General features: G+C 36.3%; 2 protein-coding genes and 1 long non-coding RNA gene across 5 annotated transcripts; 2 read left to right on the forward strand and 1 right to left on the reverse strand.

The window, feature by feature from the left end:
- The first annotated feature begins 1,036 nt into the window (after positions 1-1,036).
- On the forward strand, positions 1,037-16,382 carry camkva (CaM kinase-like vesicle-associated a). Of its 2 annotated transcripts, none has more exons than XM_044121307.1 (11): positions 1,037-1,277; positions 11,699-11,841; positions 11,950-12,081; positions 12,498-12,572; positions 12,656-12,794; positions 12,949-13,069; positions 13,178-13,253; positions 13,339-13,475; positions 13,610-13,688; positions 14,305-14,392; positions 15,065-16,382. In XM_044121307.1, the coding sequence occupies exons 2-11, from the start codon at positions 11,747-11,749 to the stop codon at positions 15,371-15,373; spliced, it is 1,251 nt and encodes a 416-aa protein (XP_043977242.1). In that variant the 5' UTR covers positions 1,037-1,277; positions 11,699-11,746; the 3' UTR covers positions 15,374-16,382. The 2 variants fall into 2 exon arrangements, with proteins under 2 accessions (XP_043977242.1, XP_043977241.1); XM_044121306.1 differs by having other exon boundaries at positions 1,057-1,277; positions 11,716-11,841; positions 15,065-16,376.
- A 971-nt stretch (positions 16,383-17,353) lies between these two features.
- On the forward strand, positions 17,354-33,192 carry LOC122833583 (RNA-binding protein 6). 2 transcript variants are annotated; one of them, XM_044121280.1, is made up of 22 exons: positions 17,354-17,446; positions 18,015-18,068; positions 20,624-22,079; positions 22,173-22,262; positions 22,365-22,434; positions 23,217-23,290; positions 27,763-27,837; positions 27,963-28,242; positions 28,343-28,601; positions 28,765-28,834; positions 29,111-29,213; positions 29,313-29,371; positions 29,958-30,078; positions 30,204-30,301; positions 30,885-31,235; positions 31,326-31,475; positions 31,564-31,629; positions 31,831-32,055; positions 32,143-32,217; positions 32,331-32,431; positions 32,538-32,589; positions 32,676-33,192. In XM_044121280.1, the coding sequence occupies exons 2-22, from the start codon at positions 18,028-18,030 to the stop codon at positions 32,766-32,768; spliced, it is 3,909 nt and encodes a 1,302-aa protein (XP_043977215.1). In that variant the 5' UTR covers positions 17,354-17,446; positions 18,015-18,027; the 3' UTR covers positions 32,769-33,192. The 2 variants fall into 2 exon arrangements, with proteins under 2 accessions (XP_043977215.1, XP_043977216.1); XM_044121281.1 differs by having other exon boundaries at positions 29,129-29,213; positions 32,538-32,588.
- A 27,610-nt stretch (positions 33,193-60,802) lies between these two features.
- LOC122833621 lies at positions 60,803-61,154 on the reverse strand. The gene is made up of 2 exons (XR_006371001.1): positions 61,034-61,154; positions 60,803-60,927 (listed from the first exon to the last, which is right to left on the reverse strand). It is a non-coding gene; the product is annotated as an uncharacterized LOC122833621 (long non-coding RNA).
- Positions 61,155-72,089: the final 10,935 nt, after the last annotated feature.

Genomic DNA, 72,089 nt, shown 5'->3' on the forward strand with positions numbered 1-72,089 from the left:
AGTTGATACAAAGTGCTGTACAATCCAAAAACACAACAAATTAAAAATAATTATAATTATTATTATTGGGGGATATTCATAAGGCCTGAGCTGTGACAAGAGTGAGTGGAGATTCACAAAATCCATTTAGCCTCAGGTCTAGTGTAAAGTTTCCACAGTCATGGATGATCTGGTAAGTTATGCCACTTGCTGCAGTCATTCTACAGTGTTTTACACTTGGAAATATTAGAGGACTTTCCTCTGCTGAAACACTTTAAGAAAATATTAATTTCAAGACTTTGCATCAGCCCACACTGCAGAAATGATCAGTTTTAATACGTGTAACACTGCTGTGCTTGAACAACCAGCAAAGTTACTTGATTAAAAATCAAAGAAGAATCATTGCAAACTGCTTTAGCTGAAGCTCAACCAATACAACAATGGCATAATAAAACAACCTGGGCTTTCTTAGCTCATTAGCAGAGCCACAGGCTGATTCCCTTTCTGACACACTGCAAGGCCAACCTCTATGTGTCTAGAATCTTTTTTGTTACATTCTAAATTTTGCACCAAATTTGCAGGTTTTTTGTGTATTTATTTATTTATTTATTTAGCAGCTATTCATATTTATAAGATTTACAGATATAAAATCTTAAAATATCCAGGAGTAATTAACCTTTTTGTGTTTCACTTTTGGAATTTTATTACTGAGACAAAACACAAATTTAGTAAATACCTTGATTACTTGTTTCTCCAAACCATCATAAGGGTCTCTATGAGAAAAGCAGGCATTAGTTTTGACATTAATTTTGCTCTCTATGTATATCTATGATTTGTTCTGCTTTTGGATCAAATGAAGCTACAGTTGAGCACATACACGCTTTTATTTACAGTTTACAGCTAAGTTGTCTTGTGTAAGTTCCAGAGGAGTTACTGTGCGTAAAAGATCTTTATTTGGTCATCACCGAATCTCCACACACACACACAAAATGATGTTGGAGATTTGATGCAGTGCTTTATCCGCGCAATCAAACATTAAAGCGGTGCAACGTGCGTCGCACACACAACTCCTCCTCCCCCTGCATCATCTCAGCTCCGCTCTCACCATCACACACTCACGTAATACTCCCGTGGTTTAGCTGACTTGTTGGAAATGCTTGAGGATCTTAACATTTGTCCGACTGCACGCCGCCTGTAACATCAGCGAAGATCAAAGAAAAGTAAAAGCGCAACAAGAAAAAAAAGCGTCATCTGCGCAGACGAGGGGCGGTATCGCAGATTGGAACCAGTCATTGAAGGTAAGTGAAAAGATAAGATCTTTTTTTTTTCTTTGTAATCTAATCACAACAAAAATAAATAAAAATTAAAAATAAATCAAGTGAACAAAAAAAGACTCTGGTTACATTGGAAAGAAATCAGGGATAAATGCTGAATATCTGAGAATAATTTATTCAGAAACAGGTTTTGATCAAATCTCAGGAGGGTAGCGTACTTGTTTTGTTCATAAAACTTTGGCAATAACATATCTGAGTGGATTTTAGTTGTTTCTTAGAAGATTAGGTCCAGGCAGTCTGAGCAGGTTAGCATATGGAGAGGCTGAATGTTTTATCTGCCAACCTACTTCAGCTGCAGGTTATGTGAATTTATCTTTTTTCAGTAAAAAAAAAGTATGTTGTTGTTGTTATTATTATTATTATTATTATTATTATTATTATTATTATTATTATTATTATTATTATTATTATTATTATTATTATTGTTGTTATTATTTATATTTGCTTACTCAAGAAACTCCGTTTATAAACTTGATACCAGCAGTTCATGCAGACTTGATGAAAGTGTTGTTCCAGTCCTTACACTTGCAGCACTTCATGAGTTTAACACACTCACAGTCACGCAGTGTCCTTGTCGTCTTGTCATCACTTGTCATCATTTCACAACAAAGCAGCTATTCCCACTTATTTAAAATAATAATAATAAAGAACTTTTTAACTACATTTTCAAGCACTCCTGAAGGAGGCTGATAGAGTGAGTGGACATAGAACAGTTGGAGGAAGACACTGCCAGGTTGTTTTTTTTTCTGAAATGAGGTTATACATGGAGCCCTGCTACATACACGTGAGGACATCAGTGTGTCTTTAATAGAAAAAAGTGGAAGTATGATGCAATATGATGCTACATTAATGGGTCATTTTTAGTCCTGTAAGCTGAGCTATACAGTAAATGACACGGTTCAGAGATAATCTTTTGAGTGAGATTCAAGAGTCAGTCACTAACAAAGCTCACTGTTGTTTAGGGCCCAAAGAAGAGTTTGAATTGAGGCCCATTCCAGTTTAATTGAATCCTATTCTTCTCTCTTCTTAACTCTCATTGTATTTTTAAGGCTTTGGTTGGGAATGAAGCTGACTTTCAATACAATCACAAAAGGTGCATATTTTCTCATTTAAGATACTTTTAATGGGACAATAAACACCATGATATCAGATTTGAAATGTTGTGATCTATTAAGTTGCATCCTTGTTAATTACTGTTAGTGAAAAGGAGCAACAATTTCACTAACAATTTCTTCTTGATTTAGACATTTTAACATTAGTTTAATGCTCACTTCGAGAATGTTTGACCATGCATAATATCTCTGTTCTCTGTGACAACTATACAGTATAGAATGTTTTAGACTAGTAACATAATGTTTAAAAATCTAAATACAATTTAAATACACCAAAGTCAATATATTTCTTAATAAGTCACACATTTTGACAAATGTGTAATGAAGTGACTAATTTCTCCATAAGGCATTTTTAATTAAATGCCAAAAGACAATTGGTGGTGGTGCTGAGTAGCAGAACTGCAAAGAGGAGGGAAAACCTCAGAAATTTAGTTCTTAAAATCAACAGCTATCAGTCTGCATCGTCACTAATATCAATATGAAACATCTATTATATCAACAGCTGTAAATAAATTGAATCTATGGTGTTACTTCTTTGAATATATTTTGTCTAGCACTTGTGTTTAGTGCTAAAGCATTTTAATACTTACATCATACTAAGCTTGGTTGTACTTGACATCTGAAGGGAGTCGCTCCGTTTCACTGTTGCCGCATATTTGCTCTGCAGGAGAGATTGCTGTGAAGTTAATAATTAGATGCAGTCAGCTGTTTTTCTTAGATAGTTAAGGCTTTTTCAATTGGTTCTATAAACTGAATGTGGCAGGATTTTATTATTATTATTATTATTATTATTATTATTATTATTATTATTATTATTATTATTATTATTATTATTATTATTATTATTATTATTATTATTATTATTATTATTATTATTATTATTATTATTATTATTATTATTATGTCAGAATTAGGAAGTGTGCATCTGTGTTTGAGTCTCTGTATATAAATGAACTGACTGGATTTTGTATTTTTGAATATGAATTAGATCTCTGATTACTAAAGTGCATTGAAGAGGCACTTTGTAAACAGACTGTGTTGAATAAAAGAGGTCACAACGGACAAGTGTAACACATTTGTAATTTTTTTTGAGTAGGATAGTTTTCAAATGGTCGGAAATATGTAGTGCTTTTCTAGCCATAACGGCAAGAAAAGCACTAGTTACGTTACAGTAACACCTCATTCACACAGTAACACACAAACTCTCATACACCAATACACAGGTCAGAAGGCAACTTGAGGTTCATTGCCTTGCACAGGGGCATATCATCATGTGACAGAAAGAAGCTGTAACTGGAAGGTCAGTTTTTAGATTGGAAGTCAACTACTTTTCCTATTGTAAATAAAACATGACATTTTTAGATTCAGTCTGTGAATTCAAAGGCTCCTTGGCCCCCTGCTGTCTTGGGGAGGATTGAAGTAGTGACTGAATTCATTTACGTCTTTGCAGACTCTAGTTAGTTGTGATTCATGTGTTTAAAACGTTATCAAATTAGAGTCATAAGACTTTTTAAATACTGAAAGAAATGCTACACCAGGAGTCGAGGAAGACCATGTGTTCTCTAGATAAGTAAGATGAATATCAGTAGAAGGTTGCTCTTAAGACTGACTCAAGTTAACTGATTATGCTTTTTCTTACAGACACCTTTCCTCATTCCTCAATCACTTATTACTGTAGAAACTTTTATTATGATGGCTACTAAGAAGCAATGTTAAATCAACATCCTTACTAACAAAACTATTTAGAAGTACTCAACCTAAACTACAAGGATAGTCTGAATAGATGGTGGCTGCATGCAAAATGCTAATATTATAAACCATGTTACATACTTAGAAATGACTAATGACAGCTTTGAACAGATACTGTTTTGACTCTAGTGGCCTTTATTTGACTAGAAGGTGGGTTGTGAGAGAAGAGGTAGACATTTGGCAAAGGTCCACAGGCCGGGAGTCAAACCTGTGACAGCCTGGTAGTGGATTAAAGTCTGTATATGGTTATCAGAGACCTCTGTGGGCACCGCCATCCATAAAAATACTTTTCTAACTTTCTGCTGCAGTTGGTTGTGCTGCAGTGGTAAAACCAGCTCACTTGTATACAGAAATGACAAGTGTGGAAATTTAGTTCCTGCTATGTCAAGAGTATTTCCATCCACCTCTTTCACAGTTTTACAGCAAGCAACATTTTGTTTGCTTCTCTCCTTATGTTAGGTTAATTTAGCCCTTCAAATGCCACACACATGGCTACATTTCCTTATTGGAGTATGTTTACTCTGCTCTTCTAAACTGAGAATGGCTTATTAAGAGAAACTGAAAGGTTCATCATTGAAGAGAGTGATGATTATAATACAGCTGTGACCTTTGGTATGTTATTTGCTTTGCACTAAACTGAAACCTGTGTTTTGTTGGACTTTACTGATTTTTTATTTATGGGTGACAAATTAAAGAAAAGGCAAACATTTTTGCCTATCAGTTTAACGTGGTAATAGTCTGCAAAATTATGAGCTTGGCTCGTATCCTGTCAATTTTTAGACTCTAGTCTGAATTCCAGCTCTGTACCAGTCACATAAAGTGTCAGGAGTGTTGGCCAGTGACGGCAGTGAGAACACACAGAGCTGTTCTGCACAGACAGTACCTTGGTGCATACTGTAGCACTTGGAAACCATGGCAACAAAACAACATCAGAAGAAACTGGTCAGATGAGCCAGTGATGCTTGAGAAAGAGATGAATGGTGGAGTCAATGCAGAGCAAATCAAAAACAGGCACAAAAGGAGGCTGATTCATGCTGACCAAAATTTTCTCTACAAATCTGGCTTTTTTTGACTTCAAAAAAGCAAGTATCATTCATTTGTCCTTGTTAATTTTCCGACATAATGTCCTTAGAAACAATGGCTTGGGTGTTGGAAGTTGTCGCATTCTGGCAAGAAGGTCTTTATGTGTGGAGATTACATGTGACCTCCTGCAGGGCTCTTAAAGTCCCAAACATGTACAGTTTTGGTTAGTTGGTCTTTGCACCATCATTTCTCTTGACTATTTCACAATGGACTAAAGCTATCAACCTTATTATCAGAAGTAAAATCAGAGATGCAGATAGCTACACTTCTTTTTTGCATACAGGCATGCATCACTAATGAGGCATTTAAATAAAGCATTAGCGGCCATAAGAATTGGCTAAAAAATCATCACCACCATCTGCCCCCATGTCACCACGCAGTTTCCTTTGAAGAGCCTCAGTTGATGCCAAAATCTGTAGCTCTGGCCTGCTGCCACTGTCTCGTGTGGCTTCGACTAACAATCCAAACCCAAAATAGCATCATAAAAAACAAACAGTATATTTTTAGAAGTTAAAGTTGCATGAAGTACAGTTTTTACGTCTCAGCCATTTTCTAATAAAAAAACAAAGATAAACTGTAGGGGCCTGAATGGATGCAAACCTGGCTTGGACAAATAGAAGTCTATCAACAAAATATGGATGGATGGATGGATGGATGGATGGATGGATGGACGGACGGACGGATGGATGGATGGATGGAAGGATGGGATATATCTAAAATTATTTTTATAACCAAATTCTCTTAAAGTTGCTTACTTATCACAGTTTAAAGAACAATCATCCCAGTGATCTCCATATATAAACAAAGTGACGATATTATCACTGTTTCTAAATGTAAGCCATGTACACATCCAGAGTCATTTGATAAGTGATAAGCCATGTAGATAAGTTATGAATTTTCCAACAGCCCAACTTTAACTTTGTGGCTGTCAAACTGACACAAATCGCTCAATATTTGAAATATTGAGAGCTCACATTTTTTTGGAGTTAAAATTGACCAAACGAAAGAAAAAGTAAATAAAAAAATGCAAGAAATTTAATGAAAATGAAAAAAAATACAGTAAAATAGAAGATGAATAATAAAAACAAGGCGATTGTTTGAAAATTTACTTGATCATGTGATTCACAGAACAGGAGAAACAAGGCAGTCAATTAGATAAATAAAGGTTTTCGTCACTGACCTAAAAATACAGCACAAAGAAGGGGGCTGGGAATTCACTGGTAGTCTCAGAGAAGTCTAAAACAATCTGAATGCAGTCTGAATTTATTGTTTCAAAAAATAAAAAGATTATAAACTCTTTTTTGAACTAATAAAAAGTACATATATCTTCATATTTAAAATGATATCGCTTAAGGATCATGGCCTTGATATTTTTTTCCCTAAATCACTTCTGTATGGTAATATCTTGTCAGCAGACATTGAGGCTATTTGCTTTTAAAGGTTTTATTTTATAGATTTTTATCATTTATAAAGCACACTAACAGCAACAACAACAACATTCTCCATATAATATCAACACAACCACTCAACCCTCAGCAGACCAACAAACCAGACTCAACGAACAACAAACAAAGAACAAATCCTTTAAACAAGTTGAATTATATATGATATGTAAGCGAATGTTGATGATCCATCTGTGGAACCGGGTTTTTGGAGGCTGTTCTTTTAGTTTGAAAAGCTGTGGCGTTTTTGAAGAACAGAATGCTGTGACTCCATTCTGCTGCAGATGGACATCAGTCTGTCCATTAGGAAAGAAGTTTCTTCTGGATCTTCCCAGTTTCATCTTTATTTTTATTTATTTTTTCATTATTTGTGGCAACATAGGAAGAAAAAAAAGAAGAATGAAAGACTACATATTGATCTTTGACAAATGGAGGACAAACAATACATACATGGCCTTATACCATTGTGAGACTGTAGGATGATTTTTTTTCATCCCAATTTCAATTATAGTTGAATTTTTTCCTCAAATTCTATAATCCATAGGGGTACCGCATTGGCTGCATCATTAAAGAGAAACTTTAAAATAGGATGTTTTGTTTTACCTACTGAATTCTTTAAACTTGAAAGTGAAACAATGCAATCTACAAATCTAAAAGAGCAACTCTACTGTTTTCATTAACTCCAATTAGTGTTCACATTTGAGCTATCTCAATGATGAGTAGTACTAATTTGAAGCAGCATTGACGCTCCCATTAAAGAAGACTTTATCACTCAGATCTCTGAAAAGCTAAAGATAAAATAACTCTGATTCAGCAGCAGTCGGCTTCTTTGTGTCCTTTTATTAGGAACAGCCTTTAATCTCCAAAATTGCTTTTATGAGAAAAAAGACAAAATGTTCAGAAAATCCTGCCTGACTTTTCTGTGCCGTGTGGTGTTTGCTGTGCAGTGCTACTGACTGAGTCAAGCTTCCGGGAAAAGGTGTGAGGAGCTGTGATTCAGTGAGCGTCTGATGATTGCAATAAACGGTCTCACAGCAGCGCTGGGCTTTAATTCTGCTTGCTGTTTGGACTATTGTTTGTCTCTGAGGCAGCTTTTGTATGATGTGGAGAGGTAAAAGATGGAGGCAGTTCAAATTTTCCTAAAAGGCCCATTAGACATGATATGAAAGCTGTTTTCTAAGACTCTGGCTGAACTTTGTTCTGTTTCTTAGGTATTTTATGTACAAGAAAATAAAATGTCTATATTTTTGGATATATTGTGTTTCAGATGTGGCTCTCCTTCAGTAAGTATTTCGAGTATTTCTGAAAGCAAGACAGTATAGTTATTGAAATTTGGTGGATAAAAAGAAGGGAGCTCTCTGTCATAAATCTCTTAAACCTCTGTTTCAGCTGCAGCCCGATACAGAACTCAGAATTCCCTCCTTTAGGACAAAACAGGCCATACCGAAGCGTCTTGCATTTTGAATGAGAAGATTGAAGAATAAAAATGTTAGAGGTAGAGCTCTCCAATGAGAGATGCCCTCTTTGTATTAGTACTTCTCATTCCTCTGCTATTTGTGCATACTTCTGGAATAAAACTAGCCTTGAGCAAACACTATTGTCTGCGGTGGATTTGAGAATGGAAAACTAATGGAATAGAAGAGACAAAATCCTTTGGGCTGCTCCAACTGGACCTCTAACTGTGCATAAACATGATTTAAATAAGTGTTTTTATTTTTTATTACATATAGTAGCCAGAATGCAGCATTAGAGACATAAACTGTTTGATTTAATCTTCAGTAGCTTGCTTATATTCCAAAAATAATTACCCAGACTTTACTTTTTCGATACTTACAAAGGGTCACTGTCTACAAAAGGATGGCAACAAAGCTAGGCACTTTTAAATTATTTAGGTAAAATTTATGAGTCCTTCAAAGTTATATGAATTGCACAAACAGATATCAGAACAGGGGACAATGATACTCTGTTATGAAGTCAGCAATAAATAAATGAAAGGATCAGATAATTTATTTGTATTTGTATAGACTCTATGGAATAATTCAAGAATTTGATAAATTCATAAATTCAAATGAAACTTTTTAACTTACAATAAATCTCTTAAAGGATGCTTCAGTTAACTGCCTTTCAAAATTTGAAGCGTGACTCACTAAACAAAAACACTGTGCAGATAAAGTCATACTAACCAGATGTTTCTTCTAAAGACATCTTGTCTCTTTGATTACTTCATGATATTTGCTAATGTACCTTTTGTGGCTTAAGAGAAATAACAAAAATAGTTTTAATTTGCCTCCAACAACCGTTCATTCTAAAATTAATATCTGCTTCATTTAATTAAAGGTCCAAAAGTTCATTATTAGGATGAGACTTTAAAGCTTAGTTTCTAGTTTAAACTATTTTTATTTTGAAATCTTAAGTAATAGCCACATGCTAAAATAGTAGAAGTATATCCTCTGTGTTCTAGATGAAGCAAGATGTGTTGATTTTTCTGTCATCGATCAAGGGACATTTTGGATCTTTTTTCGCTACTACTTGAAAAATAAATATTGTATGTGAAAACAGTAACTACAAAATTTACTTTAAATTAAGGAAAGGTTTTGCCCTTTGCCCTAAGGTGAAATTTATTTAAAGATTAATAGAAGGACAGGCTCTCTTTTAAGATGTGCTTCCAGTTTTGTATTTTCAGGTCACGTTCATGTTCTAGTTTCTTTGTTTAAAGCTTCTGGACACAATAGCCGTGAGAAATATTTGTCTCTTGTCTTGACTGAGGCTGCAGACAGTCAGAATCTTTGTACTCCCACTCTTCTGCACAAGCTTCCACTTATATTATAAGTCCTGCCAAAAAATGAGCCATTTTTCCAAACAAGTCATCCATGTGAGCAGTAACGTTTATTTGGTAGCTCTGAAACTTTGTAGCATTTCTGAATTGCAGCTACAGCAACATCAGCCATGCAGTAAAAGTTATGGTTTCACTTTAAATTGGATTTAACTATAAAAGTGAGATGATAAAATCTTAACAACTAAATATTTGGTTTCATTAGTGTGTGTTTGTTTAAAAAAAAAAACATTTTCAGTTTTCAGACTTTTTGAGTTCATATTGACCATCACTTATTGTAAATTTAATACATTTGAAATATATGTCTACTAACTCTCTTGGTAAAGGTATTCTTTGCAAATTGTACAAAAGGAGCTAAATAATTTTGCATGAAGGTATCAGTCAAGAAAATGGTACATAAATTCTTACTGCATTACATGGCATCATATCACGCTGTAGAACTTAGACAGGCCTTCACGTTAATTTCTGCAGCTACTTCAGTGTTGCTGTTGCCTCTGTGCTGCTCTTCATTTACCAATTACTGCCTTGTCTTTTTATCAATTTTGGACAAATGTCCAGTTTTAGTCACTCCATATTATGTCCAAATATTTATTCATTTTCATGTGATTACAATGTCCTCTTCATTTTTAGATCTGTGCACGAGAGAGGTTTCAGCTGTGATCTTTGAAAACTCTTGCAATGTGAAAATATGAGATATCACCAAGAAACATGATGTGTTTTGTTTACTGTATTTTAAGTAAATAATTTCCTTAAACAAGCAAGTTGCTTTGATAGTAACAAAGCAGTTGTTATTCTAGTGAAGCCATTTTGCATCATATTTATTGTCTCTGACAAGTGATTCTATCTTTTATTGACTGTGATTGTGTCCTAAGCTCTGATTTGGTCATTTGTTGTAGATTTTTGGACATTAGTAGTGGAAGAGAAAAATATTAAACAAATATTTAAGAATTTAAAATTTAGATAGTGTTTTTCCTCAAATGCATTACTTCTTAGGACTTTTTATCTAGAAATAGCATACACATTTTTGTTGTTTTGTATATGAACATTGCTATGAAAGGTATAGCTAAGCCCTAAATAATTCTGCCCCTGGTGGATTTAGGTCCAAGGCTATGTTTTGATTTTACCAGTATGTTTGTTCTGACTGCAAACATGTTGGAGAAGCCTAGAGGTCCTACATAAACAGATAGATAAACTATACAGGGAGCTAAAGATTAAGGTAATGGCAAGAAGATCTTCTGCCGTCAAAGACTAAGAGCTCATCCTGAAAGGTGTCAAAGTGAAAGCATACAAAAAGATCAGATACTATGAGAAATTGTTTTTGCTTTAATTCTACGAAAGCTTTTTGAAATGATTATCAATAGACCATAATTTTCTGAATACCATTTTTTTTTTTCAAACTTGATATCCTTTCACACTGTGTTATGTTTTGAGATATGTCTCTCTTACTCTCTATCAGCAGGAAACCTTTTCGACAAAAGAAAATGAGTTTAAATCTAAAACTGCCAGTGGTATGAATAATTTAAATCATACCTAATATGAGTAAATACAAGAAACATTTTGCTTAGATTAGTTTTAAACACTTCTCAGATATTAAATAATTTTGTTGTAATACCTTGCTCAAAATTGTACATCCCCCAGGGCTAGAAGTATAACAGTACTTTGCATAAATCTTTCATGAATATAAAAAAAACCCAAAAACACAAATAGGCAAAAGTTGCACTTTTATTTCAGTTTTAGTTTATTTGTTATAAAGGAGATGAATGAACGTTGTGGCAGCTCCTGCTGCAGTACGGCATCAACTCGCCGCAGAACCTGAGAGAAACAAGCTGAAGCTCACTGCAGAAAGCTACATTATTGAAATAAGTCATTGTTATGTTTTGGAGCAGCAGTTGTACTGTGAAATTTTTACCTTTGCATGCCCAATAATGCTCTCCTGCAGTATTCTCAGATGCAAAACTGCAAAAGAAAAACAATCAAAACCACAAACTATTCCCTACATATGCCTATTAATTTAGAGAGACTTTTTTGTCTGAAGTGTATCATTTTGGATTCATTTCTTGCTTCGTTTTCCTATAGCCATTAACACATTATCACAGTAGATTACTGCAGACCTTTCTCTGAAGAGGTCTGTTGAAATTAAACTTTATTTTCTACTGTAATCTTGAGGTGTTGCGCTGTGGCAGGACTCTCGTTGGCTGAAGGGCACAAGCTGCCATGCCGTTTGGTTGTCTCACACTCGGAGAGAAGAAGGATTATAACAGTCCCACTGAGGTGACTGACAAATATGACCTCGGACAAGTTGTTAAGTCGTGAGTACATGTTTTTTGGGTTGTAAATTCTCACATATTTGTTGTCCTGTGGTGACTTAATTCAAAATTCGCCAAATGGTTGCTCTGTTATCTTTTTTTTTTTTACAGGGAGGAATTTTGTGAGATATTCCGAGCAAAGGACAGGAATACCTTGAAAATGTACACATGTAAAAAGTTTAACAAAAAGGATGGAAGGAAAGTGAGGAAAGCTGCAAAGAATGAGATAATGATCTTGAAAATGTAAGTGCGCATTAACACAGAGCTTATCCAATCTAACCTCATCTAAAGCATATGCATCGAGACACATGCCATCACAAATATGCTGTAGAGAACAGACAATGGACAAAAGTCCAAACATAATTCACTAAATATCTAACTTCATATTCTGTTTACCTAAATTCATTGCAAAATATTAAATGTTAATTAGATTTAATTACATCACTACAGCCGAATAAAGAACAATAAATAAGATCTAGCATCTGGAAATCAGTTCTGACATGAATACAGCTGTACTAGATGACAGCAGGATATTCTCTGATTTCCAGCAGTCCTTGTATTTAACTAACTACCTTAACAGTAAGCTGTAGCTTATATTGTGGTTGTCTTCTTACATCAATGAGTGAACTCTAGTCCTAACTCTATTCTTTTATTTAAAGGGTAAAACATCACAACATCCTCCAGCTGGTTGATGCATTTGAAACTAAGAAAGAGTACTTCATTTTTCTGGAGCTGTGAGTTTTATGTGGGGGCCTTTCATTATTAAACAACACGATGCAATTCAATGCTTTTTAACACAGACTTGTCATCTCATCAGTGCTACAGGAAGGGAGGTCTTTGATTGGATTTTGGATCAAGGCTACTATTCAGAAAGGGACACTAGCAATGTAATGAGGCAGGTTCTGGAGGCCGTTGCTTACCTGCACTCTCTGAAGATTGTCCACAGAAACCTGAAGGTAGGTCTACTACTGACACCTAGTGAAAATAAAGAAGCATTTCACCTCCCAGCAGATGAAAGGTTCTCTGAGTAGGATGAACATCATAACAACCAATGCAGATCGATGAACTACAATGAATCCTTTGTTACTTGGTTATCCTCTATTAATGCAGCTGGAGAATTTGGTGTACTATAATCGTTTGAAGCACTCCAAAATTGTTATCAGCGACTTTCAGCTGGCAAAACTGGAAAATGGACTAATTAAAGACCCGTGTGGGACTCCAGAATATCTTGGTGAGTGGCATGTCATCTGATCTGAATTTATAGCAGTAATTTGAATAAAACAAAGCCTGACATTTTATTTAAAATAAGTATGAGACATTACATTTGCTCCAACTGCAGCACCTGAAATGGTTGGAAGACAGAGATATGGTCGACCAGTGGACTGCTGGGCCATCGGCGTCATCATGTATATACTGTAAGTGCTAAATTATGTACTTTTAAGTGTGTTAAATTCATAATCTGATTTCCTTCTAAAAATTAAGCCATGCATTTCTTCAAAGTTTATCAGGGAACCCTCCTTTCTATGACGATTCTGATGAAGAAGACCCAGATAGCCGTGACAAGAACCTCTTTCTAAAGATTTTGTCTGGAGACTATGAATTTGATTCTCCCTACTGGGATGACATTTCTGATTCTGGTAATATAAAGTCATATTCTAAGTTATTTCAATCTCTGCATTAACTGTATCACAGACAACATATAGAAATTCTAAATTTTAGTGATACAAATCCAATAGAAGCCTTATTTTCTTGTGTTTTTTGTGTTTTATAGCCAAAACCTTGGTAGCATCTTTGATGGATGTCGACCAAGACCAGCGATTGACTGCTCAGGAAGCTATAGCCCATGAATGGTAAAAAAAGGAAATAAGTCAAATACACCTACTTTAATTAAAAAAAAACAAATAATAAAAAAAGAAAAACTATGTGAAGCATCCAGAGAAAATATCCAGTTTTATACTCATGTAGAAGATGTAAATGGCTGAAGGTCTAAATTTGGGTCCAAGAGATCTAAATGATGGTCACATCTCATGTCATCACATGAAAACATAATACATCTGTTGAGATGCAGACAAAAATGTCATGGCCCTTTTGAAGTGTCTGATGCTCAATGCAACAATTCTCGCTTGAAACGGTCTGTCTTGATTGATTGAAATGGATTTGGAATTGAATTGCATTTCCCTTCCTTCCCAATGGAATCCCTGCTGGTTTAATACAAGGTGTCCTCTGTGTCCTTTGACCAACTCCAGATGTGATTCTTCCACTTATGCCCCCTTTGGAAATAAAAATAGTTGACATAGAAGTCATTGTTCTTAAAGTGCAGATCATTCTGTTTTGAAGATGCTTACCAGGTTCTTGACTTTTCTGTTTGTGAATTTCTGCAAGTCCCAGCTATAACAATTTGAATTATGAAACTTTTCTAAGTACTGCTAGTGCTGAAAATTGTTGTCCTTTTGTTTATTATTTTAGGATTTCTGGAAATGCGGCCTCCGACAAGAACATCAAAGATGGAGTTTGTGCCCAAATTGAGAAGAACTTTGCCAAAGCAAAGTGGAAGGTAGAATCACTCACATACATGATAAATATTTACATTGGTCAATATTTCTTTTTCTGTTCATGCACATTTGTTTTTAGAGACAGATACTTACTTAGGACATCAATGTGAGAACATTCAAATAAATTCAATAAAGAACTGCAGATTTAATGGAGTATCTTATTTTTTGCTAATGCAGCTTCTGAGTTTGGTTGTCTGTTGAATTAATGATCATTGTAAAGCTGTTGAATTAAAATGGTGCTTTAAGATTGGGTTCTTTGTAGTTTCTTCTCTAACTCAACAAACTGGATAACAGCTTTTGACACAATGTTCGATTAATATAACCCAACTTTTTTATAGCAGCATAAACCTAGCATTTGTGTAAAAACAAAATTTCTTGAGTTTTACTATAAAAACTACAAACAACAAGGAGGTGCAATTAACTACAACAAGGCCTCTGACACAAATATCAGAATATGCCATTTAAATTGTCTCATATTTCACCTACAGTGTTTAGGTTAGCCTTGATTTATATATTGGCGTTATTTAATGTTGCACCTCCTACATGCATTTACACAATTGTCATATTTGAGAATCACTTCATGAAAAGCATATATGCATTGCAGACTTGAATGAAATTTTGTAAGTTTTTGGATAAGTCTTTTCACATTTCATGGTGAAATATTTGTCTCACAGAAAGCTGTCAGGGTAACTACCCTGATGAAAAGGCTTCGAGGGCCTGATCAGAGTGACTCAGGGGCTGCAGGTGCTGCAGCAGGGGCAGCAGCCGATGCCAACACACCCGGAGGTGGTCCTGCTCTTCCACCTGGTGGCGGCCTCAGCATGGCTGCCACCCTTAAAGCTGCTCTTAAAGAAAAGGCCTCTGACACACAGACTGCAACCAACCCTGCACAATCCTTGCAGCCTGGAGCGCAGCAGGAGGAGCAGCAGTCACGGTGTAACGGTGAGGCTCCGCAAATGGTGCCACAGAGAAAAGAAGACTAAGCCAGTTGATACATACAGGGGACCCATGATATGACATGAGTCTACAAGCATATGTAAAACTAAAACATCTGGCATCATGAGTATGTGTCTGTGCTGTCCGACAATCACAGTTCACAAATTTTTCATCTTTTGCCTTTTGTACTTGTTGATTATTAGTGTTCTCTACCTTCCTTTTTCCTTTTGTTATTTTGTGTGTAGGTCTCTTAAAATGATCGTTGCAAAGTAGCTCTCTTACTGTTTCCCCTCCTTTGAAAACTGTGTAATATATTCAGGTAATTCATTGTTCATTGTATAATTAAATGAATTTCACAGGCTCACTGTATATACATGTATTTGTCACAAAAATTGCTACTTTTTAGCTTTAGAACTTACTAGCCTGAGTTTATATCTTGTGACTTAAAATTATAAGTTGAAATATTTGGTCATTTGATCACAATTAATTTGATTACAATTGTTTTCAAAGTAAGCAAATAACATTGTACTTTTTAAGCATATTTGAGTGAAATCTGTTCCTAAAACAAATCCGACAAGGTGACCCTCCTTAGATGTGCATTATCCAAACTGTAGGATAGGTCAATATAAGAAAATAACATTTAAAACTGTAACATATAGATAATAATAAACATGAGAAGTATTTTTTAATGAAAGACTATATACCTGAAAAGGCAAATTTGACTACTAGATATCTACACATTTAGTGCAGTATATCAAACAACTTAAAATTTTAAGGCCACAAGAATGCACATTTTTAAGTTGAAGTGCCTTATCATTTGTTGCAGTCATGTTTCTAGACTTGATTTAAAATGCTTTATAAATAACTAAAATATTCCAAATGTTTCATTGACTGTTTTGGGCCTTGCATTTTGTCCTCTTTCATTGCTTGATTTATTACAAACAAAAATCAAACAAAAAATATTTAGAATGTTCTGTGTACTGTGATGTTTTCGCTGTTCCTGTGTTGTAACCTGTAATTACTAAATAAAGATTTTATTGTAAAGCCAACATGCCATATAAGGTTGAGTATGCATGTTATTTGTGTATTACATTTCACTGAGTATGTTTATGCCAACCAACATTAGGACTGTAACACCAACGGTGCCTAACACCTGAGAAAGAAATAGAAAAAGATTTTTCATACATATTTATGAAAAATGAAGCATTTGTTTTTAAACAAGATTGAAACATAGTTATAGATGGAAATAGCATGATTTGTAGAGGCAAATCATGCTAATGTTAGAGTCGCCACTGCAAAAGCTTTTTCGGCTAGGTTAAAAACATCTGATATGGAAACTTGAGCGTAAAATATTGGAAGAGTGGTCTAAAAACAGTAATCTATTAAAGAACTGCATTTTGTCAGGAGTTTACTCTTATAAAGTTTAAAAAATATACAGAATTTTCCAGATGTGCAAATTAACACGTTCAGTAAAGTTTAAGGTATTGTATAATGTTAAAAAAAAGGGACAGCACTGTTGGAGATTTGGCATGATGTATTATCTGATTTAGAATCACATAGCGATCAAATTTGTCACAGAGTGTCAAATTTGATCATTAAAGTCATTTATAAAAGACTTGGATTTTTGAAGAAACTAATTGATGTTTTTCTATGCATGAGGCGTGCACTAGCATAAAGCAGAGTTTTATTGTTTAAACTACTCATGTCCGTTTTATTTTTGGAATTATGCAGCATCTGTTAATATGCACCGGGATTTGAATAGCAACACCAGAGAGAAAGAAAAGTGAAGAAGAAGTGAAGAAATTGCAATGTTTGAGTTTAGCTGAGCATTTACACTAAAGCTAAAATCAGATACTTGAACTTATTGAGAATGATCAAATCTGAATATTTTCCAAATAGTTGATCGTGAATAAATAAGTCGTTGGAAAACAAAAATGAAACGCATTGTTTTCTCTTACACCCTCCAGTCCAGAAGGTGACGCTGTTAAGAGGATTAGCTGACAACCATTAATTCTCAACGTAGAAGAAGCGTCATCGTCTCCATTTTTGTTTTAGCTCTTTCAACGAGAAAGTCGTTAAAAATATTTCTAATTAAAAACGAATCCCTAAGAACAGCCAAGGTGGGTTTTCTAGATGAAATATTATTAGCAATGTTTAAATCTAATCCCTGTGGTAGAGACTGTTTAGGATAAGATTAAATGCAGATTAAACGCTCAACTCTGTTGAGCGTTAGCTTGTCATGACAGCTCAAAGCGTCAGCGGATGACTTGTTTCTTTCTTTGAGTTCACGTCAAAATCAGGTTTTTTGTGTTAAGTCGCATCCGTGTTAATTAGTTAAATTTCTCTGAATCCTAATGCAGTGCTGTAATTTATGACTTTTCTGCTTGTGTTTTTGCGGAGATGTACTGGGCCTTGTTGTGGTAGCTACAGTTAGCCGGCCACCATTATTAACAGTCACTCCCCCAGTCATTTCTGTCACTTAGCTGACGTTGTTGCAGCCATCTTCAAAGAATCTACGTCGTGACATTAAATAACAATGCTGCTAAAATAAAATAAGTTACAAAGTCAGTCGTTTAAAGAGTAACCGGGTATATGATTATTTATTGGGGGTGTTATTGTACTGGACAAAGTGTTGCGTCCTCCTGTATAGCTCGAACGATCATGATATTTATTTTTTTCTAAATATAGAATAATTGTAAACATGTGGGATGGACCGGGACCTCGGGGAAGACCACCCTTCCGGTAAGGAAACATCTTTGGTACTTAATGACACATTTATAGCAACCTTATGTTATTAGTAAAAAATATGCACTTGGTCGGTTTGTACTGCATTTCTGTTTTAATGTAGTGTCTAGAAACAACAGTCAGTTGTAATGTCCTATTCTTATATTTAGTTTTGTTTAAGTATAGCTGGCACTTTTTAACACGACTGTTCAAAACTAGCACCATGATAAGCAGGAAATGTTGATATTAATTGAATATTGCAAGGACAAAAAAAAAATGGTTGCCATAAATCCACTTTTCCTTCCTCTCAATGTTCTCATCTGTCATTAGAATAATTCAGACTTGCTCTGTAATCATTTTACAGTTTATGATGCTGTGTGGCTGATTTCTGGTCTTGTTTTTGTAAAGTTTAGCCTTAAGTAAACAGATATTAGTCTATTGTGATTTTGTTTTAAAAACTATACTATAATTGGGTAAAAGAAGAGGATTAATTTTTTTACTTGGTTTCCCAGCTGTGAGCACTCATTAGGTCATAGCAGAAGAGTGCTGTAAAACAGGGTACTACTTTTTTAAAATCTTCAATGATTCGAAATTTAATTTAATCTGCATCAGTAATTAACACGTCTAGTGCAACCAGCATGAATAAAATCAGCAGGCTCCCTGTGTGTACTCCATGGAGAATGTGTATCAGTTCCAAAACATCTAGTTGGCCAAAAGACTGCCAACATTTCCAAATCCAGGATGTTCCATAAATGAGACTAAAAGCTCAAAAGGATAAAAGCAGATTAACATGGATGTAGTAAGTTGAGCCTGTTTCTTATATTCTCAAAGTGTCACTCTCACTCTGTTTTTTATGAACAGATGTCATGGAAATACTGTTTTCTTTTCAATGACCTCTGACTTCCCTTTAAACAAAGAGTGTTGCTTAGAGTGTTATCAATGGTAGAGGTTGCAAGTGGTGCATTCACTGATTAGCGCAATTTTAGATTGTTTTATTTTAACAGCCATTCACCAGTCAGTGCTAATATAAGGCAAAACAGGTATTGTGGTCTAGTAGCCAGTATTATTTTTAAACAGTCAACAGGGTTGTGGAGGGGGGGTGCTGTCCAGCATTTTTACATGTGTCACTGGTGCAACAACCCAGAATCCAGCGGCTGAATTAGCTCCTCAATATACCAACAAGTCCTGTTTATGACCTAATTATTTAATTCAGGTGTCTTATAGCAGAGACTCATCTGAAAGTTGCAGGACACCAACCATTGACACCTGTGTTTAAAATGATCAGTGCATTTAATATTTTTTTTTATTGTTCCCTTAGCGTGGACAAGCTGCATCTCATTAATTAAGTTACTATTTCCACTCTGCATTCATTTTTAACTAGCTGTAGTCTCCCACCTGTAAGACCCAAACGTCTTACCAGTTGCTATCACCTGTTTCTATTCAACTTTGTTGCACGCATCGCCTGATTCCTGAATGAATGAATATACATCAACACTCAACACTTTGCTTTGTCTGGCAATGATGGAGGAATTGATGTCAACAGCAGTGCAGTTGGCTTTCTCATTTACTTCCTTACTGCTCAACTTTTTGTCAGAAATGTTTTCTTCTGAATACTTTTGTGGATAGATCTTTATTTTATATTACCCAACAGCTGCTGCAGCTGTTCTTGATTTTGAGCATGTTGTTTCTAAAGTGCATTATTCTAAACTGAGACACATGCAGGTAATGACTGTGCTGCTCGGCTTTTGTCAGTGAGTTGTCCTAATAGTGTCTCTGCACAGTTTGCTTTCAGACTGTAAAACACTCCAGATAATTTGCTTAGAATCAGTCTAATGTAGTTTGAGCCACTCTCTCCTCGATTCAGCTCTAGTCCAATTGGTATAGATGAATGTAAGGTCTGAACAGGTCCTTAGGTTGATAACTAACTTTTCTGTTTTAGACTAAGCTGAAATCTTTATATTTTCCTGCTTTTGCTTGTTTTCTATTACTCTTCAAAGGTCTTTAGCCACCCCTGATTTCAATATACAGTAGATTGTTTACAAGGAGCCAAACTTTCTCCTTTAATTAGTTCCACTAGTTTCTGAATGTTTGTCAAAAGGTTGTTAACTTTTCTTCTATTTCCATCACACTCACTATGTACTTCAGCATTTTCGTCCCTGCACAGGCTGAAAATCTTATTGCCATGCACAATGTGACTCTTGGAATGTATTAGCTATCAAATATGCATCCAAACATTTCTTCTCAGAATATATTCACAATATATTGTGTCCCTAATCAAGGGTTGTGATCTGTCTTATTGTGTAAGAATGGACTTGCTGAAACAGGAATTTTTCTGATAATATTCAGATATGCATGAAACAAGTATTTTTATTCTACCTCTTAATTTCATGAAAGTCCTCAACTTCACCAAAAAAACCACTGTTAGTTTACAGTGACAAAATGCCAATGCCGAGGTTTAAAATTGGATAGCAAATTAGCAAATGAAGAAACCAAAACCAAAAAAATCAAGTTGACCCTAAGCAATTGTCTGTTTTGAATTAATCAGCATACTGATAGTATTATTTACCTTTCAGTGGTGATCACCGTGGAGAGATGTTTTGGGGTCGAGATCGTCCAATGCCTGATTATAGAGATGGGATGAACATGGGCCACAGGGGCCCTAGACCATTTGATTTTCCACCTATGGACCAGCGAAGGATGGATGGTTTTCCCATGAGCGGTCATGATATGGCCCCAGGTGATATGCGAGGAAGAGGTCCAAACAGAGATTTCTTCATGCCCAGGAACGATCAAGACTTCCATCCTAGAAGGCATGTTGAAATTTCCATTAGAGACCAAATTGTTGATAACCCTGGTTTTCGTGGGCCAGGCAGGGATTTAGGAGGGAGGGGTAAGCCTCCATGGGAACCACACAACAGATTTTCAAACATGAGGGACAGAGAATTGTTCCATAATGACATGAACCGCTTTGACAGGCCTGATATTGATGGAAGAAGAGGCTTTCCCATGGATCGAATGGAACGAGATGATGGATTTAGGGACATGCCTGACAGGCACCCAGGAAGTATTGGTGATGCTGATCGCTATGAGATGGACTTAACTCCACATGAAAGGAGACTCATGGATAATGATAGAAGAGAAGGGCCACCATTCAACCCAAGAGCTAAATTTGAATCTGATATGGACTTCAGGAATCGGCCTGGACCAGCTGTCGACTTCAGAGATAGGGACCGTTCTCCTTTAAGATTTGGTCCAGGTGAGTTCCCTCCAACTGAAAGAGAAAGATTAGACAAACCCCCAGATGTTCTTGGTCGGAGGCCAGAGTTTAAGGGTCCAGGAGACATTGTTGGATGTAGAGATTACCCCGATACAAGCGGTAGCCCCCTAATGGATTATAGAAGTGGCGAGGAGATGACTCTCGCCGAAGAATGGAAGAGCCGTCAAAAGGACAAGAATCCTTTTTTGGGGAAAGATTTGAAAGGTGGACCTGATACTAGTTTTCCGGTTGGTCTCAGCAGCAATGTGAATGTGAGGGACCCACCACCGTTTCACAAGCGGGACCACTTTCCTTCAATAAACCCACCAATACCTGGCAAGAAGGGTCCACAGGATCATCTGATGCCAGAAACAAACCCTCTAACAGGTCGTTGCAGTAGAGACGATAAAGAATGGCCCAGAGAAAGGGATCCGAAGTATATCCAGAATAAAATGAGTCATGATGAAAGGGTTCTGTACCTTGAAGAACAAAATAAACCTTCACATGAGATTAAGGAGCCAAGTGATCCTTTTAGAGAGATTAAAGACGTTCCACCTGAACAAATACGTTTTAGGGAAAAATTGGGGGAGGAAGAAGACTACCAAAGCAACAGCTCAATTCAAGCAGAAGATCAGGACTACAGGGACATAGATTACAGAACAGCATCAAGAAGGACGTTTGATTACAAACACGAAGAACTTCCACCCACGGAAAAATTTGTAAAGGACCCTAATCCAATTACACCTTCAAAATTCACAGATTCTGGTTCCCAGGTATGTGTTTTTTTACTGACTCTATTTATTGTGAAGACATTGTTTTTGTAATTTTCATGTTCTGGTTTATATCCCATAACCATTCTCTAAAAGGATCGAGATTACAGGAATGCATCAGTGAAGGACAAAGTTTCAAATATTATATCCATAAGTGGTATTCCAAAGACTGACTCAGTGGACCAGGTAATTTTAAAAGAAGTACAACTTTCAGTTAACATGATAAATTTGGGGATTGTAATTGCAGAGGCTGAGGGCTGTTATCATCTAGGACTCTCCTTCTTTCAGATTCTTGGAGCCTTTGCAGTCCGTGATGGCGTACCGATGCAGGGGATAAAAATCCAAAATGTTGTGCCAGGTAAGAATTAAGGTTCTTCTCTTGTAATTTGTTTGGGGCAGTCGATCGCTTATATGTCCCTCGATATTTCGCTGAAACAAAATGTGAAGCTTTGCCTTTTTTTTTTCTTTGTTCTTGGTTGCTTTCGTTGTTGGTGGTGTCTGTGAACTCGCTCAGTGAAAATACGTTTTGGGGGAATTCTGTTCTGCCAAACTTTGTTATCCAAGGATGACGCATTTGGGGATTAAGAGAGGGTTTCTCTAACTGGCAACTTTTGGAGTGATATTAAGTGTTGTCACAGAAGATCTGGGATAGAAGGAATATCCATTATCAAAAAGCAAATCTTGCCGAATGGAAAATGAAAACTGTCTCGGTATCGCGCGGTTCATGTCCGTAGTATGTAAAACAGAAAAAGTGCTGTAGAGAAAAACTTCATTTATATTTGTGCCACAAATGTCTACATGAGACCAAGTCTTTTATAAAAGGAGATGTCCTAAGTCCATATTTCCATCTTGATGTTTCCAAACGCCATTGAACTATCTTTGGTTCACGCCATGCAAACATTTACAGCCATTTGTTTGGGAGTCTTGAACCCAATGACTTGTCTTGGTTATATAAGCTGTAGTAAATGGCCTAGTAACCAGAAAAAATAAATCAAACAAAAGTTGTCTCAAAAAGGTATGTGTTTCGGTTAATCTGTGAAAATGCACTCTCAATGATCTCGATGTTTTCACGAATGCTTATTTTTCTATTTCTGACCTTGACTAACAAAAACCCATCTGTATTTCAAATGCTGTCCCCAGGTTACAGCTACGATATGGCCTATGTGGAGTTTTTAAACCTCGAGGATGCAGTCCACTTCATGGAGTCCAACAAGGTGGCCCATCCTCGTCACTCTGAGACGGCTGTCTCTCCCATCTGGATTACAAGGGATTGAGAGGGCACTCAGTAGCTGGGGTGTTGGGAAGGGGCTTTAATCCAAAATGTTAATCCTAAATATCTTGCTGTCATCATTATATATCCACAAAATCATGTTACTGAAGTTGTTATTCAGTAAATTCAGGAAAAACCTGGCTTGACATATTTTAGCTGCACACTAGCTAACAAGCATTTCGTCATGAAACAGAAAATAGTCCCCATTCATTGCACCTGAGACTTCAACATTCATCGAGTCATTTAAGTAATACTTACATTCATTTTTAATAATAGTTTCTCCATTCTAACACTATTTTTAAAAGCTAAATAACAAAAGTACGAGGAATTTGCCGTGTAAAGTATTTGTTTGAGACGCAAACTCATCAGTCGGAAGTTTTAAGCAGTGCTCAGAGGCAGCGTTTTTCTTTTGAACATCAGTCCTTGTAATGCTGCTTCGTGCCTTAATTGTAGGATAATGTTGGAAAATCCAGCCATCTTATTGAAGAATACTTCATCTACAAATATAGAGTGAACATTTCTAATTTTAGGATTTAATGGATTTTTAAACATTTTCTTTTTCCCTCAGTTTAGCCATATGGTGTAAGTTAACAGCATGACGGCAACAACCTAGCCTGGTAAAAAACATCCTTTGTTCTGCGCTGTGCTCCGTACAGAGGGTCTGGACCCTTGGCTATTGAGAAACAATTTCTTCCTGGAGGCATGGACACAGTTGAAGTTTTAAATTTTATGCAGTCACTAAGGTTTGCCCGCGATGTATAAAATGTGCCAATTCAACACTATGAATCTTACTGAAATTTGCCTGTGCTTTACGCAACCATCCCTCACTGTTCAGAGGGAATTGACGAGCCGAACGAGGCGGCTTTTAATCTTAATTCAATATTTGGGAGTGTGCCCAAGATGGACTGAACGGTTTTGTTTACATCCTCCTCTGCCATTGGTAAAATTACAAGCAAGCTGCAATTCTAAACCAGTGCAGAAAAAAAAAACTTCATTGTTTGCAACTTCGCCATCTTTTCACTGATTGGCCTGGTTGAAATTCAACCAGAGAAATCAAGCTCGATGGGAGAAAGACCAGAAGTAGCACTGAAGGGAGATGAGAATTGTGCACAATCATGTAAAACGGTAAAGGCCGGGCTAGCAACAGCCCATTTCAGACATGTTCCTCTTTGTCTTTTTTTTATTATTTGTGACTTTGTTTTGGCTCTATAGAGTGTTGAAAGTAATGCTAAATGTTCACCTGATAGAAACCCTGACGGATTGATGTTTGAAGAGGGAGATTGTGTTGTAAGCAATGAACTACTTCAATGTCGTTGTCATTTTACTGATTCTGCGATGTTGGTTTCATGTGTCCAAGCGCACTCTAATGTGAAGCTGAGCTCCCTTTGTTTTGTGTGAATAATCTAAACTAAGAACTAAGGCAGATTCTGGGAACATGTTTTCTTAAACAAGGTTGAATGGCAACCAACTCAGAGAAAGTTGTTCTATAATCCTTTTTAAGTAAATATCAGCAATTTATCATTTTTTTTAGCAGCTCTATGTTTTGTTGCTTTAGTTGGCTAGTTAGTAAGCTTGCAAGGACTTTGTGAAAGCTAAGGCTTAAAAAGTGGCACTTGAAGTCTTAAATTTTCTTAATTCATTGACCAAGAGGTTCAATATGTCCTCTGTTATGTTTAACTTTAGTTTGGTTTTTATTTTCCCCAGATTTTGTATGTAATTTTAGTTTTGCTGGTTATGTCAAACGCTTTGAGAACTCTTAAGTGACTATGTTTGGTTTTCAGTTGAATGGGATAAATTTAAATATCTTTATGTCTGCAGCGGTTTTCATGTGGTTGACGGGTACGGTGCAGGTGTGCGCTTTTCTAAACGCAGATGCTCTGACTTTCCATCTCTTCTGAGCTTTTGGATTGTTTCAAACTGCGCTCAAGGTTTTCAGCATAGCAAGTCTATTCTTGTCCTTGTTTGGATTGCTTGCAGCACTTTGTCATTTTGTGTTTTTGTCCAATTTGTCTTGATGCTCAGCAGATGAGCCAGAATTTCTGTCTTAAGATTCAGACATTTTGTACCTCTTATGGATAATAGTTTTGATTGCCTTTTATTCTAATTATTCTTGTGATTATTGTTTTTTTTTAATTATTTCTACTCAACTTCTACTTGCCGTTATTAAAGCCACTTGGTGGACTGACTTGTATCGATGGCTGCAGCTGGCTTCCATTTTCGGGTTTTTCACGTGCATCGAGTCGACCTTTAATTGCTTGAACTGAACTGTTCTTGGATCATATATTCAATGCGTGACCTAAACGTGCTCTGCATACCTTGTGATTATTTATATCTACGCAGAATTAAAGGTTGAGCTTGAGCAACTGGTGTTATCTGCCTCTAGAGGTAATCGGAAATTTGTAAGTTCAACGATGGGGATGCGATCGAGCTACAATTTCTCATATGACAACAGCATACAAATTCAGATTGCAAGAGGAACAACGCAACCGGAGGAATCTTGGTTTAATCTGTAAAAATGCATTCATCAGCAGAATCTGCTCCAGAAGGCTTATTGAGAATGGAAGATATTGAATGAATTTGGATGGCCAGCATGAAGATCATGACCGTGTTCGCTCTGTTATTTGGTATATCACTTATTTCATACATGTGCTCGTGTCGGTGCTGCTGGGTAAGCTCTGCCCTCTTTGGTTCCAGTGGCTTCTATCTACTTGCTCTGAAAGCTGCTCTGTGTTCTTCCCAAATCAACTTGAATGGGATAAATCAAAATGTGACTCTTACAAAGGAGTTTGTGGTTGCGTGATTATCAGAGAACTATGCCACCACAGAAGCAGCATCCTCACTGTTAGGTATTTTTAAATGTAAATTGTAACTTTTTTTGGTAGTTCTTGAGGGAACTTTTAAGCTATAGATTTATTTTTGAGGCAGTAAAGTCAGATGGAAGGAGATGTCAATGAAGACATTGTTCGTTTTTTGAAGAATCTGCTGTGAGAGTGACTCTCGGGTGAAGTTGTGTTTGTATGTGCCATCTAAATGCAAACTTAGGTTTTGGTGTCTTTTAAAGCTCCTTAATATCTAGTAACGATTAGAAAAAATAAACTTAAAAGAAAATTGGAACCCCCTTTATGGACTATTTCACATCCAAGGTTTCCCCCAGAAAACTTGCTAAGCCCAGTGGTTGGGTGCTAGGGCAGTCATTCATCCAGCGGCCCACTGTGTTTTTGAGTTAAGAAATGTTTAAAGTTGACTGGAAATTTGAAAATATCACTTGATAATTGTGTTATTGAAAGATTAATGTCTGGACACCGACTATAAAATCTTAAAAATGCAAACATTAAAAAGACTTAAATAAGCAATGCCTAGCCTGGTGGAGGCAGAAGTAAAGCCTGGTGGCCCACCAGGCTTATGAAACACAGAGGGAAACCCTGACATCTGTCTCACTTTGTCCTACAATTGCTCTGGATCTCCTTTTTGCCATGGTTGATGTTCATATCAGTTGGTGCAGTCCAGCTTAATGTACCATTTTCCCCCTAAAAGAAATAAGAAATCTCAATTTAAAGAATGGTTATATTAAGATTGGTAGTTTTTTATGTTGTAAATTTCAGACTTTGAACTGTAACTGTAAAACTCAGAGAGCTTATTATTAGATCAAGCAGACAGAGGACAGAGTTTGCCAATTTTCCCTTGATCTGCCCTGATCATTGATAAGAAAGTCGAACACCAAAAAGTGATTTATTCTTTTCTGTAGGCAGTTGTGAAATTTGCCATAACTAAGAATTTGTTCCTTTTGGCAAACATTTCAACCAATATGATGTTATTTAAAATCAAATACAGGTTAGGTATTTCTCCTACTATCAGTTGAGTTTAACCTGCTAGTTCTACCAAAAGGCTTTACAACACATCTTCTTTGATACTATCGTCCATAGGAAAAAAAAAAAGTCGGATTCGTCGAATCTTTGATGTCGTCCCGAAAAAGCCAGATCATTGCATCTCGACTTGTTAACTTATGGTCCAAATAAAGTTGCATCTGCGTTAGGTTCTGCACGTTTCTTGAGTCCTATGCAAGGATATTTCTTTCAACTTTAAAAATGGTGAGAAACTTTTACTGTGGTCAGACATGGTATGAATCACAAAACTGTTTGACCCCTGGGTAGACTAGGAGACGCGTAAATGATGAATAAAATCACCAAACGCCAGAGTCCGAAATGCTAGCTTCTTTGAAGATACCCTACTCTGGACGATAAATGGCTAGTGTGCGGCAAGGCGACGGACCCGGGCTCCACACCAATAACTGCTGAGCCGTTTTACTCTCTGCATTATACGGGACGGATAAAACCTCCCATAGTGCATGCTGGATGTCATCATAGCTGGGTCACCGATGTGGTGGACTTCTAACTGCATTGCCTGTTTGTTTTCCAGGGATCCATAAAGGTTGGCACTAGAACGTCTGCTATGGAGTACGTCCAGCCAAATGAGTGTGGAAGAGGTCTTCTTGTGAGTATGATTACAGAATTGTTGATTTTCATCATTATGTAAGAAGACAGTACTTAGCTGTTTCCCCATTGAGAAATATTTTAATATCTTTTTACCTTTTTGTCTTTGTCTGTTTTTTCTAACAGGAACCAGATCACAGAGGACCTCCAACCCTGGACTCGCATTTACCCCCATCAGACAGGCCTTTAGACAATCTGAGGACCAACCTAAACGCCAAAGGTCCTGTAGAGGAGCTGCCTCTCGGTCAGTTTCAGCGTAACACTGACCTGACCCCAGAGGCGTGGCAGCAGCAGGTCGACCAGCAGCACCAACAAGACCAAACTGAGCTTCCAGGAGAGTCGTCACTTAACCGCAGCCCTCTTCACATGTCAGACCACCTCAAGTCTGTATTCAAAGACAGCAAAAGTATGTTGACCTAAACTTGTTCCATATCTCTTTCTGTTTTGTTTTTTTTAAAGGCTTTTAACTTAAGTTTTTTTTGTTTTATTTTGTTTGCTTTTTATAGCGATGATAATCAAGAATGTGAAACCCACCACCACAGTAGAGACCATCCTAAAAGCTTTGGATCCATTTGCATATCTGGATGAGAGAAACGTTCGTTTAGTGAAGGGAAAGCCCCCTGGAACAAAGTGCTTCTGCTTTGTCGACATGGACTCCCACGAGCAAGTAAGGCGCTTGGTGGAGCTCATCACCAAACCCAGGCCGCTGTGTATCGATGGAGTCAGAGTCCATGCTGAAATCGCAAGACCTCTCAAGAACCAGAAGTGAGTCTCCATGAGTGAAAGTCTTCCCTTTTCACCCATCTTCTGTTGAAAATCTATTTCTTCTCCTTGATTCTTTTTTATTAATTTTTGTTTTAATTTGATTGATTGTATTTAATCAATATTTTTCTTATTGAATTGACTTAGAATTTTCTTTCTGCTTTAGTTTGAAACGAGATTATGATGCACCAAACCTTTCAATGGCTGGGCACCCATCTGAAGATGCCATGACAGGAGTAAGTTTTATGTAGAGACAAGATCATATAAAACAGGAACTGAGGCATAACCTGTGAAGTTAAATAAGAATATTTAAACAGTGGTCGAACTAATTAAAGTGCACAATAAGAACAGATAAGAACATTATCAAAGGCAGCATTCAGACTTTTTAAATACTTTCCTTTAATTTTTACCATATTAAGCAACAACTGAAACTTGTTCAGACTGTTTCAGCTTTGTGTGATATCTGTGTGTAACATTTGGATTTTGTTGGAAAAACTAACCAAATCTGTCAGACTGGTGTTTTATTACAGCAGCCGTTCCCACCACCTCCACAGTACTTGCATCCTCTACTGCTTCCTATGGTTGGCGTTCCTGCAACAGATGTTGCAATGCAAGGTGACTTTTCTTCAGATTTTTTTATTTTTTTTATTTGTTCATTTTTTTTGTAATGAAATTTTGTACTGAAATACCTAAACATGTTATTTTTACCACTAGGAGATTTAATGACTATCAGCATGAATCCTGCTCCTTCGTCAGACCCCAGCCTTAGTCTGGTAGGTTTCATACTATTAACAGATGGATTACAGTAAATGCAATTATCATTTTCATTTAGTTTTATTTCAGTACTCCAATTCAAATATCCCAAATTCTGTACATAACATAATTAAAAATGACTTTTAGTGCAGACATGTTATGTCACGGCCTCCATAACCATGGATGATAATCACTGTTGTTGAGCTTCCAGTGGGAAGTTTCTATAGTCACTGATGATTTTGGACGCCATGCTATCAACTGGTCTTAATTTAATGCCTGTTTCCTGGTCTAGTCTTTATGAACAGGTGGATTTTATATTTTGGCAGGATTTTGCATGCGTCTCCACTGCTAACACCACCAATACTGGCTCTAATGACCATGGTGTCACTTTGGTTCTCTGGTGTTATGTAAAAATTGTAATCGTCTAAGAAACTGAATCTTGGGTTTTCATCACATGTACAAATGAACAGAAATGTATTCAAGGTTCACTTTTTTATTATTCTACTGAAGTAAAAAAAAAAAGCATTTTGATGATAATTTAACTTGAGACTCTGCTTGGTTTTCTAAAATTTGGACACTGCAATTTTTTATTTTTTTTTTATGCAGGGAATGGACTATAATAAAACTGCTAGTGCAGCCCCAGCACTGCAAACTGGTGGACTTCATGTTCCCACAGATTCAGCTGAAATGCAGCCCCCACCAGAAGCATCACAGACTTACATTTATGGTGAGAAAGCATGGATTTAGAGAACTATTGGAAGTTGGTAATATTCATAAAAATATAAAACCCACTTTAGATTGTAAATCAGCTATTAAATTCTGAAGACCTGTAACATTTCAAACTTTCTCCAGGTTCTGAAACTCCAGACACGTCCAGTTACTTGTATGATTCAACATCAGGCTTCTACTACGATCCGGAGACGACACTGTACTACGATCCGAACTCAAGGGTGAGAATCCAGAACATAAATGTGCAGTTCTGTCTTTAGCGCCTAAGAGGTCAAGAGCCAAACCAGCTTACATTGTCAGGGATATGCAGTACTTTAAATAAACCATGGAAAAGTGTGATTAATGCATTTCTAATTGCTGCGAAGCTGATGAAGCTTCTAACTGAAAACATCCCACTGTTTACTCTGCAGTGAGGTTTTGCAATGTTGTCGTCTGTCGTTATTGGCCTCTAAAATATTTTCCCGGTCCTCCAGAGGTGAAAACAGAGAAAGCCAGATCTCGTTCATTGTGGGCATTACTCAAGTTTTCTCTTTTTTTACAAAACGTTCCCACAAAAACATTTTGCTTCATCAATGCTTGTCAAGAAATCAATTTTACATTTTTGTATTAATTATAATAAGTTACCTTGGATACTTTCACAACATGTGTTGTAATTAAAAATAAACATGTAAAACTGATCTTTCTTTCACAAATTCACAGGTTTTGTTAGATTTAGAAAAAAAAAAATTCCCTTTTTTTACGTATTGCTTTTTTGGGGGAATATTTTGCAAAATAATTCCCTAATTTTCTATATTTTCTGTTTAGTATTTCTACAACGCTCAAACCCAGGAGTACCTGTACTGGGATGGAACATCAAAAACCTACATCCCAGTTCCAGGAGGGAGTTCTGCGGGTTCCCACCCAGTTCCCACCATGACTGCCGAAGATCAAGCCATTCTCTCCAACCCTGCTGCAGATGCTCCATTAGAGATGAAGAAGCCTTCAGCACCTCCCCAGGCTTCTGCTGCCCCTGTTGCTGGTTCTGCAGACGGCTCTGATGGATCCGTCCAATCTCTCTCTGCCGTTCCCGAGAGAAAGGACGATGAGGACTCTCCGAAGAAAGACAAAGAGAAGGACGGCAAAGACGAGAAACCGAGAAGTCTCGCTGCTGTTAAGGTGGCGTTCCCTGTAATGTAATCACATATCATGGTGGATTTTGCATAACAGATAGGTGAGGACTAACTCTTCTGTTGTTGCTGTTTGCAGATAATGAAAGATATGGAGCGCTGGGCAAAGATCCAGAATCGTCAGAAAGAAACGGTGCGTTCTCCATCTCCGGTCCTGAAGTCTGGAGTCGACGATGAGAAGAGGCAGTCGAAGTCAGCGGATGCTGCTTTTGCTATTTTTGAGCGGAAGGTTGGCACCTGATCCTCGACTTCTCATAATTTTTTGTCGTTCTGCAGGTGTAGCTACAACTTTTGTTAATATTCTTTTGTTTCTGTAGATCACAGGTGCTGATGATCTTTTTAAGAAGCCTCTTGCTCCTGTCAAGAAAGATGAAAAATCTAAAGTAAGTCGTCCTCTCCCAAACATCTGCATCCTCATAAATTACATTATAGCTGAAATTTCAATTCAAGTAATTAAATTCAAAATGGAAACTCATACAGAATAATTAGCGTTATATATTAAAGCAGTTAACTATGACTCAGTCAGAAACAGTACAACACGGTTTGTGACTATTTCTCCTTATTAAATTTTGTATTGGTTTTAGCGTCCAATGGGCTCGTTGGGTCTGCTGGCTTCAGACTACGGAGCTGGAAGTGATGAAGAGGTGGAAGAAGACAAGGAGGAGGCAATTAAAAGCACTCCGAAGAGCCAGACGGAGGAGAAGGACAGACTTACGGACTGGAAGAAAATGGCTTGTCTGCTGTGCAGGAGACAGTTCCCCAACAAAGACGCTCTAATCCGCCACCAGCAGCTCTCTGATCTCCATAAAGTACTAACTCATACTCTATACATTATAAGTCGTAGCGTCTGATCAGATCCTGTTTAGTTTCTAACACTCAGCCTGTTCCCTAAACAGCAAAACATGGAGATTCACCTCAAGATCAAGAGATCGAAAAAGGAGCTGGAAGCTTTGGAAAACCAGGAGAAGCAGGTCGGTATACATTTGTCAAGTAAGGGGTTTTTTCAACTGAAGCTTTCATGTAATTAGTTTATACTTTTTAAATGATAGTGATTGTTATTAAATGTGCTGTTTATTCTCCACAGCTTAGCACCAGAGAATCTTCCAGATCGCCAGAACAGAAAAGACGGAAACAGCATCACCAACAGCAGCAACAACAACATGGCAACTGGGCTGGAAGTTCCAGGTATGCTTGAGTGCAAAGTAGCTGAGTGTAAAAAAAAAAAAAAGTATGGGAAATATACTAGATAATTCATTATTTTTTAATTTTGTCTTGTGTTTTTCACCTTCAGGGACACAAACAAAGTTAGTGAGAGGCCAGGTTTAGGTGCTGAACCCGTCCAAGTAGGTGTTTTTTTTTCTTCTTTGTTTAATGCATCTTCTCGGAATCATCTAGTAAATTGTGTTGTTTTTTTTAATTTTTCTAACAGAAAAAAAAAAACTACTCCCCATCCTGGGACCACAACACCTACAAGCAGGCAGTACGCAAAGCCATGTTTGCACGGTTTAAGGAACTTGAGTGATCTGTTCTGAATAAACATTAAATGTAAAATGTGAACTGCTGACGACGACCACCTCTGCTTGAGAAAGACTCCATGAGCATGTGTTCACTATGGAACACCATTTCTCAGTTTATGATGTGAAACGCTGAGATAAATAAACAAAAGATTCAACTAAACTGATCTAAATGATCAAAAAAAATTTCCCCTGCAATGGATTTTGTACAGAAAAATACATGTTGATTTTTTGTGCCATGTATATTTGAGAAGCCTGCTTTTTTATACTTTCACACTAGCCACAGATTTATTTTAAATCTGATTTATTTTTTATTTGGTAAAATTGCTATATGTGCTCATGTAAAGTAAACTGTAAAGATCAGTGTCTCTTGGTGTACGTTTGTAAAGTTATTAGCTTACCACTAGGTGGCACAATGTCATTCTTTTCTGTTTTGATCATTCATGGTATGCAGCGGTTCAGATTGTCCCAAAAATGTATGTTTTCCTTTGAAGAAAAATGCTTCTGAACCATGTGTTTTAATCAGGATTTTGTCTCCTGAACATTTTTTCGGTTAATAAACTTGAATACCCCACCAGTGACGTTTTATTTGTTACCTATAGTTTTACTGTTCAGCGATGGATGTTTTTATAACAATCAGCCTTCCTTCTGATATTTTATAAAAAAAACTGAGTCCACTTTCTCTAGAACAGCTTTTGTTCTGCGTGTGTCGGTGGGTTTGATTTCAGTGCTGGCAGTTCATCTGAGCATAATATGGACACAAAACTGCAGCGTTAGTTAAGGACAAGCAGCAAAGATAGACGTTGGATTTTGCTGATATTTTTGCTTGTGGCAGATGTAAATCAAATTTCAGATGACTAAATGTTTCTTTTCCAGTGAATTGCAACACGTGGAGCCTGTTACTGAAGACAAGTCAGCAAAACTACATTTTCAGCCTTTACAAAAACCTACAGTAATTTTATATAAACATTTTTTCATTTGTTGGAAAACTATCTCACTTGTTTGGTTTTGCGTAGTTATGAAATAATGTCAAAAACCTACATTTGTATCGCAAAAACTACTGAACCAAAAGATAAGAGGTTGCACAGTTGCAAAACTAAATTAATCTGGATCTGCTGCACTGGGATGGAAGAGATCAATCTTTTCTATTGATTTTTACATTCTGTTTACTTCAAATATAATAAATGCAAGTGAAAACTTTCAGATGGAAATTTTGCCGTAGGGTTGTGGAATCCATCTTTTTTTTCTGAATTTAAGAATCTTCTCAAAACATTTAATTGAAGCCTTTTGCATATCCTGAGAGTCTGTCTCAATGAGTATTTTAACTTTTGTGTTTAACTTGTCTTTTTATTTGTCATTATTTTTATACCATTTGTCCTATGTTACCCAAAGCCATCTCCCTGGAGCTGCAGTCTTCAGCCAAGCTTCCACCTCACAGAGCACATATGTTAAAGATCATATGTTGGTGTCACATTATAAGGTCCAGCTGTATGCATACTTATGCAGAGTTCCAAGTTACATTTCCTTAATGAGTGGATGCAAGACAAGAGCCATGATCACAGATCTTGTGAAAAATCCCCCCGTCTTACTTCCAGAGATCATTAATGGGTGAGCTTTCGATCTAAGGTATACTTTTTATCTTCTTTGTTTTGGAGGGATGAAAAAAACATAATCGTCTCCTGTCTATTTACACTTGCATAAAACTGGGCAGTTTTGTCCAAATAGAAATCATGCAAGCTGTTGTGTAAATAGCTTTTTTGTGGTCACTGTTGGTCCATTTGTCCTTGGAAAGAAGGATTGATTGGATGTCTATGTTGATAATAAACACAGATCACATGCAAAGGTTTCAAAATTGCTTCCACATTTGCAGCCATTTTCCGCTGATTGGTCGAAATCACCACGTTCTTTTATTTTTTGCTCTGTGTTACTGCAATCTAGGGCATTAATCAAACGAAAGCTTTTGCACTGCAACAGATTTTGATCCGGCGCCCAAATATTTGCTTGTATATGAAATATTTGCACGACTGTTGACAGTAGTTGAACATTCTTGACTGGCACTATGCGTGATTCTGTGGGGCATGAAGTTCTGCAATTTAAACAAAATTGTCAGCACATAATCCCAAAGTCTTTCACAATGCTCAGGCTATTTTGCCATCCAAATATGAGATGCATTAAAAAGACTGAGAGAAACCTGGGATTTATGAAATAAAATCACTGGGGAGGAATTATCTAACATTTCTTTTTCTCTGCTCAAGCAAAAGACTATTCCAAGAGAAGAGTTCTTCCAATTTTCAATTAATTTATTTTTATGTGTGGATTGGTTTCCATTTATCCTTGCTTAGCTCTGCCAAACGACCTAAAAGAAAGAAAGAAAAAAAAAACCATCCCATGCTCCTGGTGACTGATGTCATTATCCTATCCTAATGGTCTATGGAATTAGAATTGATGTTCAATTAGTCTGGGGAGATGAGAGGACAAACTGAAAGCAGAAACTTTCATGTTTCTATTCCCTCGTCTGCATGAGGCAGAGGACAGGATCGCTCAGCGAATGGACAGTGGGGCCAATTATCGCAGCTTGACGTCCTTTAGCAGCTGGCAGGTGAAGTCAGTGGAAAACTCTGGCAGTAAAATAGAAGAAGAGACAGTCAGCAGGTGTTTTAGAAGTTCAGATGTGAGTTGTGGGTGAGAGGAGAAAAGAAAAAATAACATTGAGGTCTGCCAATTGAAAAAGATAAGCAGAATTTTTTAATCTCCATATTTACTGCCACAAAAAAAATAGATTTTCATTTAATTTTCCTCTTAATGAATTTAAAGTGCCTTTCAAAAGAACATCTGTCACATTTTATTGGATTTCAGGACCTAGAACAAAAAAGTTCCGATTTGGCGTCTTGAAGGAAAAGAAGACGTAGTTTAACACTAAACTATAGCAGAATGCTATAGTTTCAGCATTTTGTTGAAACTATAGCTGCACATGTTTTAAGGCCTATACACATCTGTAGAATCAAATGTTTAAAAATTCTTCTCTGAAAAGGAATTCAGAGTAAATTTAGATTGGCAGTGTCTGTAATAACATCCATAATCTCATTTTGTCACAGATTCATAATTTGACTTAGATCTGCATTTTGGTCAGTGTTTTGCCGTATGTAGCATTTTGTCTTCATCTTCAGACGAGCTTGGTCTCGTCTGACCACAGCATCTTCTTTTACTTTTTTCCCTTGTCCTAATCTTCATGACATATGGTTCTCCACAACAATTTCCTTCTTGCTACTCTTTCATGACCGTCCAAATTTTAGAGTAAGTGACCAATTGTTGCATCAACAGATTATCCCGCATAAGCTGAGGATTGCTGCTTCTCTTCCAGACTTTCTACGGGCCTCTTGAGTGCTTATCTGAATAAAAATGTTCTTGCCCAGTCAATTTTGGTGAAATGTTCCTTGCTCTTTCCATTTTAGAATGATAGATTAAACAGTGGTCCGTGCAATGTTCAAAGTTTAGGATTGTGTTTCACATCCTAACCGTGCTTCAAACATCTCCACAGCTTTATCCCTGACCTATCTGCTGTGTCTTGATTTTTATGATGCTTTTTGTTGACTAATGTTCTCAAACAAACCTCTGGGGCCTTTACAGAACAGCTGGATTTATGCTTAGATTAAATTACATGGAGCTAGCAAGGAAGCAAGTTTATTACCCTGGATTTTGGAAATGGATATAAAGGAGAAAAGCTAACAGAACACAAATTAACAGAGCAATCTTTAGATGTCCACTGTAAAAACTTTAGAAATATTATTTATTTTTATTTCACAAAAATAGTAACGTTTTTGGTTGTAACCAGATAAAATAGGAAAAAAAATAAGAGGAATGAATGCATTTTTAAGGCCCTTCAAATCCACACACTATAAACAAAAACTTTTTAAATATGGCTACATGGAGGATGTTTGTGGTTTCCTAAATTTTTTCTTTGTCCATCATGGCCGACCATCAAAAGCGTATCCTGGTATAAAGTGACTCCCTTAAGGAGTCGCATGTGTTTGTGGTTACCCAAAGCAAACAAAAAGTCTCTGCAATCACATGATCTGTGCAAAATCGTGCTTGTCTGAGCAACTTTTACCATCTGGTTTTTCCTTTCCAGCGTAAGCCCAAAGTGAATGTGTGTTATTGATTACTAATCTTTAATATCATCTCTGAAATGTACTCAAAATAATTTGGAACACACATCATAGCACTGGGTGCATTACTTCAGCCAAACCCTGTCTGTGAGAACAGTACAGACAACTTTGAAACACTTTGGTAATCATTCTATGATTATCAATCGTGGATTTCAGCTTTGACACAGAAACAACAGCTGTGCTGAAAACAATTCAATATAATGTTCATGCAGTTGGAAGATTCCTCTTTTGTTTTAACAAAATGCAACTCTTCAAAAATACTCTACTTGACTGATTCACAGGAATCCTGTGTAATGATCACTCAAAACCTCTTTCTCATATTCCTGACAGCTGTTCTGGTCTGTGCTTCAACACTGAACAATCAGATTTTTAAGCAAGTCTGAGCTACTGTGATTCAAAACCTTCAGTGTGACTGTCTGCCTTATAAATAGTTCTCATTGACCGAATTGAAACAGATTCACTGAAAGTAAGAAGTTCAGGGCTGGCAGCATCATGATGTGTGAGATTTTTTTTCTGCAGGAGGAACTGAAGGACTTCACAAAATAGATGACAAAAGGTCATTACAAGGAAATAAATACACCCTTAAAGCTTGGGTTTACCAAATGGACAATGACCTAAAGCATGTCACCAAATTTCATTTAAGGGCAACAAAGACGGTGTTTTGTGGCGGCCATTAAAAAATGGCTGATGATATTATGTAGAGAATGACAGGTGCTGTCTAAGATGGCTTACAATTAAGTAAGTGCAAATAGTCGAGGGATTTCACAAGTTTGGTGCATATATGTAAGTCTCTTTACCTCATTACCAGGTGTAAAGAAATTATGCCTTTCTCAACCAATTCTACAGAATAAACTTTAGATTCTTGTGCCACAAATTGTACTTTTCATCTTGCTGACTCTCTACTATACATACGCAAACACATGCAAGTATTTTTCCTAAATGCATTGTGGGTGGGGAACAGGAGTTTTTTTTTTTTTTCTTTTCAATGAAAGCTCAACATGCATAATTAGGTGGAAGCTACTTTGCCCAAAGGCAACAAAATATTCCCCCTTCAACATAAGCAATAAAATAATAAGTAATAATCTAATTGCATGTTCAAGACTCAGTCACAAGATTAGATTTAAGTGCTGGAATGAACAGGGATTCCTTTTGTCTCAGGTACTATCACAAGTGCAGACAATCACTGTTAATTGCATAACAATGTTTCATGTGAGAAATTCATTTCTTTTTTCCAGTCAGAAAAGAAAGAATATGCCCAGATGACCCTTTTCTGTATACGGTGAAAAATTTTGATGCAGAGATCCAAACAGAAAAGTTTAAGAAATTTCTAACACATCCTACTTTTGAATAGTGTCTTGATTTAATAAAATGCAATAAGTTCTGTGTGTGTGTCCAGAATGTATTTAAAATCTCATTAAGATTTTTGTCCTAACAAAGCCTGAAGGAAAAATAAAAATATTGTCAGAACCATCCCTGTTCACACAAGGATGAGTGAAATGGCCCTCAAGGTGAGTATTTTCTGTCTATTTGTCTGGTTAATAAGGGGTCATCAGGTTCAAGCACACATATATTAGATTTTCCGCTCTGTATAATTAATGACTTAATACATTTTTAATGTATCATAAAAAATTGGGGGCGGGGCAAATGGGTAAGTTTGGCACAGACATAGGGAATTAAACAATGTCTGAAGTCATGGCAGAGGAAAATGTAAATCCAGGTTGGAAATATCTGACAAGAATGTTACTGATAATTTAGAGCAAATGAAACAGCCGAATGACCGCTGGACATAGTGACATTTCTGAAGAATGTCAGATTCTCAGCATTTTTTATTTATTTATTTTTTGCAGAAATTGGTTATTAGTTATAGTTTGGTATAACTATAACTATGGTTATAGTTTTGAATTGCTACTACTCCAAGTTGCAATTGAAATGAGCGGTGCAGCAGTAACAAGAATGTGATTTAAACAGGAACGAGAAGATAAGATTAGGTTTCCTCCATATTAATTTTACTTCTGTCCAACATTTTCTGACATTGCCATTGCTAATAGATGTTTTATACAATATTTCTACTTACAAACAAAATGCTGTTGTTACAACAGTTCAGTTACATATTCCAGTTCTTATTCTAATTGGGTGAATCAAGACAGAAGAAAAGCTTATTGGTGGGTTCCATAAACCTCTGAACTTGGATGTCATATGTGGCAATGACCTCACACCCAAATTGCCTGTGTTCTAGTTGAGAGCCAGAACATTATGGGGTCTGTGTTATAAGTAAAAATCAACCATATTGGATTTTGAGCTGAGTGTAGGTCAAAGTTGTCAGACTTGGCCCAAAACCTTCTCTTTCACACAAGGAAATAATCATAACTCGAGCTCAGTGGGCTTCATCCTGAATTTAAAACTGAAAGTAGACCCACACTCCTTCACGTCTTCTGGCAAGATCAACATGTGAGAACAGATTCAGCACATTAATGTCTCATATAAAGTCATCCATTTAACTTTCTGGTGCCCCTGTTTTCTCCTCTTTCTGAAACTCCCAAGTAAAACTACTCCAACCAGTTCAGAGAAACTCATAAGTGAAAATGATCATCTCCCGCTCTTTCTCAGGGTATCACAGACGCTTTATATGTCGAGAATGCTTCGGAACAGCTGGAACTCCTATCCCAGCTACCATCCCCTGATGACAAAAACTGGCTGTTTTTCGGCCTCCTTACAGACTTCTTACCTGTGTTTTTGGTTAAATGTGCACTGAATCAGAAGGTGCTGAAAGCTGCTTGCAACACCAACGTTTTACTCAGGAACAGAACCCCTCCTTGGTCTCGTTGGTTCTCCCTCCGTAGGCGGAGGTCAGGGACACACGTTTAGCTTTAGCAACACTAGATTTTATGAATTTTTCTTCCAGGGATAAGTATATCAGCACTGAGCTAGAAAACAGATGTAGACGTGGCATTGTTTGTGTCTGTCACTCAACCAGCATTACATCTTGATCTATGGAGAGCTGGCTTTAGGATGTTTTTCTTAATGTTCAGTACAATTTTTTCTACATCAACATTGTTGGAACACAATCGCACAATTTCTTGAGGGAAAACCTGCTTCGCAAATTGTTCCTGGTTCTGCAGGCCCAAATCTGTAACATTTACAGCCACATCACAAACGTCAGCTTTGAGGGATTATGGCGATCTGTAATGTTGCATGTGCTCTTACACAAATGAGAATGGATAGGACAGACGGGAATCATGCAATGCTACAATCAGAGCTCAGGGATTCCCATTCCCTCTACTTTCTACTTGTGGCTTTGCGCTGTTTGCAATATGGTTTGAGAACAAGAGCAAGTCTGCCAGTGGCACAGTTTACTGCTCCATTTGAAACCAGAGGGAAATTTATTTTGACATTAATGAACTACACTAGAAAGTTAATTGAATGAGAGGCCATTTCTGTGACAAACTCATACTGCACAGACTTTTTTCATGTCTGTTTAACTTCATATGTGTTTATATGAAGTGTCTGCTCATGAATTATGTTTCTCTTAAAATGCCTCCAAAGTCCATTAGATAAATTTAATAAAACAGCTTTATTTTTAATATGAGGCCATCTGTAGCCTTAATATTATGCATGTAATGCCTCACATATCCAGTAATAAAAGAAAGGACCTCTCCACCTTCCCAGGAGACAGCACTTAACAACAGTAGAGCCATTTGGGGCCAACGCTCCCTGAATGCAGTGTCTTAATGTAAGCCTGTTAAACGTCAAGTGCTGCATGAATCAGCATATTAGAGCAGGCATCCTATAAAAATCATGTGATAAACCAATAATTTTACTGAATAAAACCACATTTTCTTTTTCTGTCAAGTAAATATGCACTTATTCAGGTGAGAAAATGTTTAACTTGGAAGTAAAGATGCTGTGAATTTCTTTCCTTTTGTTTTTGCGTCTGGAGTGAAAGAAAATGATATTATAATCAAATGAATACTTTACTGCTACATCACTGAGACGGCTAAAACGTCTGCACTGATGCAACACAAGAAAAATATGACTTTAATTTATCTCAGATATACACTTAAAGGTGTAGAGGGGGTTGATGTTAGACAAAATGTTCTCTTTTTTCTTAGCTTTGTTATAAGCCAACAACAGTGAAAGTGGGGTTGTAATAGAAATTATCTTCTTAAAAGTAACAAACTTACTGACAGCTCTAACTGCAGTATTAGTAATTTCTGTAAAAACATATTCAGAATCAGAAGTACTCTGTTCACTTTTCTGTTGATGTAAAAGACATTCTTTATCTGCAGGATTCTCAGACCATTAATTTAAAACCTGTCATATTCATGTTGTACTATTATTTAATCAAACTTCTGACCTATGAACTCAGTCTATCAGCTGCTACCAAAATGTCTGGATTACCTCCGACAGCCCACAGTTTATTGTCCCTCTCTGAGTATTACTCTTTTCCCTGACAAGCGGTGACCACTCGCAAAGATCATGACGTTGTGTCTGCAGTGAAGGACGGAGGAGAGCCATCGTTAGTGTTGCTCGTTCTTTATGCAACTTCTGCAGCTGTTCGTCAGTAAATCATTTCTGACGAAGCCTCAATGTGGACAGTGTTTGGGGATATTACTATTTTGTGCAGACTTACCTTTGACATGTTGCTGTTACACCTGACATTTTCCTACTATTTACAAAAGATATTTCAGTTCTTCTACTCCATTTGACCAATCAGTGAACATCAGTGGCAGCATTATAGATTTCTGTAGTTTTCCTAGTTTTTAGATACCAGACATCAGAAAGAAAACACATAATAGCTTTTATTTTATTTATAAAATACATAAAAAAAATGGATTCATGATTTTTTTTTTTTTAAAAAGGACTTCTTTTAACTTCTCCAGATGAGTTCCAATCCTTGGCTCCTTTTCAAGATCTTGTTTAGGGACCGAATTCTCCTGAAACCTTAGAAGGTGTTTGATCTGCTGCTCTGCATGCGGCCTGCAGCATTAATATGTCCTTGGCATATCACATGGTGCAACAATGGCATGCTATCACTCCGGCCTTGACTTCCATTTGAACATTATTTGCCAGGCAGCACAAGAGGAGACCTGCTCCAGCCGAAAATGCCTGTCTGAAATTACACAGCAATTTATGTGTCATCTGTAATCGTTCTGCATCCCCTCTGTGTCTTGTGACAGCCAATAATTATCAGAGCTTTATTTTCTCTCTCTTTCTCTTTACTCCTCTGCTTTAGAAATCTACCTGGATGCTCTCTGTGTTCGGTCACAATACACGCTTTGATGCTGGAGCCAGTTTGGATAAAAGTGAGTAATATTATACTTTAATGGACGTGGATGTGATTTCATAACGTCATCCTAAAAAAAAAAGAAAAATAAAAAGAGTGTAATACACATGGGGAAAAAAATGTTCTGTGATATATGCACTCTGTTGTACAGCTGGGTCCATAAATTATCCTCCTAAACTGAGTTTCAGCTAGCTTCCATGTCATAACAGAAGAACATTTATGAACAACTTGTACTTAGATTTTTCTAGCTCTTAAAATAAATGTGTTTGATGCTTACGAACACTGCAGGGGTTGGAGGAATCATAAATTCACAAAACCTACAAAGCTGCATATGACTGCTATGACTATTGTCTTAGTCATAGCCTGAGATTCACGTAAAAACCCTGCACAATCAACTTACTCTGCCATTTTTATATGGGCTTAATTATTGGGTTTCCATTGTAATTATTCATACTGTTTAGTTTCTATCTTTACTGTTCGACCTCTAGTTTTAACTATTTTGTTATTTTTACATCTGCTGCTGTTCTGTTTTGATCAAAGTGTATATTTTCATAAGTTTTATTTCAGATAAGAGGTCTCAGAAAACTGCATTGATTTAGACCTTCACTGTATGAAGCAGAAAACAGGAGAAACTTCATCTGAATTGAACTAAACTGTCTTAACTTAAATTAAATTAACTGCAATAAAATCAAATGTATTAGATTTAATTTAATATAGCTAAAATAATTGAGTTTTACCAAACCAAATTAACTTGAAATACACTAAATTAAGTGATTGAACTGAATTGGATGAAAGTTAATTCAGATAAACTGAATTAATCTAAATGGAATCAAATGTAATGAAGCTGAACTGATTTAAATCTATTTAAACTGAACTGAACTTGACTAATTTGTGGTAAGCTGAACTGAACTACAGGGAGAATAAATAAGTTGAACTGAAACAGATTGGCCAGAATTTAACCAAACTGATTAGCAATAAATAAAACAGAATTTAAATGTATTGAGCCAAATAAAAATAAGTAGATTTCAATTGAACTGAATTAAACTGTACTAAACTGAAGTTAATGAAAATCAGCTGAATAATATTTAACTAATTTAATTAAACACAAAAACTAAACGTAATTTAACTGAACATACCTCTGTACAACTGAACTGAATCAGATTTAATTGAACTGAAGTGAATTGAGTTAAAAAATTAAGAAAAATGCTTTTGCTTTAAAGCATGTTTGGCTGCAAAAATATGAAAAAATTAGCTTGGCATATTCATAAAGAGACCAAGGTTTTGCATGAGCTCCAAAGAGTTCAAGAACAGCAGCTGATTAAATTTAAGTATACCTTTCCAGGTAGTTTTGGTAATTTGTGGGCAGTTAACTGGTTAAATATTGTAATTTATGGTCTTATAATTTTGTTCTGAGAGCGTTAGTCTAATTCAGATGATCTTCATGAGATGTAATTGTGAATTTGTTTTATTTAAATTCTAATAAACTCTCCCTGTTTAGGCATGCTAAAGAAAGGCTTTTTTCAGCTTTTTTTCCTGAGATTTTTTGTGATCTCCTTAGCATATCTCTATCCAAGTCTTGAGGACAAGAAATAATAAATATTACAAGATAATTATCATGTCTCTCAAAACTCCAGATATCATTAATCAAAGTTTTAATACCATTTAATGTCCTGATAATCACAAGGCACAAAGAAAAAGTTCAGGAATAAATTAACTTCATTCATGAACGCATGCATGTACATACATGCTGATAATCTAAGATTTGTAAAAAAAAAAAAAAAATCCCCATTTAAATTAATGGGGAAATTAAATATTGACCAACACTAAATGTGTATGAGAACTATATGACTTTTGCATGGCTAAATAAAAAAAAATAGAATGCACTGAACAATTCTCAGTGAACAGATTTCACAGGGACTTTTTTTGACAGGGTGCTGCTCCAATAAAAACTTTGCAGTGTGGTCTGTGGTTCATGCTGAGTAAGGCTTTTGTTTGGGGAAGTAGTGCAATTTTGCGGTGCATTTAGAGCCACAGAAGAAATTGCACTTACCTCCGCAATGTTTTGTTGGGAACCAGTTTCCCCAACATGGTGAGATATAATTAAAATACATGTTTATAAAGCAAAGTTTTCATCACCCATGGGACAGCATGTAATTTTATTTTTCTATAATTTGATTGGCCCAGTTGCCAAGGTTTGCTAACACAATGCAATGTTTCCACAATCTGTTCCACTATTTTGACATGAAGCCTATGAGAACTACACTAATTATAGTTGGACTAAAATACCACTTAAGGACGAATTGGATCTGCTCAATCATGTAAAATATATCTTTTGCCATAGAACCAATATATTTAAGCAGATTTTTTTGAGCTAAACAATTTTTATCACAGAATATATTAACTTTGCTGGTTAAAATTTTGGTGGTCAAACACACAAAGAATAACAAATTAATAATTTAATGTTCTGACTTAGAGCAAAGTTAGAGCATTTTTAATATTATCAAGGTGTTCTTTTGAATTGAACTGAATTTATAAAATATCTCACCTAGAAAGAAAAGTAGTTAAGAGAAACGTAATGTCTCACATTTGAAGTTTGTATTAGGAAAGCATTGAGAAACTGAAGCATCCAACATGTTTCTTTCAAAACTGTTGCAACTGTTGGAAACATGCAGCATCTGGCTTTTAAACATATTCTCACCACAACATAATCATTGGCAGTATTTTTCTTAATAGACACAGAAAAATGCAAAAATGCACTGCAAACTACTTAGAGATAAGCAGTGTCTCTGCTCAGACTTTGATTTGTATCATTAGAAAAATCAAACATGACAGTTTAATTGAGCAGCCAGAAGAGTCCATGCATCTTATGTAGCTTTTTGTCAATATTTACCTCATCTGGATTTTATCAGCTCTTCCTCCAGCAGAGATTAGGGCTTGAAACTGCTGCATGAAAGGTGCTATATACTAAGTTCGTCCATATGACAGCTTATATTAAAGTAAGAAATGCTGTTTGCTACATTATTATTTATGAGCAATCAAATTTAAATATTAAATTATAAGAGTTGTTCTGAAGTGCAGCTCTTTTTATACATATTTCTCAACATTCACAATCAATATCTTTGCTTTTTGTTGAAAAGTAAACAGAGACCATTTTCGACAAACAGGTGTTTAATGTCTTCAATTGTTTATTTCTTTAATTTACTTCCTAGTATTTGTTGTCTCCTTTATGTTGTATTTTTTTTCTGTTTCTGCCAGTGCTCAAATGGTATTTTGTACTATAAAACATACACACAGATGTATAGTAATGATTCATAAACAGAACATTTCCAGACTAACAAAGTTATGCTGCGTTATTGCCACTGCTAAGTGATGTTCCTGTACGGTTCCAGATCTTAGACTTTATTGAAGAAAAGTTGGAAGCTGGAAATCTCTTTATCGCTTCATGCAGACTGGAGGCAGTTTTCTTTCTTTTTTTTTTCCAAAACAAACCCAGAGCTTCCTGTAAAATTTAACAAAGTATTCTCCTCCCGGCGGGACTCTAGCCTGTCACTCGGCTCTTTTCAATGTGTTCCTGGTTAACGCATTGACAGTATAATTGACACAAATCTTGCATCCACTTCCTCACAGTCATAACAGACCCCAGGGCAGATCAGGACACAGCAGAATGTTTTAAAGGTTAGCTCTGCTAATGAAGCCAGGCTGGCCACCAGGACCTCTAGTATCTCTCTTTTTTTTTTTTTTTTTTTTTTTTGGCAGTGTGCCACTCTGCAGGAGCTGAGAAGGTTCACAATCTCAGCAGGTAGCTCTGTCAACGGGCCCAGGAAAAATTATTGTTAAAGCAAAATGTCTCCTTCAATTACCTCTCCTACAAAGTGAAGGTGTGAATACAAACAGCTTGTACTGATTGCAGTTTTCTGGCTAAACCCAGTTACCAATCTTTAAAAAGCCTGACCTGCCAATTTTGATTTTGGCCGATACCAATTTTTTTTGTCTGAAATGTTGGTAAATGTAGCAAGAAAGTCACTGAGTTGGCAACAGTGAGGTGAATATTGTTAACTGTAAACATTCAGACATGACCTGGTGGATCGGTCTGTCAGTCAGTCACACCTCTCACTGTAGACCAGAAGGGACAGAGGTTGATTTTTAAACCTTTGCAGACAAAAATAAGATCAGTGGATAAGACGGGCTTCACATGTAAGTATCGGCCAATTAAGTATCGGCTGATCACGATCCCCCAAAAAGAAGAAAATCTGCGCCCACAAATCCACTGGCTGGGCTGATAAATGTGTCCTATATTATGTATGCATAAGATATAATGTAAACAGCACTATCAGAGATGCAATAAGTTTATAGCAGGTGTGTGAATGATCTAATATTCTAACTGTTGATTGCAGCCAGTCCACATTGTTAGCAGAAATAGAGGGCCCCAAAATCTCTGTGTTTCTTAAGCTGTTTGTTCTCAAGTTGATGAGATCAGAGAGTCACGTAATAACCAACATCAGCCAATTCAGCCTCTCTTTACTTATACATGTTTGCTATGTGCTGTAGGACAATACTTAAATATACTTTAGATCTGATTGAGTCATCCATTTTTTCATTTATTTAAAAAAAAATCATGTTTATTACTTTCCTACAAACAGAAAATATCACGTTGACGTTCCTTCTATCCGTTTTTTAGGTGACTTATTAATGTCTGTATAGCTTTTTGGACATTTAATGGAGATCTTCAAAAGGCAGTACTGTTTTTAAGCAATGAAATTGAAAAATTGTTTTCATTTTGTTGTCATTTCAAATATCCTGATCATCTGAATGAATTCAAGAACCATTTTTCATCAGTCTTTGGCCTTCAAGTGAGGGCATTCATGTCACTTAGTGTGCTTTTATGTACTACAAAAAAATAAGAGAAAGTGAAGGATGCATGAACCAGAGTCAAGGGTCATGGAGAGAATGGTTTTGCTTTCCAAACTGGCCTCACTAAGGTCCAGGTAATGTGGTGCGACTGGAAGGTTATTATGATGAGGTGCTACAGGAAGGGCTTTATTACTGACTCAGCAGCAACTTCAGGAGCTAATTGGCTGCAGAATGAGTAAGTTTGAAGTTGATGTATGACTTGTATTAACCCTATGATTATCATGATTCTTACATAAGTACAAACATATCCTTGATATAACTGTAAAGTCATCAACACTTGCCCATCATCTACAAAATACCTGCGGGTGGATTGTGATGAGGCGTCTGTCCTGAGGCTTTGATATGCTGGAGCTTTCCATCTGCTTGAATTCCCTGTTGGTCCTTTTCCTGTTATGGTTTCCCCAGATACAACACACTTTTTGTTCTAAACTCTGACTGATGTGTGTGCACATCTGGAAGTATAATTCATCACTGCTACATTCAGTCCGCATAAAACACCTCTCTCATAGGAAAACACTTCCAGTGTAGCCCAAAAAGCTGATTAGTGTCATCTCTTTGGGAACTAAAGAGATGAGAGTCCCAAATGAGTCCCAGATGAGAGTCCTATTGTGCTTGATTTAAACTCAAGCACAATAGCCTGAGCATAAATCTATAAATTTGCATGCTCATATTTTGTTTGAGTGGTTATAGTTATAATAAATGTCTGGAATGAAAGTTGATTCTTCAAGTAGTCTGTAGGCGCTGCTATTAATTTACACTAAGAAGATTGCCTTCTGTTGCAGTTCTGGGTGTAGGTGATTTTGTTCCTACAACAATTCATACATCTGCAAATGTGTTTGACATTTTTGGAATTTTCTACTGTTGGGAATTAAAAATAAAGAAGAGAATAACAGGAATTGAGACAATGAATTAAAACTACCAGCAGAATGTTTTTTTTTATGTGATCCTGAGTCATTATCTGTCTTTTTCCATAAATCAAGTGGCCCATAGAAGAATACAATTACAGCATCATAATGTTATGCAATTAAATTAAATTATACTAGAGATTTCACCATTTTATTATTATCTTAGCTACGGTATGGTCATAACAGCTATTAAATTAATTGGTTCTGGATCAATTCCCTCTTTCATCATTTTGTACCTATGTATTACAAATTCATCCTTTTTCTATTTGTTATGAACCATTTCATACTCATGTCATCAAGATATAAACATTGAATGTCCTACTTATATGTACAATCCAGAGCCCACATTCTGTGTTTACCTGGTAAAAGTACTAATCAAGAGATGAAAACGAGGATATTCATCATGGATTATTTTTATTTATGTATTTTTATCTCTGGTGAAACACATTTACTTTACAACTAAACAGTCAATTTTAGATGTTTAAAAATCATTCACTTTTTATTAACCAATTCATAAAATTTTGTCAAGACATTTCTGATTAAATGTTGGGATGTGGGATTGATCCATAACCAATCAGTTCACTCAGTATGCCAAACAATCACAATACTTTTGTTGACGTGTCCAGTCTTTTATATGAAACAATCAGATTAGAATCTGTCTTTAATATAACCTGTTGTAGTTTAACCCTTAAAAACTATCACAATGCTTTAAAAACCATGAAAAATGAAAAGATTAAAAGACTTTCAAAGGGTTTAACCTTTGTTCTGCCCTCTGATATAGAAGATTGGGGTTGAAATGGAATCTAATCCAGTGTGAAATAGGCCTTGGGGCAAAATCCATTGGACCTGTCCAATGGGAAAACCAATCACTGATGTCATGACCAAGACAGCACTTGCTCAAGTGACTGTTGACAATTCCTAAATCTGTTGTACTTTCATTATTTTTGTGAAAGTTTCAATAACGTCTAAATCAGAACAACAACCCCGGTACTCATACATAATGCAACTGTTTGAATGGAGACTCCATAGGCTGTAAGCCCGAAGTGAGGTCCCAAAGAGCCCTCACAGAGATTGAGCTCAGGGAGGTTAAAAGGCCTGTCAACAGCATAAACAACATCCTGAAAGACGAGAGAGAGGCAGAGTGAGAGGAGAGGCCTGGCTCCTGTTTTAATCCTGCTGTTTTTCTCCTCATTCACACAGACAATTGTAATGTGATTTATACAGTTTGAGGATTGCTTAAAATGTTATAGCAGAGACATCTTTGCAAGGATGTTCAGTACCCAGCAGAGGTATTCATACTTATTTTTTTTAATATCACTTTACAATCATGAACCTTAATATGTTTTATTAGTATTTTGTATGAAAAACCCATTAAATGCTGCATAATGTTTAAGTGTAAGGAAAATTGTGGCATCACAAAACCTTGTATGAATAAAAACAATTAAACTCCACAGGCTGCGAGGCCAAAGCGGAATTGCTTAAATGTCATTGTACATGTGCATAATGACAAACAACAAATTATGTGTGGTGTTAGTTTTCCATTCCGTTTAGTGATTTCCAAATTCAGTTTTGGTGTCATATATCAAGAGCACGTTATTCCACATATGTGTAGTTTCCTCCACATGGCTTATGGCAAATTGTTAGCAGAACTTCTAAGGGTTTCTTTAAACATTGTCTTTTTTTTTCATGCCATTTCTGTAGTTTCTGACTGTAGACTCCACCACCTAAGCTGTGAATCTCTGCACCTCCTCCAGAGTTTCACAAATGGTATGTTTGCCATTATATTGTAATATTTTAATGAAGGCTTTAAATAGTGCCATGTGTCGTTCAAAACTTGAGATCATGTTCTTTAGCATTATGCTGCTTTAATATTTCCGGCAGCCTAATACCTGGTCTGTCTGTCATGATTTTCGATTTTCATGGTGCTGCCTGTTGACTATAATTTTTATAATAGTCCTTTGGGGCATTAGAGCAAAAGGGACAATTTTTATATATATATATATATATATATATATATATATATATATATAAATATATATATATATATATATATATATATATATATATATTTTTTTGTCAAATACAATATGTGTACCAAATAAATTTTTTAATTCCTGTTTACAATGATGCTTTATTTTGTGTTTCTCACAGGCATAAAATCCTTCCAAAATATACTAAGGTTGGTGTAATGTGATTAAATAAAAATTAGCTGGGGCCAGAATTATGATTTAATTTCAAATAATGATTTGAACAAGGATTTTAATATGTTAAGAATTTCAGTATATTTAATAGGATTCATTTTTTCTACACAAATTAATCTGGAACTTTTGTGTTGTGTTCTGGTCTGCCCATAAATCACAACAAATTGGTTCGGAATAAATATCTCTGTTGTTGAGCTCATATCTATGTCTCTTTATTCAGTAATCTGGTAGCAAAAAGACTTTATGAATTGAAAATATTGCTTATTTTGTCACTACATGGTTTTTGATTAAAATGTGAGCAATTGCAATTAATTAATTTCAGACCCTTCAATTAACCTGATTAAAAATTTTAATCGAGTCTCACCCCAAAACAAAGCACATACGGTTTGAACAATTGTGCAGCACACTGTAATTTTCTAAAACATGAATTAAACATGCTGTCCTTTTCAAAAGTACAGACTTGTTGAATAGTAGAAAGTTCTTACAGTCAAGTACATTTATTTCAGGACTTCCTTGTACTAAACTCGCATGCCAATTTGTTTCACATCTGGATTGAATCCAACACAAAGTTACTGGTTGTTCTGTATCTATTTGATCTCACCTCCTTGGCCCGTCTCTTCCAACCAACATCGCCCTGCCAGCCACATGCATTACCCCGATCCTCATGGAGGAATGTGATATTGATCGCTGAATCCCTGTGCTATGTGATGAATTTATGGCAGGCTGTAGAAGCTGCCAAGTCATCAGGTTTCTGTTGTTGGAGTGGTAGAAAACTCATACCCTCCTCAATAATGATGAATAATTGATGCAAGAAGCACTCATTACTTCATTCAGGCCTCGCCCTGTCAACCTTGACTTGTTTACTGGCAGCGTTTCATGGTTTTTGTTAAATCACCTGCTTATTCGAAGCAGTAGTAGTTTCTTCATAACTTTAGTCACTATTCAAAGGATTCCCTTGTCATTTTAAAAATGTAAGATGTCCATGAAAAAATGCTTTAGGTATATATTTTTACATCTTTGGGGGGATGCTGCTAATGGGACAGTAATTTTGTAGTCAGCAAAAGTTATACATGTCCACAGAGTAATTTTTAACATTTATATTCCATATGAAAATTGGGTTCCTAACTTTGACAGTGTGAGATTATGCAACTGAAGTATGATGACTAAGTAAAATTTTATAAACCTTGTCTTTAAACAGAAAATTAGATATTGTAAAACCAACATCTTTGTTAGAGCCTTAAATTTAGCCTCAATGTAACATTATGAAAGACTTTTTGAGAATTACAAGTCGCTTCAAAGTGAAACTACTAATCGGAGCTGACTAGAACATCTCTCCTGATTTAATCTGGCAACAAACACCTTTCTTTCCAAGTAAAGCTATCAAGTTTCACATCCACACTTACAACAACAGATAAATGTTGTTGTTTTTTTTCTAGAACCCATTTTGCCAAAATCAAAACTAACCTTGTTATTGGACCAAATTGTTGGTATGCCTTTGTTAATGACCAAAAAGCACACAATGGTCACTGAAATAGCTTGAAACTGACAAAAGTAATAATGAATAAACCTTTTTTGAAACTTTACCAATTAAAATTACACAATGCTTTTGAATTGTGTTTCAACAGAATCAGTAAAAAAAAAAAAAAAACTTGTCAAATAGCCCTGGACATAAATGATGATACAATGCACAGACCCTAAAGCGTCAAAAAATACATTAAAATTTTTTATTCCGTAATATTTAGTTCCTGCTTGTTGTTGCGATCTTACTTTGGGCAGAATTTACAATTCTAAATTTCTTCAAGATATCGAATTTCCTTTGATTTTCCAATCATATCATCCAAGAAAACTTTGTATTTGATATATTCCCTAAAAATAATGATTGAAATATTGTGATACCCCAGGTCATCTTTTGGGCTTGCTGGATTTTTTTTATTCATAGTAATGGCATAGTAATCTAAGTGGATGCAAATAAGAATTTGAAGAAAGTAATGGAAAAAATGACAAAGTAAATAAAGTGATGAAAAGGCTTTGTCACATAATTATTATTGCAGAATAATTTGTGCAATCCAAACTGAAGAACGGGAAATGATTAATAGGATTTAATGCCAGATAATGAGGAAAAACAGGATGCATGTTTTTAACAGATATTATTCAGTGCATAATATCAGATTGCTGTGGACTGCAGATAGAAATCTGTCTGTGACACAATAAGCTCAGAGAAGAATCCTCCGTTGCCACAAACGGGTGCTCCCGGGCTCTACATCATTTCCCTTTATCTGTGGTAGACTTTCCCCTGGGGGACCCTCATTAACAGTGCAGTGATGACTGAGCCTGACGATGAGCTGTCTGATGGAGACGCAGTGAAGGCCTCATGGAGGGTGAACCCATGGGCAGCAGAAGACAGTGGTGGACTTGAAAGAGCAAGGAACACAGTGGGTGCAGAGATCCTCTCTAGCGGCCCTTTTAGTCCGTATCAGGTGTCATCACCGCATGCCAGAGTTTATATAGCATCAGACAACAAGTTGTGAGGAAATTTGATCCCTCTTAGAGGCGGCTGCTTGGCTTCCCTCACACTCAGGCAGGCCTGTGGGCAGCCACCAAGACACGGTTTTCCCACTACTTTGGGTGTGCATTACCCCCTTAACAGTGCTAAACCATCTCTCCCTCACCTCTTGCCCCCGCAGTGTGAAGTCTGTCCAGCAACTCTCAGGTTTCACAGGCACCGCGGGTAAAGCTCCCCGACGACAGCTCTGTCGGCGGTGTGAGAAGCAGCGAGGCGATCATCTGACACGGGCCGCTCCCTGGACATGATGTGTGTGGAATGCCCTGCAGGAAGAAAGGGACATTGCCACTTTTAAGAGGAGGACACCGCTACTTCTGATACTTTGCTCATCTCTGCATGTAACACAATACCTGCCCATGAGTACAGCACACATTAGGAGCTCCCTTCACATTAGCTAAACTTGTGCTTCCTTCCTCATCCAGTCTGACTCCCTTGCATAGTGCCTTGCAGAAGTACTCGTAACTTTCTTTTTTTCCAAGTTCCAACGTGAAACAAAATGTATTTTATTGTAATTTCATGTGAAATTCAAGTGCATAATTGTGGAGCAGAAGGAAATGATACTTGGTTGTCAATGCTACTGAATAATAACAGTAAGTATTTTTGATCTTGGGAAAATTTTGTCTTGTAAAATAACAGAAGCTTGGTAAAATTGGATAAAAACAATCTTTGCCACAAATTTTGTCGAGATTTAGAAATGGACTGTGACCATTCTAAATCTAAACCATTTCTAAATTTTCTTAAGATTCACTGGAAAGCTTTTTTCATACTGAGATTAAATTACACACTGGTGTGTTCTGCTGACTAAGTAGGGGACTTCTGAAGAAAATAGTTTCAGAGAATTTTATTTTGGAGTCTCAAAGTAAAAAGAAAAAAAAAATAACTAAATGCAGATGCAGCCACACTTTTTAGATTTGTATTTGTATTTGCAAATGGAAATTTCTTTCCACTTCATAATTATGCATCACTGTGTGATGGTATATCTCATTAAATGAATGAATGAATGAAATATTTCAAATATTCTGCATCAGCTGTTTTGGTAAGTTTACTGATGGGAAAACATCTAAATTTGTTTTCTGAAAGACACTTTTTTTACAGTAACTCATGAACCTGCACTTAGAAAGAGACAAAGCCGAGTAGCAGAAGAGGTGATTTGCAGACACTTGTCTCCATAGGCAACTTGGTAGAAACAAACAGAAGCACAAACTATGATTACAGTGGTTTTGAAACAAAGAGATAAAAGGATGATGGAGCAGAGAGATTGCTCAGAGTACAATTGTCTGGAAGATAATGGAAGAATGATTTACGGTTTCTAAAGTTATTTCTGGGAATTATCCTAATGGGAATAACAGCCTGTTTTTGTGGGGAATGGCAGGGCGATTGTGAAGATTTCTTAAAGGCATTTAGTGAGCCGAGACAAAAAAAAATTCAATCTGGACACTTGATTCACACACCATGAATCTGGTTTTATTGTAGAGTGAAATAAAAGTTTCATGATTCCTCCCTGGAAATGAGTTTATCCTGGAAAGCTCCGAACAGTTACGCTATTGGTCCTCTGTGAAGCATGTCCCAGATGTGGGAGATGGATGAGCTTGATTTCTTTCTTTTTTTTCTCATGTGGAAATAATTCTTCTTCTCACAGAAAAAAAAAATGACCTATCTCCTTCCCAGGGAAAGTCTCTGTGCATTAAATGTTTAGAATCAATGAATTAGTTTTGCTTTTGTTAAAGGATTGTTTCCTGTTTTTGTTCATATTTAATCAGGTAAAGAAAAATTTATGCCAAAAAACATAAATAATTTACCAAATCCATCCAGAGAGCCAATATCTTCTTAAGAACCTTTCATGTTTCGCAGCGTTTCAGACAGGAAATGTGGTGGTAGAGCTGTTGTAAATACTTCATTAAAAAGGTTTACACATGGAGGTGAGAGTTATTGGTTTACTCAATGTGAGATTATTAATGTGCACACTGGAACATTGTGGTGAGGTGATACATTACCCTTCTAAAATATGTGTCCCTATTTTCCTCTGCAGCCTTCTTTTTGTGAATACACTGTGCCCATCTGGCTTAAATTAAACTCCAACACACAAGTGACTAATTGAGTTCAGAAAAATGCAGAAATTCTGAAGAAGCTGCATGTGACTTACCTAATCAATGAGCAATCCTCAGTTACATCTATTTTCATACTACAGGAATCAAGAGAATAAAAGCTGCATTTTCTGTCCACATGAATAGATTTGAAGATGTTTATAGTATACAAGGTTCAATTTTAATTTTTAATTTCTGAGGGTCTGTATGGATTCTCTCCACTCTTGGGCTCTATCCACATGATAAACAAACTAACTACACTGGGCCTTCAGTCTACTGTAGATTTTGAAGTCTGTTTTGGACAATTATCTTTTAGCAGGCTCATCTTCTTTTCATTTAGCTTGTTTTAATGGTCCATTGTTCATCTCCAGCTTTTTCAATTGGATCTACTCTACTTCCTGCTTCTTCTTCAGACAAAGCCTTTGCTTTGTGTGCCTAAAGCAAGGGCCGTCTCCAGAAAGCTTTATATTTAGTAGTGGCCACTGAGGCACCCATTTGAAGGCAATACAAAAAATAACTCAACTGTTCTTTACCATGACAGACCATTGCAGCTTTTGCATTAATGTGAATGAAGCCCAAATCCATCTGTTGAACTTCTATTGAGTCCCAACCTGGGGAAATTTGCCCACTTGTTTCTAGTTTAGAACAAAAATTTATGACTGGATTTTGTTCCAAAAAGCAAATGTGCAATAAATAGATGTGAACGAGGAAATGTTTTATTTTAAAATGTGGTTTAAAACCCCTTAAATGTCACCCACAAAACATTTACATTATAGCCAATGGTTCCGAGAGGGCAGGTGTTTCCTTATGACTGTTAAGGGGTTGAATAGTCAAAAAGAAAAGTCTAACAATTAAAGTTGTTTGTACAAAGGTCACATATTTTTTTTTTTACATATTGACTATTCAACCTTAAACAGGTATAAAAAATGTTGATTGAGTTCCAGTTTTTTGGAGAAGTTCCACACATGGCTCCAAACCACTCCTGCGCATGTGAAAGATCATGGTGTGAAAATGCCCACAGAACCACATCTACACGAGCAAAGATAAAACCCTGTTTCTCAAATCCGTACATATTGAAATTCAGTCAATGAACACCACACAAGGGATTAGTGATAATGGGTATCCCTGGCACAGTTTCACTGGGAACGAATTCTACTCTGTGATCACTTAATGCATACTTTCCTAAAGAAACCAATTTGATTATATTAGCTTGAAATAGAGACACTTTTAGCTTAATTCTGCCTAAAGACAATAGAGCCTTGAAGCTTGCATTCCCAGAGTCTCTACTTGTTATCTGGCATCACCGCAGTAACAACAATACTCAAGAAATTAAATGGATTAATCCAATAAGCTATAGCTGGAAGCTAAAATGGCATTGTTACCTAAACAGACAATTGTCATGTTGGCTAACATTAATTCATTACATTTAACTTTTAGGGGGAAAAAAAGCCTAATAGAATAAAAGTTCTGTGAGAATGCAGAACTTACTTTCAATAGTATAGCAAGCATCAGCTTAGTCATTTCAATATGCTAGGGTTTAGTCTTCATATTAAAAAATGGCTAAAATGCTAATTTAACATTGGAGTTAAATTAGCATTTAACTCCAATGTTAAATGCTAATTTAACATTGGAGTTATCTTTACCTCTGTTCTCTAGGACAGTTTTCCTTTTGACCAGACTTCCCTAGACTTCTAATGAAAGCCAGCTAACTATTTTAAATCTGTCTTTTCCTCATAAAAAACTAAATTATATCTTTAACAGTACAAAATACAACTTTACATACAGGTCTAAAGTTATAATTCTTTTAGATTGTAAACAGAAAATAGGCTAAAAAGACTATTATAAAGCCTTTTTTCTGCAGCATTGTGAATGAGCTTCAATTTCATCATGCAACCTAACCTTATCTGTTACCTTATTGCTGCAGTAATCCAGGCAAAAGGAGTTCTAAGTACTGTAGATGCTCATACTTTTCATGTTCAGTTGGCCAACATTTCTAGTACTCCTTTATTCAGATTGGTCTAAAGTAATATTCTATTTTTCTGAGATACTGAATCTGGAGTTTTCATTAGTTGTCAGTAATAATCATCAACATTAAAAGAAAAAAAAATATTTGAAATATATCAGTCTGTGATATAACGAATGAATATAATATACAAGTTTCAGTTTTTGAATGGAATGACTGATTTAAATAAACTTTTTTCATAATATTCTAATTTTTTGACCAGCACCTGTATTTCTTTGGGTTCCAAAATGGTGAATATTTCATAATCCGGAGAAGATGTCAATATCAAAAGACATTGCCCTAATGTAAAGAATGCATACTGCTGTGAATTACAGAATAATTACAACATATTTATATACACTACGTTCATATTCAAACACTTAAAAAATGTGGTCTGGTGAAAATAACCCTTTAGCAAATGTCAAATAAAGTTTTAATTTCGTCAGCATTAAGGTGTTATTTTTTTCTATTCGTCTGACATAACATTCTAATCTTAAATATCATGTTTCTATGTGCTACAGAAAATAAAATATTTTTAAAACAACTGAAGTCTTACATCAAGAGAGATGGAACATAAACAGAATTTGTAAATACTGAAACAGTTTGCTGAAGTAACCATGGGAACAAATGCATGAACCAGTGCCAAGGTGGGTCATGCGTGACAACATTGCGTGTCATGTTCTCCTGTGGACGCTGCGTCTGTGTCTGGATCCCACCCAAATACTACAGAGATAAGAGATCTGAGGAAATCAAAACATGAGCAGATCAAATCTCTCCCTTTAGTCTGTCAGCTTTACCAGAAGGACGACAGATAAGACTGGTCCATCATGCATACCTTGAAAGGCAAAAACATCTTAGCTGTCTGTCTTGTTGGGAGACTCTATTCAGCTCTCCTACATCTTAGAGAATGAAGTTTGAGTAAACACATTAGGTCACAGTCAACATGGGCGCATGAGAACATAAGCACCGAAAAACTAAAACATAAATTTATTTTTATATGCAACTTTCGGAAAAGTTGGTGATCTTGACGTATTCTGTTACTTTCCCCAAGCAAATACAAAGGCAGCACTAACATCCCAATTGGATCAACTCTGTCAGCATGAAAGAGGTATGCGTGAAAGCATATCTGGGTGCTTCAAATGTTATCCAGGATATCTAACTCAAATACCCCCATCCCCTTCGTGCAGTAACAAAGGGATGCTTGGCAGATAATCTGTATTCTGTGCACTGACAGTGAAAGGGAGGGGGAAAGTCTAAGTGAGTTGCAAACAGCGGGGGCATCTTCAGCAGCTGTTAGATGTTTTTTTAGGGTTTGAGACTGACTTTTGTTTGAAGTGGGAGATAGGAAAGAGAAAACGTTGAGAGCCCAATGACATCTATGAGGTAAATAGCGTGCAAAGCAAAAGGCAAAACACCAAGGACATGGTTGTCATGATACATGCTGGCTGCAATCAGTTGTTAAACGTACCATAATCTAAATACCGTGAGACCTTAACCCAAACCTTTGTTGCATTGAAGCGTGACCCTAACCATCCTTTTGTACCAGCACTGCTTTCAGATCATTGCTAATCATCTAATTAGAGACCTCCTAACATTTTGTATGGGTTCCTTTTATACTCACAGTGCTGACATGTGGTATATAGTTTCTGTCATTCAGGGACAAAGGAAATATAGAGCTATGACGATTTCAGTTCCATTTCTAAACCTCTACTAACATTCTCAGAAAGTAAAGATTTTATTCATTTGTTTTGTTCCAAATTCTAAAAATGAGAGACCAAGACACAAGAATATAAGGGAACATAAGGTTCATCAAATTAACTCCAGATTACTAGGAGAACACGTATTGTATCTTGAAATAAGAATAGGTCTGTACCTTCTTGGCTGGGATGCTGTTGTATGACCTTATACACACTATTAATTATTAAAAACCCCATAATGAGGGTGAATTCTGGAAAAAACAGTGACTTTTTTCCTTAGTGATGTAAAAAAAAATCTCATTGCCATTTATTACCACTGCTTGGTGGCAGTTTTTGCCACTGGAAATGGCACAACTTGTTATTTGGTGTAGGAACAATAACATTTTCCACCTAGGATCAAACAAATAATGAAGCATTTAATTAACAATCAAACAAATGCTAGAAGAACACTTGAAGAGCTCTGGAGAAACTGGAAATTAGTAGAAAAAAGTTGCTAGAATAAAACTTCAAAAGTTCTTCAAAACACTTGAGAAATATTACTGCTGTTTCAGTCATAAAATGCAAACTAAATTAACCCTTTTTAATTTTTTTTCTTTTGCATAGCCTGTAGATGCAAAGAATAATTTGTCTTCCACAAACATGATCCATTTTGTTCCAAAATGCAACATATGAACTAGTTTTAGGCACCTTTAAACAACAAATGCAAGCTTTGATCTATGTAAATAACTTTTTACAAGGAATGCTTTTTTCAGTGTGGAAGTACTGCTAGCACAGGCTTCAATGATGTTATCCAGTTCACAAGAGATTTACATCAAAGCTGAGCAATAGCTGCCAGAGACAGGACAGATCTCAATGTCAAGATAAAAAGTCGCCTTCAAATGACAGGAAGACCTCTGAGAGCAGAGTTAGGCATCATTTGACGAATGGATGCAGGGTCATGGGAACTATCTGTCAGTAATAAGAGGATATTTCAAAACTATAAACCCATCATCAGATGCTGTGACACTAAGCAGATAAAAAGGCAGATGCTTTTAGGGTTGGTCTACACTGTAACAAATTGCCCTGTATTTTTACAGTATAATGCTGGCAGCAGGGTTGCCAGCATTATACTGTAAAAATACAGTACCCTTACTGTAATCAACTTTACAGTATATTACTGTCACAAAAGAAATCTTTTGATTACAGCACATTGCTGTTTTTATCAGATTTACAGTAGATTACTGGCAGCTGTGTTGCCAGTATATTACAGTTTTTCTATGGTATCATTACTGTTGAATTCACATACAGCTTACTACTGTAAATTTCCAATACAAAATAGAAACATTAAAAAAAACACTTAGAAAATGTAAGTTCCATCATGTCAACCAACATTTATTTGGGAAAAAAAAGCACCAACTCAAACATTAACTCATACACAGTCTTTAGTGGGCCACATAATAAAGAAGAAGGTTTTGAAACGACAACGTATGCGTGCCTTAAACCTAAACCCTTTCTACAAGTATGTTGAGGGTAAACTGTCCAAAGTAAGTCTTATTCTGGAAAAACAGTAAGAAAATCCCCATCTATTTTGTAAAATAAATTTCTTAATAACTGATTTAAAGAGTTTTTGTATAAAGCATGAATTGTGGCCTTTTGATTAGTCTGAAATAAAATAAGTATGAAAGAAATTATGAAATAATACATTGTACAACTCAGCACACTACTTTTTCAATACAAAATACTACTTTTAGTGGAAGTGAGGAACAATATGGTGCAACATAAAACAAATGAAACATTTAACTTTCAATCTAAAGCATAGAAAAAAATTGCAAATTTTAGTTTGATAAAAATTTAAATGAAACATTTAAACTTGAATTTCCTTTAGGGCAAAATCAGAGCTCCAACTTCAAATGATAAAACAATGAAACAATATTTGACAACACACTGCCAAGATAAGTTAAACATTGTGCCTGTACAGTCAAAATTACAAATTATATCTGAAGAACAGAAAGTGGGACCCTTAACAAAATTTATGCTATAAATTAAAAGAGATGTCTAAGATTATGCTGACCTTTAAACCAAAAAAAATCTCTCAAGAACACTCCTGTTCAGGGATAAGTTGCCTTCATGCCTGTATAGTTTTTTTTTGTTTGTTTGTTTTTGCATGGAGGGGCAACCATATTTATAGCCTGGTTAGAAAGTTCTCACTAACCTATATGAAATTCCACTCGAAGTCCATGAGGTTTTTTGGCAGAGTTGAAACACGGGGGTTGACAGTGACCAACTTCTTTTGAACAGTATTTCCTGTCCTCTTGGAGACGATCTTGCCACAGCTGGCCTTGGTCCCTCTTTCAGGGTTGATATCAAGAAAGGGCCTGAAAATGCAGTAATTTCAGATTAGCATATGATGCTTAAGGAGTTAGGGTTTAAGGTGTGTTAGGTGGGAAAAGGGGGGGACGGACAGGCGGACACAAACCTTACCTCTGGATGAATTCAAGTGTACATGCAGCCTCTTCTTGATATTGTAGATGTAGTACATTGAAAACAGTGCAGCAAGCCCTGTCACAAAGGTTGGTTGAATGCCCTCACATACAATATAGCTCTCAAGACTGATCATCCGGTGCCCAGCAGTCACATGGTCTTTTCCACCTGAAAAATAAAATTAAAAAAATTATAACAAGTATTGTGACTTCTACAAATTACCTTTACCATTATTTCTAAAACAACATTCATTTAATGATATTGTGTTTCATGCATTACAAATAAATCAAAACCTTGTATCATCTGCATGTTATTGTATCGTATTCTCATGAAAATCTTAAACCACAATGAGTTTTGTTTTTCTTTGCAAAGTTATGGCCATCTTTATTCATTCTCCAGTTAGGTCATCTTTCTTAACATTTCTACTGACAACCTAAGAACGTATGAACTAAATCTAAAAAAAAAAATAAAAAAAAAGAAGTTTCTACAGGCAAATAACTAAGTAACAATGAAAACGGATTACTTTAATTAATTACCTTCTTATCTACAAGATATATCAAATAATGTTATGCTAGCTTTCTTATTACAGCATGACAGATTAACTAAGCTAACTTAGTTAGCTACTAAGTTAACTAAGTTAGCTTAGTAACTTTAAGCAGTACAGTCTGCTTAAAAATGACAACTGTATGACAGCATCATCTAACAAATAAATTATGCTCCAACTTACCGGATTGGCTCATAAAATGCAGGATTCAAATGGATAGTCCTTGTAAAGAAAATTCTAGAGGTTGCTTCCACATGTCACAACAACGTGTCTTCTTGTGAAATACAGTAGCGTTCTGTTTAAAGAGAGTCTCCTTGTCGTTGAATCTAACATCATTCCCAAAATGCAATGCTACTCACAGTATATTACAGTATTTTATTAAAAACAGTAATAATTGCCCAGAATGCATTGTTTTTCACGGTGCAGTACCGTTTTCAATAGAAACAGTATGATACTGTTCAGTTTTGGCCGTTTTTATACAGCAATTTGTTACAGTGTATGTGTATCTATGTCTAAATATATGTAAGTAACTTTGAAAACTTTGTCATTCCATGAAAGTTTCCCCATCTTGATTAGAGAGATTCTGACTTTATTTGAAAAATAAAAAGGCCTGGAGTCACTTCTTTTGACATATGGAATACATTTTTTTTTTATTTTGGCAGGAGTGCACAGCTCTCACTCCTTTTTTGGCTTGTGTTCTCTTTCTTGCAGCTATTTATCTTTCGCTGTCACACAATGCCTTTGTTACCCATTTTTCTTGGTGCAATGTCCATAAAGCACGACTGTAATGACAACACCACCATTCCTTGCCAATGAAATAAGCATTTCTTTTATGCACTGGGGATATAATACCTCTTTTTGAGAAGAAAACAATATACATATGGCAATGCAGAGTTCACAGAACAGAAAAGTGACAAATCTAATTAAGTTAGCCCATTTCTGAAAAGTAACTTGTAATTCCACTCTTTCTCTCACAGTTGTTGAGATACTGAATAAACTGGCTGCTCTTAATGCTAACTTTTAAAGTGAGCTTTCACATGCAGTTAAAATCATAGACAATTGTTGCCATGTGCAAGCACAGTGTCTCCCAAAGGTATAGAAAAATAGTCATAACCCTAATAACACTTGTTACACCTTGATTGGAACATTTACAATGAAAACAATCTGCTCATAAATGCATTAGACATGCTTCCATCGCCATATTTTGTTATTGTTGCTTAAAACATAATTTAATTGGTTCAGAAACTGTATATAGACTTAGTTAATAACTTATATATATATATATATATATATATATATATATATATATATATATATATATATATATATATATATATATATAGTTTTTACAGTTGTTATGGCACATATGCAGTTTTACCCTGTAGTCAATTGTTTTGTGTAGCAACAAAACTAAATCAGTTTGATCTACTTTTGGTTCTTTTTAGTTCACTTGTTTTTTCAAATAAACGTCAAATTATTAAACAAAAATGCACCAATCAAACCTTTCCTGGCTGGTACTAATTTTCTGATTTATTTGAGGTCTGACCTGTGTCATGGAAACAGAGCATTCTGGAACTTCATAAAATGTTCTCGAAACTAAGTTATTCTTTACCTCCACTGTAGCTGCAGTCTTGATTTTTATAAGCACTATTTACAGTCACGGCATTTGGTATTAAGTTTCAGACAGACTTTTTGTCTCTAAATAATGATTCTATATATTTCGTAAGTGGAAACCTCAGCTCTTTTGGTGCTGCAGTGAGTGACAGGCACCCCTCAGACAGTGAGATGTCCAAGCCAAAGCACACAAAGACACAAGGAAACATGGGGATTTGTCAAATAAAGTTCAGAGTTGTGGTGGAGATATAAAGCCAATTCCTGTGTAAATCTTAGGTCATTTTATGCGTACGGGTCATTTTCTAAGTGTCCATTCGAAAGTTTAGATGCTAAAAGCTCCCAATGTAATATTTAGTTAAGCAGAATGTTCCTTCATTCACTGTGCTGATGTTGATTTGGACCATAAACTTTCTTTCAGTTTAAGAAATGGAGGTTAAAACAGCTGTGGCGCTGAATCAATCTTGGCTGAGATTTGAAGTGAAGCAAATGCTCTACATTACCACATGTTATGTCAAAACACCCATAAAATGGTAGACCACCAGTTTAGACAAAACTTGTTGGATGTGTTAATTCTGGGCTCCAGTTAAAACTATGGTGAAACACTGAAACAAAAACTGAGACTGACAGGAGATTGGAGTTAAATTCACAGTTTTTTTTCCCCTTCTCACTGGGAAGTTTCATCCTTCAGTGAAAGATGTCTCATCTGTCAGAGAAAGATGAAAAGTGTTAAAAGACTGTGGCGCTCAAATAAACAACAAATAAATCATGGATGTGTTTGTTTCTACACGTGTTATCTGGACAATACTCTCACTGTCTCTGCATGCTTGGCACTCCAACTGTCTCTCTGCCCTGACTGTTGCTTCCCTGCAGCTTCGTGCTCTGAAGATAAGGACAGAAGAGGAACAGAGATAACAAAAAAGCCCAGACATGCACCCCCCAAACCCCAGAGAGCCAACTCTGATAGCACCATTCCAAACCTGATTTAGTGACTCTGACACTACGTAATTACCTTGTAAGCAGAGATAATTGTAATACGTATCTGTTGGCAATTAGTAATACATGGGCTGAAGGCTCTCCTGGGGTTGCTGCAACCCTGCAGGGGAGCTGCGGAGAACTGGTGCTCTGTGGAAACTCTGTAATACCTGATGACAAGGTGTTGAAGCACAGCTGACAACGCCCATCTTTATCTATCAATTCAGAAATCCATCCATCCATACAACCATCCATTATCTAACATGGTTATCCTGGGGGTGGGGGGAGCATATGTACTGAAAAAAATAAACACAAGTCTAGGGATTAGCTTTTGGGAAATTTTAAATCTAGATGAACATATTGCTTATTTGTTATTATTAGCCAAAGTTGTTAAGAGCCATCGTGGAAAGTCCAAAGATCTTATTGTGACTCTGGAGCTGGATGTTCCAAGGATTCCCTGTAAGCAATTAGTTTGCAGTTGCAATTTGTCATAACATAAAAGCTTTTCACTTGTACAAAGAATTTTGCAAGGGACTGTATATTCAGTTTCGACTAGTGAACAGAAAGCTGCCAAAGACTGGGGAGTCAGGCAGTTCCCAGACTATACTACAGTTCACTGTACACCGTAACCTTGTCATTGTTCCAGTTATTTTCTGACCCAAACTCCAAGTGTAGCCATATGGTAAGCTGTGCTATGGTTTACGGCCAGGGCACATGGATAGTGCTCCTTTGGATAAAAAGGTTTTTAAGGAGACAATTAGATGTGTTGGCAGGTAGCTGGGCTTTTCTACAGTTACAAGGTTTACCTTGGATTGTAACACTGCCAGCCAGTGATTAGACTAAGGGACACCCAGGCAGTGTGATAGTACGGCCCACTAGATGTCTGGGTTTTCAGCCATTGAAGCCCCTGGTGAGAAGGTCATAGGGGGTGCAGCCAAACAACTACGCAACAGAGCTCCCTCGTCTGAACAGGAAAGACCATCAAAGCCTCAGCTTGAACTAGAGATGACAGTCTGAAACTAATCTGTGGTTCTCAGGGCTAACAGGAGGGCTAGCTGAGCTAGCAGTGAGCAGTAGGACAGGGAAGAGTTTTTCCTTCTGCAGGTTCACATATGGAAAACTTACCATGACCTTTTCTTCTTCTAGGAAGCCAAGCCAAGTTTGATCACCTCCTCAGGGTCCCATCAATGCATAGTAACAATGAGTGATATGTACAAAGGATGGAACTTTTTTTTCCCAAATGACTAGAATATTCTACAGCAACACAGCAAAACTTTGTGTGTTCCTAAATGTTAACAATTGTTCTGTTGAACAGGTAAAGCACAGTTTGACTTCCAATAAGGCTGTTTATTTTTGGCAACTTTGCCATGTGATGTAGCTGCAAATCTAACAAGAGTCGTTGCTTTTGTTACTCCTGTAGGTTTGGTGCAATTAATTTTTCTTTGAAGCAGATAAAGATTTAATTCACACAGGGTTAAAATAATAAACTTTGCAAACAGCAAAGCTGTTCTTTGTTTTTCTCTCATTGCTTTTGAATAATTTTCTATTGAACATCCCACATTCCAGAGAAAGTCCCCTTCCTCTCTCAATTCATTGACAACTTTAGCAAATTAGCAGTTAGACGGTGAGTCAGAAATTTATTTTACATTCTTGTGTGTTAATTTGATGCAGAGAATACCTGCATGTACCTTCAAATATCCATGTACACTGACCCTAATGAGGCAATGACTGAAGGAACCTCACAGCAACAACATCATTCATTCTCATCCACTTCTATTTACAATATCTGAGCTACTAGTCCAAATAAATAAAAAGTGAATAAATAATGCACTGGAAATCTTTCCTACCAAACCTGGAACTGCTAGAGGAATTTGTAGTTGTATTAGATCTTCTTTCCTCGTGAGTTTATTACATTTGTTGCATATGATGAACTATGATTAATTTCTAAGCAATCATGTTGCTGTTGGCCCAATTTGTCATTTTTAACTTTTAAATAATTAGCACATCCTTCAGACTCCTGAATGGAACTAGTTATCCAGCAGCAAAATTTACAGAGCAGCAAGCATTGAGGAAGCAAGAATTTGTGATTTTTACTCACTTCTATTCTGCACACAATGTGGCTCGTGCGTCACAGGAATCTGTACAAAAAAGTCAAATGTCTATGTGGTTAGTTCACACTGTCACCCGCTGCAGCAATACCTTGGTGAGTCAATATCTCAGGGTGAAATTTAATCCAGCTCTCTGTTTTGGTGATTAGCTTAGAGCAGCTGTACAGTCCAAACAAAAAAGACTTTGCTGCTGAATATCTCCATAAACAAATGCCTCATTACTCACTGTGTCATGTATGTTTGTTTCATGGCAGCTTTGTTAGGTGAAGAAGCACGCTAGCTCAGTGGGGAGCTGGCCCCTTTTCCAAGCTTAAAGTAAATACAGTTCTAAAAATTATACAAAATGTCAAACAATAAAAACACTGTTGGACAAATTCATCATACCACTCTGGATTTTAGAACCTGTAGTAATCAGTAGATTTTGAAAAGCTTATTTCTGATGTCGAATCTAAACTTACAAATCTTGTATCTTGAATCAATTTATCACCAATATTTTGAGATAGTGCTTAATGATGCATGGTGTGGATTTTATGTTATCACTTTAAACTGTTGCATGTCTGTAAAAACATATTTCACATAAATTACACTGTAATCTTTCTGTCATGTTGTCTTGTCTTCTGCATATAAAACATGCTATGATTCTTATTTAATGGGAGCAGCTGAACCCAGACCGAGCCTCTGTTGAAACAGGTTAGAGAAATTTGAAATGATTTAATAGTAGCAAAGCAGCCTTTTCCATAGAGCTGACATTTAAGAAGGATAGACACAAAGTCAGAGTTGAATCCAAGATCCTCTTAGGCCAACATAATTTAATAGTTAAATACCTGAACCACAGTAACCACTGGCTTTATTGCTCTAACTTGATTATTTTAATTTTGTTTTAAAAAATGGGAAATATGTTTCTGTGTCCCAACAAAGGCATGTCAGTTTGTATTGCAGGTTATAACATAATCTGCAGATTGATTTCCATTAGACTTCTTATTCAGAATCAGTTGCTGTAGATTTTTGAAATGCTATTTTTTTGTTTGCTAAGACTCCAGATATATGTAAAAAAAAAAAGAAAAAAAAAAAAAAAGCTAAAATAACCGTTTAAGTTTTACAGTTTGAGTTAATTCGCTAATTATTTTGATTCCTGTTCCCAATAGTGTTTCTGTCAGTGAGAAAAGGATTGTTAAATCAATCAAACTTCAACAAGGGCCAATCGGTCAGTATGACCATGAGTTCATTTTTAACTGGAAAAGTTAAATTCTTTTTGAGAGATTAGTCTAAAAGAAGAATGGGAAATAGAGCATGACCACCTTATCAAAGACTCCTCAGCGGTTTCAGTTTTGAATTGTATTCTTTTGCAGCTACAGCAGGCTCATGTTGCTGTCGATGTAAAAGTGCATCCCTGTCCAGTCAAAAAGTGTCTGCCAGGTTCATGTTTCTCGGGAGAGATGCTCCCTAATAAAAACAAAAGCAAAGACCTGGTCATTTGGAATAATTTTCTTTGAATAGATGAGTTTAAAATTGAATTACCTGAGAAACAGAAAGCAGGCATGTTGACATAAACTTAATCCATCAGTGCAGAGAAAGAACCTCGTATCAACTGTGAAGCATGAAGTTCAAAGTGTGATGTTTGGGGATGCTTTCCTGCAGCAGAACCTGATCAGCTAACCATCACAAATACAACTCACCATATGTGCTGGAATAATTTTTATTTTTTTTTTACACTCAAAAACATGTAGGGATAAGAGTTTTGCGTATTAGATTTTGAAAACTTTACAGTTAACATTATTGTAAATGTCATCATGCACAGATGTTCAATCATCCATAATATTGTCTAATGGGGTTGAGGTCAGGGCTACTTTTTGAAGTAGAATGAAACGTAACCACAATAATTTTTCTGTTGTGTTTTAGAACTAAAGTCGCAACACAGAAACAATTCTCATTTTATTTTGACGACAGAGAAAAAGTATCTGGTATTTCCAGGTAAACATGAACCCAGCTGTCCTCGACCTCTGACCTCCTGCTGCTGGATGAGTTCGTGATGACACTGCAACAGCTGTGGCTGCTATTCTATCAGCTTGCAGACTGTGTGAATGGAGCAGTGTGTTTGAAGTGTGAGGGGTGAGCATGGACAGTATGTGAAGGACTCTGTAATTAGAGACCCTCAGCGCATAACAGGGTGAAGTCAGCAGAGCTGTAAACATTTCCAAATAATATCCCTCTCTTTAGGCTCATGCAAATAAAATAAAGATGGCTGTTTCTTTCTCGGATACTTTAACATAAATGCACACAAACTGTGTGTCAGTGTCATCCTAGTTTGTTCACTTTTGTCCCTAAAGAGAAAAGCCAGTCCCATCGACAAAGAGCGACATCAGTGAGTAAAATGATGTTTGTTTGAATTTCATGTAGGTGCAGATTTATGTCCGAAGCTTCCTGGGTCTGTGTCATGAAAGGTTGATTAATTCTGACGTAGGCTGTCAGTTCTACTACAGCGGTGATATATTTCACCACACATGTGCTGCAGATTGGAGAGCGCTTAAACTGCTCACCTTTCCCCTGTATAAGTATCCTTTTAGGTTGATCACTGTTGTGGAGCAGCTTTGTGTCTCCTACTATGTCAGGTTGGGAATAAACGAACCAATGTGAATACAGTGGCCATGTCAGGATGCAGAATGATTACTGGCTAAACTAAAACCAGGCATCTTATGATTCATGCGGCACAGTAATTTGAAGTTTATTTAGAACGGGAGCCCTTGAGTTGGACAAAAAACAGGTACAGAACAAAGTTTAAAGGGTTTAGATTTCTCTCAAATGTTTCTTTTTATTTTTCTTGTACACATCCATGAAAGTGGTTCTTCAATTATCTCAGTAGTAGAAAAAATTGCTTTGAAATACAGTTCATTGTTTTATGCTGCAATCACAAAAACAAAAGACAAAATACAGCAGAGAAAGAGTAAATAAAACTTCATGTAGTACAGAGAATATATTCATGTATATATAGAGTATGCATAGGCATTTGTTTCTCATTGTCTGACCACAAATCAGGCTAATTATTGTTTTAGGTCAGGAGCAGTTCTCAAAATAATTTATATGTACTGATTGCCAGAATAATAAGAGTAGGAAGGGATACTTTTTTTTTACATACATTTCCTAAATATTAATTCTGGAGCTTCTCAGTTTTCAGCAAAAACAAAAAATGATTCTTTGACTGTCATGCAAAGTTTCTAAGAAATGTTTTAAATAAGAGTTTTGGGCTTCAGAGTTGTGGGGATAGGACACATATAGAACTTTCCAGACTTGAAATGTAACAAAGAAAGGTAGGGGGGAATGTTTCTCTAAAATATTTTGATAATAAATTCCTTCCATTTTAAACATCACGCATTGCCATAAGCAATAGTCAGTAACTCTGCACGGCAGGAAACAGCAGAGGTTTTGCTGGCCCTCTGCAAGCTGATTATGGGAGCCAGAACTCCAGGTGGATTTGGTGCACAGAGGCTATTTTAGCTCTAGACGGCTGAGTTTTAAATCAGGTAATCCCATTAATCCTGTGTTCAGTGATATCCAGACTCGAGAGAGCGAGTGGTGCAGCAGTGTGATGGGTGAGGTTGCTAAATGCCGACGAGAATTTATCAGGTGCTCATTTACTTACTGCCAGTGAAGTCATCTCATAAACAAATAGATATCAAATATCACCTATATATAGGTATATAATAAAAAAAAAATCAATCCAATCATACACCCAAATTAAAATTCAGTGACAATATTACAATTTGACCCTAGTTACATTGTACGCCAGTCAAATTTTGATTATGATGCCAATTGATAAACGTTATCCATGGAAGCTTAGATGATTTAATCAAGGCATTGACTTTGCAGCAATCTAATCTCCTGAGCGCACATATGCAGACAATGGAGAGAAACAATTCGCTTTTAACAGGAGAAGATCTCCAACAGAACCTATTGCAGCATAGAGATAGTTCAGGGAAGACCCTCTCAGATGAAGCTTTATCATATCATAGACTTTTATGCCTAGTCTTAAAAGTAGATAGGACGCCTATTACAACTGGGAGCAAATTCCACAGGAGAGCCTGATTACTAAAAGATCTGTCTCCCGTTCTACATTGAGAAACTCTGGAAACCAAGAAATCAGATGTCTAATATGATATGTATACTGATTATTCAGGGCTTTACAAGTAAGAAGAAAAATTTATTTCCAATTCTACATGAAGTCACTGAAGGGATATTAAAATTAGACAAAATATTAAATTTTATTTCAAAATATTTATAGAATTTTTTTTTAAATGCATCCAGTATATTAGATTGCCTTAAAAGTCCATGAGCTTTTTCAAGCAAACCAGAGTAACGTATCCCATGATGTGTAGCAAATTTGCAAAGTGGAAGTGTATACAGTGTAGCAAAGAGAGTTGGGCTGGGTACTAATCTCTGTGGGACTCCATAGTTAACTCCGGTGTGCGAGAAAGATTTATCATTTATTTGAACAAACTCAAATCTGTGTGACAAATATGACCTAAGCCAGCTTAAAATCATCCCTACAGCGTGATAAAGCTTCCGTGAGAAAAGACAATGATCAGGTGTATCAAATGAAGCTCTGAGGTAATATCATGAAACAAATTAATTACAGCTAGCCTTTCCATTTCCTGCCTATGCAGTTCTGCTAGATTCTTGAACGAAGACATGAAAAATGTAGTTTGCCATGTTTGTAGTTTGGCAATGGCAGCTGAGGAAGTGAATGACACCACTCACTTCATATTAACATTAACAGGACTTCTCTCTGCGCAGTGGGTGATGGACGTTTACAGCGCAGGCAGTTTCTGGTAACCTTGTTAGCATAGCTTCCTTCATGATCATGTAAGCTGTCATGGCCAAACATTAGAGACTAGGAAAAAATCAGGTGCAATTGTTTCAAACTTCAACAGAGCTCATGCCTCCAACAAGTAAATGTTTCTCAGTAGCTCAGAGTCCAGACCTTCTGTTTGAAGCAAAGCTTATAAGGGCCTGGATTTTACCATGCTAGCAAATCCAGGGCCATCTTCAGTTACTTTCACCAGTGATGTTTCAGTGCTATTCTGAGCTCTGAAACCTGAGTGAAACTTTGCAAACAGGTCAATACTCTGTAAATGATCACTCAAGTGGTCACCAAACTTTTCTCAAGAATTTTAATAAGAGAGAGGAATTAGATAAGCTTCCGTAATTGATTAGAGCTCTTAAGCAAATTTTGCAATGGAAAATAGAAGCTGGTGCTACATATCCGTTGAACAAATATGGGGTAATCCAATAAAACAAAAACTAATATCCAAAGAAAGAGGCCATTTCACACAATGGATTATTTTTTGTTTTTGTTATTTTGCCAAGTGACAGTAATGACGTAGGAAAAATAATATTCCCTTGCAGCAGTCTACCAACTGGGCTTCTCTACTTTCCCACCAGTCTGTGTCAAAAGATCCAGAGGGATTATGAAGCCGTTAGCGCACCAAATAATATGCCCACATGTTGACAGACACATTGAGCTGCCTACATCTGCAGAAAATATCGCTGGCGAAACAGTGATTGCAGAAAAGTGTTCTTGCCGGTGCACACAAACCCAAAAACGTGTTTTTTATTCGAAAAGTCACACAGTTTAAAAGAAAACAGCACATAAAATTTTTATATTAGGTTTTAAACATGCATAAAACCTAAAGTGATTTTGCTTGATTCTCTCAGGGTCTCTCAATCTTTAAGCATTGTTTTTGTTGTTGTTGTAAACTCTGTGATATTAATTACAGTTAATTTCAAACATAGAATGAGTGAATCTGTTGAGAAACAATGTGCT

This window comes from Gambusia affinis, linkage group LG07 (assembly GCF_019740435.1).
Source record: "Gambusia affinis linkage group LG07, SWU_Gaff_1.0, whole genome shotgun sequence".
Taxonomy (NCBI): domain Eukaryota; kingdom Metazoa; phylum Chordata; class Actinopteri; order Cyprinodontiformes; family Poeciliidae; genus Gambusia; species Gambusia affinis.

Coding starts and splice junctions, on each gene's coding strand:
- camkva (XM_044121307.1), top strand. CDS start 11,747: ATGCCGTTTGGTTGTCTCACACTCGGAGAGAAGAAGGATTATAACAGT. Junction 12,082..12,497: donor GAGATAATGATCTTGAAAAT/GTAAGTGCGCAT, acceptor TTTTATTTAAAG/GGTAAAACATCACAACATCC. Junction 12,573..12,655: donor TACTTCATTTTTCTGGAGCT/GTGAGTTTTATG, acceptor TCATCTCATCAG/TGCTACAGGAAGGGAGGTCT.
- LOC122833583 (XM_044121280.1), top strand. CDS start 18,028: ATGTGGGATGGACCGGGACCTCGGGGAAGACCACCCTTCCG. Junction 22,263..22,364: donor AGACTGACTCAGTGGACCAG/GTAATTTTAAAA, acceptor TCCTTCTTTCAG/ATTCTTGGAGCCTTTGCAGT. Junction 28,243..28,342: donor TGTATTCAAAGACAGCAAAA/GTATGTTGACCT, acceptor TGCTTTTTATAG/CGATGATAATCAAGAATGTG.